We start from the raw sequence: 72,089 nt of genomic DNA on the forward strand, positions 1-72,089 counted from the left end.
CTTAGAGGCAAATAACACTGCCTCATATGCAATCAGCCCATGGTTCGAATCTCAGAAGGGTATGGCTGACTGATGACGACTAATAAGTCAGAAATGCATCTCAGTTTCCCTTTAATTCTTTGTTAGTAATTTACACAAATATAGGAATTGTCCGGTGTGACTACTGCCTGTTCGATAGCCTTCAAGATAGGCTGAAAACAGGAAATAAAGATTTGCCCCATGTTTGGGGCCTAGCAAGGTAATCTAAAGAGTTAACATTTGAAACATATCTTCCCTTGTAGAAAAAAAGCTAACAGAGCGAGAGAGACCTTGTGGCTTAGAGGCAAATAACACTGCCTCATATGCAATCAGCCCATGGTTCGAATCTCAGAAGGGTATGGCTGACTGATGACGACTAATAAGTCAGAAATGCATCTCAGTTTCCCTTTAATTCTTTGTTAGTAATTTACACAAATATAGGAATTGTCCGGTGTGACTACTGCCTGTTCGATAGCCTTCAAGATAGGCTGAAAACAGGAAATAAAGATTTGCCCCATGTTTGGGGCCTAGCAAGGTAATCTAAAGAGTTAACATTTGAAACATATCTTCCCTTGTAGAAAAAAAGCTAACAGAACGAGAGAGACCTTGTGGCTTAGAGGCAAATAACACTGCCTCATATGCAATCAGCCCATGGTTCGAATCTCAGAAGGGTATGGCTGACTGATGACGACTAATAAGTCAGAAATGCATCTCAGTTTCCCTTTAATTCTTTGTTAGTAATTTACACACACACACACACAGATATATATATATATATATATATATATATATATATATATATATATATATATATATATATATATATATATATATATATATGCAAAAAATATTAACAGGAAATGAAAATCTTGAAACTCGGAAAATTCTTACACCTGGGAAAGAAGCAACTATAAGAAAATGGCTCAACGTAAACCTACCTTGATTCTACCTAGTATAAAAGAGTGTTTTCCAGACTTCCAGTTTGCCGCCACAGATGCTGGAAGGTGAACTCCGTCTTCCACATCCGATTTTGCACCACTGGGGGACCCTGGAAAGGGTTGAACCAGCGGACGAAAGAACAGCCATAGAAATATGGCCCGTCAATAGGCTGCAGACAGCTGAAGTCAAACTTACCACCAGGCAGCTATAAAGCAGCATAGGTGAGAATGGGTGAGATTTGAATCTCTGTTCAATCCTATTTTTTCCACCTATATAAGCTGCCCAAAGTATTTTTTTTCCCTGTGGAGACAGGGAAGGGAAATTCTATCCCACCTTCTTAAAGTAGCGGTGATTGACTATCCAGGGGAGTTTAAAACACTGGAAGAATAATCTTATTCTAACTGGATTTTTATCTTTCTAAAATTTGAGGACTAAAAGATTTCTTATTTCTATTGAAGACTTGGGTTTATAATAAAAGAAGTAAAATTGGAAAAAATATTATAAAAATTTTGGACTTAAAACTTAAACCTGATAGTACAACTTGTTATTGCCCAGAAGAGACTTGGCTTGAAGCCCAGACTATAGATAAGACTTTTGCGACCTTGGCAGGTATCAGCTGTGAGAAGCCCAGCTGTGTTCTCAGTGACAAAATTATTTTCATTCTCTTGATTGTAAAGTTTTTAATTTAATACACAGCTAAGAGAATATGGTTGAAGATCAGGTACAGATTCTCTTTATGTTGAAAACAATTTATGAAACTATTCTTACAGCCTCTGATGAAATAAGAAACTACAGAAAAGAACAAGATGTCAGCCTAGATATACAAACCAAAACTTTGATTACAACTAAAGAGTCAACTACACAGAATATAATAGAAGAACTGGAACCATCAAATACTATGATAGAAGATTCAACTGATCAACAAACACAGTTAACAGAAAACCCAGAAAAGGAACTGACAACACTGAAAATGGAAAAGACTTTCTATATAAACCAGAAGAAACCTGAGGATCAAGAAGAACAGACCAAAGGAAAAATAAACATTTTAGGACAACTACGTCGAGATGGAAAAATAGAGAGACGACTTGTTTGTTGTTAGTTGCAAAGTCGTGTCCGACCCATCGCGATCCCATGGACAATTCCTCCAGGCCTTCCTGTCCTCTACCATCTTCTGGAGTCCATTTAAACTCACGTCTACTGCTTCAGTGACTCCATCCAGCCACCTCATTCTGTGTCGTCTCCTTCTCTTGCCCTCAATCTTTCCCAGCATTAGGCTCTTCTCCAATGAGTTCTTCCTTCTCATTAGGTGGCCAACGTATTTGAGTTTCAACTTCATGATCTTTCCTTCTAAACAGCAGTCAGGGTTGATCTCCTCTAGGACTGATTGGTTTGATCGCCTTGCAGTCCAAGGGACTCGCAAGAGTCTTCTCCAGCACCATAGTTCAAAGGCCTTCATTCTTTGGCACTCAGCCTTTCTTATGGTCCAACTTTCACAGTCATACATTGCAACTGGGAAGACCATAGCCCTGACTATATGCACTTTTGTTGGCAGGGTGATGTCTCTGCTTTTTAGTGTGCAGTCTACATTTGCCATGGCTTTCCTCCCCAGGAGAAAATGTCTTTTAATTTCTTGGCTGCAGTCCCCATCTGTGGTGATCTTGGAGCCCAGGAAAATAAAATCTGTCACTACCTCCATTTCTTCCCCATCTATTTACCAGGAGATGAATTGTTAGCCTTTCCAAAAAAATGGTGATGCCTCTTGTATCTCAAATGATATATATAACTACAGAGGGAGATCTATTTGATGACTTAAAAGCATGGGTATGGAAGGCGAGTTGGCAAAGAAAGAAAGCTAGAATAAGGCTGAAGAAAATTAGGGTTTTGCCTAATTAGTGAGGATTAAAATAGAATATACTCAAATAGACAAGATGGTTTGAACATTAGATTTTGTGATGAACTGAGATAAAGAAAACTGGTCATTTAAAACTTGGAAGTATAAATATTAGAAGTTAAATTTGAATATTGATTTGTTTATAAAGGTTGAATGTAAAAGTAATTAAGATATATATAAGCTAAAAATCTTGTTAAATGTAATAAACATGTTTTTACTTAGCTGATATAATAATTGTACTAGCTTAAATATGGGATAGTAGACATTAAGAGAAAAAGAGGAAGTATTTGATGTTGAAACGAGAAATTTTGGTTACTAAATTTAAGACATTTGGAAATGAATAGAAAATAAGAATGTCATACTGTATTATTAATTAAATGATTTAAGATGATAAATAGAATATATTCTTTTTTTAATTATTTTTTTTATAAAAGTTACAATATAAACCCAGCCCACCCCACCCTCCACCCTCCCCCTCCCTCGCTTCCCAGAGTTGAATACAGGGTTACAAATAAAATAAACATAATCTAACTAACATTAACCAACTATGTAAGTAACCAAATTCTTAATGCGCTTTAACTCCCTTTAAACTAAAAATACAAACTAAGTTAGAATATACATAACAATAACATAAACAAATAACATCCTTATTATTAAACTAATCAAAAATTTCACTATAATAAACTACTAATAAAAATAACAATATAAAATCTATTCGTAAGCTAAATGAAACTTTTTAGTCCCATATTTATTCTGAATATAATCTATCCATCTTCTCCAAACCGAAATGTATCTTTCTTGTGAATGATCCTTCAAGTAAGCAGAAATCTTAGCCATTTCTGCTAAATTTGACACTTTAAGCGTACATTCTTCAATAGTAGGCAAACTTTCCTTCTTCCAATATAGCCCTATCAATAAACTTGCAGCTTTTATCAAGTTCAACATCAAATTAGTTTCTTTAGTATCACAATCTATAATAATACCCAATAAGAACAATTGTGGAGAAAATTTTATCTTTCTCTTAAAAATCTTTTGAACATTCCACCAAATTTTGATCCAAAAAGCTTTAACATTTCTACAAGTCCACCATACATGATAATAGGTAGCATCCAAGCTACCACATCTCCAACATTTGGGCTGTAAATTAGGATACATGCAAGTCAATTTTTTAGGATCCAAATGCCATCTATAAAACATTTTATAGAAATTTTCTCTTAAATTCTGAGCCTGGGTAAATTTTACATTTCTAACCCAAATTACCTCCCATGTATCCAATAAGATTGGTTCTTGAATATTTTGAGCCCACTTCACCATACAATCTTTAACTAATTCCATTTCAGAGTCCAATTCTACTAAAGCATTGTATACTCTCTTTATATGTGCTCTATTTTGGTCTTTAATTTGTTTTACCAAATTTCCATCAGTTAATGTAATCCCAATTTTCTGATCTTTCATCCACCTTGTTTGCAATTGAGTATATTGAAACCAAGACTGTATGATATTTTCTTGTTTTAACTCGTCTAATAACTTCAATTGCCAACCATTCCCTATCAGTCTAAGTAATTCCTTATATGAAGTCGTGTCCAAGTTCACACCCATAGATACCCCCTCTATCATGTGTCCAGGAATCCCCCAAATTGGTATTTTATAGTTTTAACTTATAATAATATTTTTCCAGACACGCATTAAAGCACTTCTTAAGATATGAGATTTGAAAGCCTTATCAACTTTTTTATCATAAATTAAATACGCATGCCATCCATATAATAAGTCCCATCCCTCAAGATAAAGTATTCTTTTATTAATTAAATTAAGCCAATCACTAACCAGTGTTAAAACCACTGCATCATAATATAATTTCAAGTTAGGCACCTTGAGTCCTCCTCTTTCCCGTGCATCTTGAAAAATCTTAAGTTTAACTCTTGGTTTTTTCCCCACCCAAATGAATTTATTAATACCCTTCTGCCATTCATCCAAATTAGCATCCTTTTTCAATATAGGTATCATTTGAAACAAAAAAAGAAACTTTGGTAAAACATTCATTTTAACAGCTGCAATTTTTCCCAACAAAGATAATTGTAGTTTTTTCCAATTATTTAAGTCTTTTTGTAGTTTTAACCATAATATCTCATAATTATTCTTATATAATTTCACATTAGAAGCTGTAATATATACTCCCAAATATTTAACCTTTTTAACTATTTCATAACCTGTTAATTTTACTAACATTTCCTTTTCACTCATAGTCATATTTTTAGATAATATCTTGGTCTTATTATTATTTACCTTAAAACCAGAAACTTTCCCATATTGGATTATAATTTCCATCAAATCTATCACCGATTGAGTTGGTTGGGATAATGTCACCACCAAGTCATCCGCAAAGGCTCTTAATCTATAATCATTCTGTTTTACTTAATTTCCCTTTATTGTAGTTGATTCACGAATGTTAATCAATAGAATCTCCAATGTTAAGACAACAACGGTGAAAGGGGGCATCCCTGTCTTGTGCCTTTTTCAATTTTAAATGCCTCTGTTAACCCCCCATTGATTATAATTTGTGCTGATTGCTGTTGATATATAGCCTTGATGGAATGTAAAAATCTGTCCCCAAAATTCATTTTTTCAACCAGTTTCAATAAAAATTGCCAATTCAGTTGATCAAAGGCTTTTTCAGCATCCAAAAATATCAATGCTGCTGGGACTTGGTTGTTCTTATCCAAATACTCAATTAAGTTAATAATTTGTCTTACATTATATTTCATGTATCTTCCAGTTATAAATCCAGACTGATCAGCGTGAATCACTTGTTTCAAAACTTGCATTAATTTATTTGCCAATATTTTTGCGAAAATCTTATAGTCTGTATTCAAAAGCGATATAGGTCTATAATTCTTTGGCTGGGTAAGGTCCTGATCCTCCTTTGGGATCAGAGATATAAATGCCCTTTTCCAAGACGGAGGAACTTCACCTCCAGTCTGAATATTATTAAACAGGTCCTTTAATGGTTCTATCATCTCTGCAAACAATATTTTATAATAAATTGCTGATAATCCATCTGTACCCTGAGCTTTACCCACTTTTAATTGCTTAATTGCTAAAATAATTTCCTCTGAAGTAATTGAACCTTTCATTACCTTCTGTGGGTCATTAGAAAGTCTAGGAAAATGTGCTCCCTGCAAATACTTATCTATATCTGAGGCTTGTATACTTTCACTAGCATATAACTTTAATAATCTAAAAAACTCTTTTAATCAACTTTTGTTGATATACCTCTTTACCTTTATATTCTATTTTCTCTATAATGCGTGATTTCTGTTTCTTCCTTAATTGATAAGCCAACCACCTACCAGGCTTATTTGCATTACAAAACGTATTATGTTTGGCATAACGCAAATTAGTTGCGACCTGATCTGCTATTAACATATTATATTGCTCTTTCAGCAAATTTATAGAGACCCTTAGTCTCTTATCTCATGGGTTCAAAATAAAAGCTTTCTCCTTCAATTTAATCTCTTCTTCAAGCTCTTTACGTTTTTGCAACTGCTTACGCCTATATCCATTATTCATATGAATCAAGACCCCTCTCATATAAGCTTTACTAGCATCCCAAACCATTTCCATAGATGTACCTTTATACATATTCAAAACAAACAAATTCTTTCAACTGTTCTCTACATTTCTGCAAGAGTGATTTATATCTAAATAAATTTTCATTCAGTCTCCAAGATCTTCTCTCTCCATTTTCAACGAACAACTCCAACCATACAGGATGATCCAACAACATTCTAGGAAAAATCTTGACATTCCTGTGGTGATGCAAGCGCCAATGGCAGCTTTCTCTCAGCCGCCCGTCCTGGGATTCTGTTAAAGCCTGCGGAGACAGCAAAAATCAGCTGCCCCGCGGCTTGGAAACCTCCCCCTTGGGAGAAGAGGGGGAGGAGAGCTTCCCTCAGGTAGAGGTAGAGCTCCCCTGCACCCCCCCTAATTAGGTGGGGGTCGGAGGGTGAGAGCTCCTTCGGAGCCTGAGGATTTCTCCGCTTCCAGGACGCCTTTGCCAGGAGTGCAGCAAGATGCCAAATCCACATCTGCTGATTTAAGAGACTTGTGAGTGACTTAAAAGCAGACAGAGGTGACCAGGAGCAGTTAAAATTGCAAGAGTTGGAACTTTAACTCAGTGAAAATTAATCTTCGCAATATGTAAAGTTGATTCAAAAGGGGAAAAAATGGTGCCGGAATGTTGCTTCTTTGTTTGAAAGCATAAGGGAAAGTGAAACTTATAAGAAGTGGATTTTTATGAGTAGGAAAATGGCCTCAAAACGTTTGGGAATTCCTGCTGTCTCTAAAAGCACAATTTCATCTTCTTTAACACAGACTATAGCTCAAGCCAAGCCTAAATCCCCCCTCCCTCTCCCCTCCTCCAGCATTTACTCTTAAAGATATTCAAGATGCTTTAAAACAAGCGACACAAGAAATGAAGGAGGAAATGGCAGATCTTTTTGAGAGTAAAAATAGAGAGATGAGGGAAGATATATTGCTTGCACTTCAAGGGTTGCCTACACATATTGAACGTTTGGATGATCGTGTGGATGAAGTTGTGGAATATACTGGAAAATTAGAAAACAGTTGAAAAAGTTGAAAATAAGATTGATAGAAGAGAGGATGAAATGATCATCTCACAAAATAGAGATATGGAATTTGCGTATTAGGGGATTAAAGGAGAACCCACGTGAGGATTTGCAACAGGAGGTGGCAGGAGCAATAGCCCCTATTTTGGGATATGAACCTGAGGAGTTAATAAAAGATATGGATCAGATATTCAGGGTTAATTCCTGGATTGCAAGACAGAAGAATTTACCCAGAGATGTGGTGATTTATTTTTCTAAGAGGTCACTCAGAAATGCAATTATTCAGGCTTTTTACCAACAGAAATTTCAAATTGCAGGTCAGAATATTATAATTTTAAAAGAAATACCTCCAAAAATTCTCAGAAAAAGGAAAGATTTTGCATTTTTGTCTGAGGAGCTTAAAAAATGACAAATCCAGTTTAGATGGGAGATACCCATTGGAATAGTGGTGACTCATGTAGGGACACGATACAGACTGAATACAGTTTCAAAGGCAAAAGATTTTTATACTTATGTCCTGAAAGCAGGTTCACCACCATCTCCATGTTCTAAAGGAATAGAAGGAAGGCTGGAAGATAAACAACCAACTGAAGGTGCAACATCATTAGTGGTTGGAGAGTTATTGCAGGAGGAGTCTACTGAGCAGAGTTTGACCTTAAAGGATGATCCAAGGGAACAGGATGACTCGGGCTGCATATAGACGTAAAGAAAAGGAGCAGAAACAGAAGGCTGATTCTGGATCAACGAAACAAGATCTGGTTGTTACAGAGCCTGTGGGAGGGGCACGACCCAAGAGACCAACGGCAGCTCTCCAGGCAGTGTTCCAGAGGCTCCAGGCCACCAAGGATGGCAAAGTTTTTGACATGGAATGTTAATGGCTTAAATTCACCACAAAAAAGAAAGTATTTCATTACCTGAAACAACATAAAAATAACATTGTTTGTCTACAAGAAACTCATATTGCTGCAAAAGATCAAAAGTATTTGATTAACTCTCAGTTGGGGTCACATTTTATAGCTTCAGCCCCAGATAAAAAAGGTGGAGTGGTTATTTACTTAAGAAAAGACTTATCGGCTAGATTAATTGAATCAGATATACAAGGAAGATATGTTATCATCGAATTAGTGTTACAAGGCAAGAAAGTTCTTATTATTGGATTATATGATCCTAATCAACAGCAACAAAAGTTTTATAAATTTATACAATATAAACTTACTCAGCTGGATTATAAATCTGTTATTATGATGGGTGACTGGAATGGTGTTTTGGATTCAAGCAAAGACAAGAAGGGATCTTTTAAAAATTCTCCCAATCATTCTAAATTGCCTAAAGCCTTTTTTGACTTGAAAGAGGACTTGGAATTACGAGATATTTGGCGGGAGCGAAATATGAAAGAAAGAGATTTTACCTTTTTTCGGATAGACATCAATCGTTTTCCAGAATTGACTTTTTTTAATTACTACTGATTTTTTTTCTAGGGTTAAGAATGTCAAGAAATAGAATATATTCAAATAGATAAGACATGTATCCTGAATATTAGATTTTGTTATGAATTGTGATAAAGAGAATTTTGGTTATTTAAAACTTGGACATTATAAATATTAAATGTTAAATTTAAATATTAATGGGAAACTAAAAATTGAGAAAAACTAATTAGGACATTGTCTATAAAGACTGAATACTAAAATAACCAGGATATGTATAAGCTAAAAATTATTGATAAATGTAGGAATGTTACTTTATTGATATAATAAAAATTGTATTAGTTTAAACATGAGACAGTAAATGCTAAGGGGAAAAGAGAGGAAATAAGGGGAAAAGAGGAAATATTTAATGTGATAGTTTGAGACTTGTACTAGAGATACTTGTATGTCATTGAATCATTGATTAACTCAGCCACCACGTTGCTTTTTAAAAATTTAAATGTAAAATTAGAAAATCAATAAAACATTAAGAAAGAGTGTTTTTCAAATCTGGCAAGTTTGAGATGTATAGACTCTCAGAATTCTCCAGCCCTTTGGAAGTCCAATAATCTTAACATTGCTAAATATGAAAAACAGTGGTATAAAAGGAAATAAACAACCTGTTGCAGGCTTTTAAGAGAGTTCCAATAGCCCTTGCCTGACCTGTCTTGAAGGGCTGACAAAACTTACTCTTGGCTCCTCGTTAAGAAAGGATTAGTTCAATCAATGTTCAATCATCTTTTGTGGTAGATCAAATGTTGATTCTCTTCTGGTATTCTATAAATATTTTTTAGCCAACTCTACAATCAAATTTAAAGTTCTTATTATCCTGATAGATTCTAAACATCAGAGGTATAATTAAGAATATATTCCACTGTGATTGATTTATTATGTATATTAAGTCACTCCAGTGACCGCATTGGATAGAATTTCTCCATGATTATCTATCTCTAATCTGTTCTTTCAGGTCTCCCAACAGTGCACTCATTACCCATTATAACTGAGCTCATCCTTTTTTTTGCTAGTCATCCTTTTCTCTTTCCTTCCACCTTTTTCATCTGAATGTCTTTCCCAAGGTCTTCATGGCAGCTCTGTTGAGTGTTAGTCTAGGGCAGGGGTAGGGAACCTTGGCTCTTTTATGACTTGTGGACTTCAATACTCAGAATTCCTGAACTAGTCATGCTGACTCAGGAATTCTGGGAGTTGAAGTCCACAAATCATAAAAGAGCCAAGGGTCCCTACCCCTGTTCTAGGGCATGCTTCTTGACTGCTTGCTCCTTTACTATTGATTATTGATGTTAAAAGGCAGAAACTATCCACCACTTTGTTATCTGCATGGTCAGTTCTTAAGACTGGTTGCTCTACTTGTTATTTTTAGTTTGGTCTTTATATTTAATTTTAGTCCCAATTTTTCTTTGTACTCTTTGCATAATCATCCTTTGCATTTTTGACTGTCAAGTGTTTCTCATCAGCATAGTGCAAGGTATTGCTATTTCTTCCTTCAATTTTAGAACTACACATGTTCTTCCAATCCATCCTCCCTTAATATATATTCAGCATATAGGCTGAATAAATAAAGGAACTATGCAACCATGTTGCACTTCTTTTCCAATCTGGAACTAGCCTGTTCTGCCATGTTCTGTCTGTACTGTAGCTTCTTGGCCTGTATAAAGATTTCACATGAGAACAATGTGATGTTTTGGGATTCCCAAGTTTTCTGAGCACTTTCCATAACTACATGACTGACACAATCAAAGGTATAATGAAGCACATACTGACCTATTTTTTATTTATTTATTTATGTATTCATTCACTTATTCAGAAAATTTATATTACTGCCTATTCGCTCACAGGCGACTCAAAGTGGCTTACAGGAAATAAAAACAGAACATAAAAAATAAAAATAATAAAAAATTAAAATAATAAAATAACTGCTCATCCTTCCCAACCCGGCAACAACACACACTCATACCAGCCGTTCAATGGGCTCCATCCCACTGTGGGTTCCCCAGGCCCACTGTCAGAACCACATCTTCAGGGCCTTCCTAATATACTTAAATAATTTAAGTATACTTAGGCTTTCTCAGTTGCGCAGCATGTATCAACAATAATATCTTGTGTTCCTCAGCCTTTTCTAAAGACAGCTTGAACATGGGGCAACTCTTTTTCCATGTAAGGTTCTAATCGACACTGGATGAACCTAAGCATTATTTTCCTAGCATGTGAAATTAAGGATATTGTACAATGGTAAAATGATGAGTAAAGGGCACCATTTTGTAGAACACTGGTATAGACAGCAGTATCTGGAAGCTGAATGCCCACATCATGTTAAGTCCTAATTTGCTTAATTGTAGTTTACAGCAAAGGTGAACAGGGATCAAATTCACCTTGAATGTTTTGACATTCAGTTATGTTTATTTAGAATATCCACTTTGGTTTCTGCTTGACAAGATCCATCCCAGTATATGCAAAATACAAATGCTTAAAGAATACTTAACCTACAAATTTGTTGTTGACATGAATGGAATAAATCCTCAGGATGTCTTCATATCAACATTATAATTTACAGTGGTCACTCTAGTATTCATTTCACCAATATAATTTAGAATTAAGTAAAACTTAATTAAGTAAAACTTAATTCTTGATGGTTCTATTCATGTAGTTTCCTTTCAGTATTGCAGAAATGCTTTGCCACTGCCTTTTTCTAGGATTTCCCCCCCCTCAACTTCTTTTTTTCCAACTTTCTAAGCTTGTCTACCACATTTATTTATTTGTAAAATCTATTGGCTGCCCATCTTACCATAGGATACCTCTGGGAAGCTTACAATCTTAAAAAATAAAACTTCACAAAAGCAAAAAAAACCCCTGCCATAAATAAAATATTGTGAAGATCCAAATACTTCAATTAAAAGATGGGGAGGGTGGCAGTAGGATGACGGGGCAGGAAGTGGGGGGTCTTGTTAATCTATCAGTCATCCCAGTAAAAGCGCTCCATTGGAGACCCAAGCCAACTGGCAGAGCCAGTTCTTTAAGCTCTTATGAAAGGTCAGGAAGATTCTTAGGTGGTCTTTCATCTGAATATTAATCAGGTCCAATGCTGCTTAGCTTTTGAAAAGACCCAAGAGAGGGCTGCACAAAGCTTAGCTTACAAGATTTTATTTGAAAGCAATTCAGTTCAGTTGTGCCTTTGAATTGTAATTTTGAATTTAATGACTACATCAGTTCCATGTTTCAAATTGAATTAAATGTCTTCAAATCAATTTGGTGGTTCAATGAATTGTCACATTTGTGTACTTACACAATTTATCTAATTCACTATTCAATCCAAACAACTGAATTCAACAATTTAAATAATCCAACTGAATCAACTGTTTAAATCAGTAGCTTGACCAAATTGATTTCTATCCAATGGTAGGTGATGTTTAGCACATCTAATTCTTACCACAGTAAGGACTACAGGTAATCTTCAACTTATGACCACAGATGACCCTAAAATTTCCATTGCTAAGCCAAACAGTTAAGTCAGTTTTGACCCATTTCAAAATCTTTCTTATCACAGTTGTTAAATGAATCACTGCAGGTGTTAACTTAGTAACACCATTGTTAAGTAAATCTGGCTTCCCAATTGACTTTGCTTTCAGAGGGTTCCAAAAAGTGATCACATGACCCTGGGACACTGCAATCATCATAAATATTTGACAAAAGTCTGAATTTTGATCACATGACCATGGATATGCTGCAACAGTCATGATGTGAAAACAATCAAAAGTCACTTTTCTCAGTGCCATTGTAACTTTGAATGGTCATTACATGAATAGTTGTAAGTTGAGCACTACCTGTACCAGAATTTCAGAAGTATGCCAACTGATCCTATGATAAATCATATGTTATATCGCTGAAGTATTACTCAACATATTTTTGTAGGGGGATGACTACTATGAGTATCCCAACTGTATCCCCAAGATATATTACTTCATCTGGCATGTGACAAAGAAAAAACAGAAGTCAGAATACAAGCAGTCATTTAAACAGTAGATATATATTTATTACAGTGACTAACAATGCAAAAATATTTAGCAAGCTTCCTGTTTTAATAGTCTTTGGTAGTTCAATCTTCAGACTTACTCAGATTAAGCATCAAAAGCCAAATTATATGACTCAGCAGCTACTTTGATTCACACTTTGTTATATCCAAGCTCCATATTATCTGTATTTATCTAATACAATGATTTCTATAAGAAGAGCAAGACTAGGATAAACATAATATATTAGGAACAGAATACTCCTCCCAAGCATTGATTGGATGCAATGTCTATTTGGTCATTGGTCAATGATGCAATGAAATCAATTGTAAGTAACCTTTCTAGTAGAAAGTAGTAAAGGATGCAAGGCATTGGAAGAAGAAAGAGTGTACTGACTCTGCATTCCCTAAAAAGTTACTTTTTACTTTGTTAGTATGATTGGGTGTTGCCAGAACTATCTGTGTGGAGTATTGACTAGATTAGTAGCTGACTGGATATGATAATTGTGGGATTAGACCTGTAATGTAGTTTGCATGATTTGGGTTCATATATTGATGAGTTCGTTTATAATCCTATTATTGTTTAATAAACCATGATTCATGGCTTCACAGTTGTACTTCAGTAAAACTGTGGTTTAGCATGATATTTATGTCTTTATATGACTTTATCATATATGTTATTTATATGTATTTTCTGAGTGTTGCTTTTCAATGCAAGATCGTTCAGATAAGGCTTCCCTCATCTGTGATCTAATCATCAATGAGAGGGCCAAATTGGTGTGTATTACCAAGACTTGGCTGGGTCCAGAAGGTGGGGATGACCCATTCTGAGATATGCCCATGTGGGTTCTGAAAATGGCACAGTCAAGACTCCAGGCCACAGGCAGAGGTATGGCAATGATAATTCAGGAATCATTTATGACTTTCAGGGGTGCTGCTCCACAGATCACTGGATGTGAGACCCTGTTTATTGTTGGGCTCTAGAGATCAGCTGCAATTGTTGCTGTTGTGTCAGCCTCCCTGTTGCATGGCAATCTACCTGCCTGAGCTTCTGGAATCTGTTTCTAGATTGGCAGTAGAGTTCCCTAGACTTATGGTCTTGGGGTATGTCAATTTGCCTTTTCTGGGTCGGGCTGTGAGAAAGCTTGGGGGTTCATGGTCACCATAATGGTCATGGAGTTATAACAGATCATGCAGCACCTCACATTAGCCTCACACCTGATCAGATGTTGCTGTTGGAGCAGCGGCTATATAATCTGAAATTGAGGGAGCTGTCAGTATTTTTCTTATCAATGTCAAATCACATTCCGATGAAAACTGGATTCTTTAGCACCATTATTCATTGCAGGGTGGCTGGATATAACAGATTGGCCATCCCCCAGCAACTGATGGACCTAGATGGGTTTTGGAGAGAGTTGGGGGCTGTTTCTGCTGGACTGCTGTTTTTAATCTGAAATCTTGGTAGACACTCAGAATAGGATAGTAACTGTGGCTTTAGATTGGATCATTCCTGTGGGGCCTCTCTCCTCTCATGGATCCCATCACTCTCCGTGATTCATAGAGGAGCTGAGGGAGATAAAAGAAAAGATGGCTAGAGCATCATTGTTACTCAGAGAAGTACAAACTTGATTGAACGTGGATTAGTACTGCTACTAAGGCCTCAGTAATGGCAATAACAGTGATAAAACATCAGAACTTCTCTGCCCTTATTGCATCAATGGACTGCTGTTCTTGCAGCCTTGTTTAGCATGACATTGGCCCTCTTGGGTAGAGGGAGCTCAGAGAACTACTTGCAGGGATGTATGGAAGAATCTGCTCAACATCTAACAAAGAAAGTAGCTTGAACATTTTTGGAATTGGACTCCAGCCTTGTTGCAGGTCCAGATCAGATGTCTTGCCTGGTTATTAGGGATAAATATTAAGAGACTGTGCAGTCCCAAAATGAATAGGGGGGAGGGGCAGAGAGGTTCAGGATAGCCACACCCTAGAATCTCAGAATATATCTAGTAGGTTAGAAGGTTACAGCTTTATTTTGACAAGATTCTGTCCACTAGGAATAAAATAAAGGATTGACTTCGTTGGATTTTGCTGTGTGCCTTGATCCTGCTAATCAATTTGCTGGATCTAATTCAAAGTGCTGATTTTTACCTTTAAAGCCCTTCATGACATGGGGCTTGGTTATTTGAAGTGCCATCTCTCTGGATTATATCTTCTTGTCCCATCAGATCCAAGAAGAGAGAAATGCTACAAGTCCCCTCTCTCAGGAAACTATACTTAGCAGTCCTTCTCTGCCATGGCACCTGTCTTATGGAATATTCTTCCTCCTGAAGTGAGGTCAGTTCCATTTCTCCTTATTTTCCAGAAGTCCCTCAAGACCTCACTTTGTCCTCAGACTTGGGAGTCTTAGGGGGGCGGTGAAATCTTGAGGTGGCTCTGTTGCTGATCAAATCTTTTGTGATGTGTGTTTATGTGCATGTTTAAATATGACTGTGTTTGACATGTTTATTCTTTTTATACTTTCCATTGCTGTTTGCTGCTCAGAGTCACTTCTTGTGAGATGGGTGGCCATATTAATTTGATAAATAAATAAATAGGTATCATAGCTCACCCAACTCAAAAGACTTTGTGGAGGTTATATCAAATTGAAATTACATGCTCAATGAAAATAAATCACATTCATAAAAATGACAAGTTAATCATAAATAATCAATTATTTATTATCTAATGTAAAAAAACAAAAAACAAAACTATAAAATCTAAGGGAAAGCAGCACCTAGTCCATTGTTTTGCAACTTCAGCAATTTTAAGATGTTTGGATATCAACTGGCTGGTTAAATTCTGGGAGTTGAAGTCTACACATAAAGTTGCTGAGATTGAGAAATGCTGATCTAATTCAATTCTCTTCCCAGTAGAATGTCTATGATTGAACAGCTTCTATCATTGGAAAATGTTCCTGGGTCTCCAATTATAACTTACTTATCATATAAATTTGTTTGTTTTCTCTTCTAGAAGTACCCGAGGAATTCAGTCCCACCTTCTTCATGACAGTCTTTCAGGTGACTTTCAAGTATTTGAAAACAGCCACCATACCTCTATGTAGCTTTCATCTTGTTTTTTTTATTGAAAAGTTTTATAAAAAATCCCCAAAACCAACCCCCCTCCCTCCCCCACTTCCCAGAGCTGAGTACAGGGTTACAAATATAATAATCATAATCTAACTAACATTAACCAACTATATAAATAACCAAGTTCATAATGCACTTTAACTCCCCTTTAACATAAATACAAGCAAAATAAAAGTAAACATAATAATAGTAAAAACATAAACAAATTAATATCCAAGTTATTAAACAATACAATATAGAAATAATAATACCATGTAATTAAAACTAATAAGAATTCCACTATAATAAACTATTAATAATAATAACAATCTAAAATTTACTCATAAGCTAAATGGAACTTTTTAGTCCCATATTTATTCTGAATATAGTCTATCCATCTTCTCCAGACCGAAATGTATCTTTCTTGCGAATGATCCTTCAGATAAGCAGAAATCTTAGCCATTTCTGCTAAATTTGACACTTTAAGCGTCCACTCTTCTATAGTAGGCAAGCTATCCTTCTTCCAATATTGCCCTACCAATAACCTTGCAGCTGTTATCAAGTTCAACATCTAGTTAGTTTCTTTAATATCACAATCTGTAATAACACCCAAGCTTTCATCTTGTTAAACATACCTTGTTCCGCCAAACATTCCTCTTTAAATTTTCCTCTGAAGTTTCTTATCATCTTTGTTGCTCTTCTGAACATACCCCAATTTATCAATTTCCATCTTACAATGCCCCACATTCAATTCAATATTCTAGATGCAACCTAACTGAAACAGAATAGAGACAAACAAGTACTTCTTTTGATCTTGATACTATTTATTTTTTTATACAGTAGGTCACACTATTCCAGATAATTAATAAGAACAATATCCACTGTAGGAACAAAAACCCCTTATTTATATTCCTCACCATTCACTGAGCCCATCTATCTCTCTAATCCAAGCCTACAGGTAAAAGTAAATCTTTAAAGACTGCTTAAAGATGGACAACTCTGGTTAGCAGCAGTGAATTTATAGAGGTATAAACACACATGTGAAAAAGGCTTTTCACTTAAACCCGTGCACACAACATGGGAATCAACTCTCCTCTCCTTTTGTTTCATATTATGGAGCTCATGGGAGGAAGCTCACCTAGCTCCACAAGTGAAGACAGCTGAGAAGAAGAGATGACCAGTCTGATATCAGGTGGGAACATATCAATGGAAAATGGACAATCAGTGAGAAGCAAGTTAAGACAAACAGCAGAAAAATTACCATCCTGTTAGCCTCTTTTCTGTTTTTGCATGTATATATATTTAAATCAGCTATCAAATCCCTCAGTCCCTACAAGTTGTTCTTGCACAGTCAGATAGCAGGAACCTGTGATTTGTTATTCAATTGCAATGTCCTTAGATTTAGATTCACAGCCTTGCTGCTGCAAAATTCCACTGGAGTTTTCTTACCACCTAAATCCCAATCAAATATCTCCAAGGAGGTTTGTTTGGATTGGGAACATAGCGTCAGGTGCAAGAAATCAGGAAGCAAAGCTAAGCAAATAAATACAGGTTTATTGCATGCTAATAAGATGATTAGGGGACTGGAGGCTAAAACATATAAGGAACAGCTGCTGGAATTGGGTATGTCTAGTTTAATGAAGAGAAGGACTAGGGGTGACATGATAGCAGTTTTCCAATATCTCAGGGGCTGCCACAAAGAGGAGGGACTCAAGCTATTCTCCAAAGCGCCCAAAGGCAGGACAAGAAGTAACAGATGGAAGCTTTGATTTCAGGTCAAGCTTCAGGGAGTTCCATTCAAAATGGAACTGGACATAGGCTCAGCTACTGTATATACATCATCTCCATAGGAACCTTCCAGCACATTTGGAACCACAGTTTCAGATAAGTCAAACTTCGGCCATCTAATATTCTGCTCACAGACTTCCAAAACTCTCGCATGGCGGTCAAGGGCAAAGCCACACTTTTGGTGAATTTCAAGGGGTTTGCAGGCCTGCTAGATGTTGTCGTGGTGGAAGGCCAACACACGAGCCTCATAGGGCTCCATTGGTTTGATGCATTGGGCATCCAAGTAACTGGCATTCACTGAACACAGGCGGCAAACTTGTCTTCAGTCTGCCAAGAGTTCACGGATATTTTCAGTTCAAGCCTAGGGGAGTACAAGGGTCCTTCAATAGCCTTGAAGCTTGATCCCCTGGTAATGCCAATATGGGTCAACCCTCATCGAGTGCCTTTCGCTTTAAAACCCAAAATCAATGCAGAGCTGGACAAGCTGGTGAGTCGGGGTTTTACAGCCCATAGACAGTGGAGAGTGGGAGACCCCCATATAATGCCACTTAAGGCCAATGGAGAAGTATGCATATGTGCTGACTATAAGTGCACCATTAACCAGGCACTTCAACAGCATGCGTACCCAGTGCCAGTTGTCAGCCATATTTTGGTACCATTGCAAGGTGGCTGCATGTTTGCCAAATTAGATTTGGCACAGGCCTACCAACAGCTGCCAGTGGATGAAGCCACGGCAGCTAACCAAACCACTGTCACCCATCAGGGGGCCTTCAAGGTCAAGCGCCTATAGTTTGGGGTGAGTGTGGCCCCAGGGATTTTCTAGGGAGTCATGGAGTGCATGCTCAAGGGCATTCCGGGGGTCTGCCCCTACTTCAATGATGTACTCATTGCTGGGGAGTCTACAGAACTTCTGGCTGAACAGCTTAGAGCTGTCCTTCAGTGGTTCCGCACAATGGGACTTAAAATTAAAAAAAGAAAAGTGCAGGATTGGGGTATAGTCAACTGAGTTCCTGGGGTTTTGCATCAATGCTGATGGCATTCATCCTGCGGATTCAAAGCTGAAAGCGATTCAGCAGGCACCAAGCCCTAGGTCCAAAGGAGAGCTTCAAGCCTTCTTGGGCCTTCTTAATTTTTACCATGCATTCTTCCCACATAAAGCTGCAGTGGCAGAGCTGCTACACTGTCTCTTAGACAAAAATGCTCAGTGACAGTGGACCAATATCCACGAAAGAAGTTTCCAGGCAGTCAAATCACTGCTGTCTTTGAACTCGGTGCTCACTCATTTTAATGAAAAGCTGCCAGTTTGCATCACATGTGATGCATCTCCATGTGGGGTTGAGGCTGTATTGATCCATTTGTTGGCTGATGGGAAGCAGTCTCCCATCGCTTATTATTCAAGGACTCTGTAATCTGCAGAGCGCAATTACATGCAGATTGACAAGGAGGCCTTGGCCATCATGGCAGGGTTAAAATTTCCATGACTATTTGTATGGCCACCATTTCATGGTCTTTATGGACTACAAGCCACTTCTAGGGTTGTTCACCAAACAGGCAGACACCTCAGATTCTATTTCCTAGAATGCTGAGGTAGTCTATATTCCTTTCAGCCTACAGCTACAGGCTGATTCACAAACTGGGCAAAGAAATGGGCCATGCAGACGGCCTTAGCAGATTGCCCCTGCCACACGTGGAGCCAGATTCGGCTCCGGCTGCACACATCCTAGCCATACAGGATTTGCCAGTGTCTCCTCTCCATGCTGGAGACATAGCTGCTGAAGTGGCAGCTGACAGGACACTTAATCACATGCTTACTTGGGTTCACACAGGATTGGTGGACAAATGCCCAGGGCCAGAATTCCAAAGTTTTTTCAATGGAAAGATGAGCTTTCAGCTCATAAAGGGTGCATTCTGTGGGGAAGTAGAGTCATAGTTCCCAGCTCATTAAGGCACAGAGTTCTTGAGTCTCTGCATGAATAGTCTGGATGAAGGCACTGGCGAGGAGCTACCTTTGGTGGCCAGGGCTAGATAAAGCTATCAAGGCCCAAGTACAAGGTTGCTACACATGTCAACAATCCAGGCCGGAAATGCCACAGGCCCCTGTCCGCCAATGGGAGGACACTCACACACCATGGTCAAGAATCCACATCGACTTTGCCGGCCCCTTTCAGGGACAGTTGTTTTTAATAATGGTTGACAGCCACTCTAAATGGTTGGAGGTTGTACCAATTTCCACTATGACTACTGCTAGGACCATCCAGGTGCTGCCCAGAATATTTGCAACACATGGGCTTCCAGACATCTTAGTCTCAGACAATGGGGCTCAGTTCACCGCTTCAGAATTCCAGAAGTTTCTCATAAGGCATGCCACGTCAGCTCCTTTTCACCCATCATTGAACAGGCAAGTGGAATGCATGGTCCGCACAACCAAGGAATCCCTGAAAAGAATTGTCACGGGATTGGCATCACAGACTGGCCAATTTTCTACTCTGCCAGCACACAACACCCTGCACCACCACGGGCAAGAGCCCAGCCAAGCTTTGCTGGGGCAGGCATTTGATCACCAAACTGGACAGGCTGCACCCCAACAGAGTCACTTCAGACAATGCACAGCCAAAGATGCCAAGAAGTTTTCAAGTGGGTGACCAGGTTTGGACCCAGAATTACGGGCAAGGGGCTTTGTGGGTGGCAGCAGAGGTTGTTAAGGTGTCAGGACCACTTTCCTACGAGGTGGTCCTGGAAGATGGGCAAGTCATTCGCCAGCACATTGATCAGCTGTGTCAGCAACTAGCAGATCAGTCACTGGCTCAGGACTCCCAAGAGGGCAGCACACGGGAACCGCATGTCAGCAGTCCAACAGAGCAGTTTGCATGCTCTGAGAGAACTCTTGGGCATGGTGACAGGGAAATGGCCATAGAAGAGTCCCCTCCTGACTGTGTTCCAGGATCTGGACAGACAAACTGCACTGAGAAGCAGCCCTGCAGACTTCGATGCACAATTGGACTTTGGTTTGGGCCGACCAGGACTGGCCTGCCAAAGCGACTCAAGTCACTCCGACTCCACTGAACCTCAGAGCCCTGGTCTACCCAGCCTGGCAGGCAAGCAGGTAGACCAGGAGATCACTGTAACCCCTAGACGTTGTGAACAGTCAAGAAGGCTGCCTAATTATCTGAAAGATTATGTCAAATAATTGAAAGTTTGTGCTATAGCAGGAAGGGTTGTAATGTATTGGCCATTTTTCTGTATAAAATCACTTGCTTAATGTCTAATGTCTGACCTACTTTTGTCTGTGTTATGTAACGGTTGCTGTACTGAGCCAGACTTGCTGTCTCCAGGCTGATAATGAGGTTTGGGGTGGGAAAATGCTGCTTTAAACCTGTTGGTCGCCACCTAGAGGTCAACTGTATAAATAGCTGTGCAGCTATTTATACAGCTTGTATAAATAGCTTGTTTCTGTTCTATTCTGAGTTAATAAACTTGTTGCTGTTTCAACACATCGTTTTGCTTAATGCCTTCAACCCCAGGGGGAGGGCCTTCTCTGTGGGCGCTCCGGCTTTATGGAACCAGCTGCCGGTCGAGCTCAGGATGGCACCGGACCTTCGCTCCTTCCGACGCGGTCTGAAGACCCATTTATTTGAACAAGCTGGCCTGGCCTGATGGGGGATGTTAGGGTTTTTAATGGGGTTTTTTACATTGTTATTGTCTTTATCTGGGCTATTATTTAATCCTTTTTAATTTTTGTATTCTCTATTTATATGTGCCCTGTTCACCGCCCTGAGTCCTTCGGGAGAAGGGCGGTATATAAATATAATAAAATAAATAAAAAATAAATAAATATAACATTAGTAATTATTCATTAAAGTCTTACCAATGAGAACATGAGATGTTTAGTTGGGCAGCCTAATTGTATAACAATGTGCTCTTGTATAACAATGTGCCATAGTTATTATACAAATGGGAGTATTTTTTACTTAATTGAAAGCATATGAAAACTATATCATGATAAAGCAAAATAGATTTCTTTTTTTATTGAAAAGTTTTACAAAACTTTTAATAATAACCCCCCTCCCCATCAACCCTCCCCCCTTCCCTCCCCCCCCAGACTTCCCAAAGCAGAATACAGGGTATTACATATAGCAATCTTATGCAAACATATGCTAAATATCTATTACAACGTTAACAAACCTTCCACCCTTTAACTCCCTTATAACAAAACTGAAGTAATTACAATAATACTTCTACAATTGTAAAAATTATTCATATGCTATTTGAAACTTTTTAGTCCCATATTTGTTCTGAATATAATCAATCCATCTTTTCCATTCCAAAATATATTTTTCTTGTGACTGTTCTTTCAAATATGCTGAAACTTTTGCCATTTCAGCTACGTCCATTACTTTAAGTATCCATTGTTCTATTGTAGGTAAATCTTCTTTCTTCCAATGTTGCGCCACCAAAAGTCTGGCTGCCATTATTAAGTGTAACATTAATTTAGTTTCTATAACAGTACAATCCGAAATAATCCCCAATAAGAATAGCTGCCGAATAAATCTTATTTTTTTCTTTAAAACTTTCTGAAAAATCCACCATATTTTTATCCAAAAGGCTTTAACATTTTTACATGTCCACCATATATGATAATAAGTTGCCTCTTCACTACCACATCTCCAACACTTAGGTGGTTGATTTGGATACATACATGCTAACTTTTTAGGATCTAAATGCCATCTATAAAACATCTTGTAAAAATTCTCTCTTAGGTTTTGTGCTTGCATAAATTTTACATTTCTAACCCAATTTTTTCCCAAGTATCCATCATTATGGGCTCTTGAATATTCTGAGCCCATTTTATCATACAATCTTTAACTAACTCCGATTCTGAATCAATCTCTATAAGAGCATTATATAACCTTTTTATATGCGATTGACTTTGATCTCTAATTTGCTTTATCAAATTTTCATCAGCTTTTACTATACCAATTTTCTGATCTTCTATCCATCTAGCTTGTAATTGTATAAACTGAAACCAAGTCTGTACTATCTTTTCTTCCTTTAAAACATTTAAAGGTTTCACTTTCAAAATATTCCCTTCCATCCTAAGAAGTTCTTGATAGGTAATCACATCTTGTTTCTGCTCCACATTTATATTTCCTATTGCATGTCTAGGTATTGCCCATATAGGTATTTTATTATTTAATATATATTGGTACTTTTTCCAAACTCAGAGCAAAGCGTTCCTTAAGATATGAGTCTTAAAAATATTATCCACCTTTTTGTCATAAAATAAATACGCATGCCATCCATACAATAAATCATACCCCTCAATATTCAATATTCTTTCATCCGTTAAATTGAACCAATTACTAATTGTTGATAACACAACTGCATCATAATATAATCTCAAATTGGGCATCTTCAAACCCCCTCTCTCACGTGCATCTTGCATTATTTTAAGCTTTACTCTCGGTCTTTTCCCTGCCCAGATAAATTTATTAATACCTTTTTGCCACTCATTTAAATTTGTGTCTTTCTTACGTATTAGTATCATTTGGAACAAAAATAAAAATTTTGGTAAGACATTCATCTTCACGGCTGCTATTCTCCCCAATCAAGACAATTGTAATTTTTTCCAACTATCAATCTCCTTTTGTACTTTTTGCCATAACAATTCATAATTGTTTTTATATAATTTCACATTCGATGCTGTGATATATACCCCCAAGTATTTAACCTTTTTTACTATTTCAAATCCTGTTGATTTTTCTAACGCTTCTCTTTGTTTTACAGTCATATTTTTGTTAATATTTTAGTCTTTTACTTATTAACTTTAAAACCAGAAACTTGTCTATATTGTATTATCACATCCAGTAATTCTAAAACTGATTGAGTAGGTTGACTTAAAGTAACAACCAAGTCATCTGCAAATGCTCTCAATCTATAATCTTGATGCCTAATTTTAATTCCCTTTATTCCTTTAACAAGGCATCCCTGCCTTGTTCCTTTTTCAATTTTACAAATTTCTGTTAAGTTACCATTAACAATTATTTGTGCTGTTTGCTTTTGATATATTGCTTTAATAGCCTGTAAAAAATAATCCCCAAATTCCATCTTTTCTATTACTTTCAATAAAAATTGCCAATTCAATTAATCAAAAGCCTTCTCTGCATCTAAAAATATCAATGCAGCAGAGACTTGGTTGTTTCTTTCCAAATATTCCAATAAGTTAACAATTTGTCTTACATTATACTTCATTTGTCTACCAGTTATAAACCCTGACTGATCATTATGTATCACTTGTTGCATTATATTCATTATTCTATTTGCCAATACTTTAGCAAATATCTTATAATCAGTGTTTAAAAGAGATATTGGTCTATAATTCTTTGGTTGACTAAGATCTTGATCCTTCTTTGGAATCAATGTTATGAAAGCTGTTCTCCATGATGGGGGCACTACTCCCCCAAGTTGAATTGTTCTAAATAAATCCTTCAAAGGCTCCACCATTTTTGACTGCAAATTTTTATAATAACTAGCTGTCAATCCATCTGTCCCTGGTGATTTACTCAATTACAACTGTTTAATTGCTAAAACAATCTCTTCAGAAGTTATTAACTGATTCATTCCATCCCACTGCTCTTGAGTAACCTTAGGAATATTCACCTCTTGTAAATATTTATATCTACTCCCCCAAGTTGAATTGTTCTAAATAAATCCTTCAAAGGCTCCACCATTTCTGACTGCAAATTTTTTATAATAACTAGCTGTCAATCCATCTGTCCCTGGTGATTTACCCAATTTCAACTGTTTAATTGCTAAAACAATCTCTTCAGAAGTTATTAACTGATTGATTCCATCCCGCTGCTCTTGAGTAACCTTAGGAATATTCACCTCTTGTAAATATTTATCTATATCTATACTTTGAATTGTATCACTTGCATATAATTTAGAATAAAATTCTGAACATACCTTTCTGATAATATCTTGTTGATAAACCTTTTTACCTTTATATTCTATTTATCATCCGAGACTTTTCTTTTTTTCTTAACAAGTAAGCTAACCATCTACCTGGCTTATTAGCATTATAAAAAGTATTATGTTTAGTGTATCATATGTTGGTTGCCACCTGGTCTGCCATCAACATATTAAACTGCCCTTTCAATAAGTTAGTTGTTTCTTTCACTTTCTTATCAGCTGGGTTCAAGATAAGTAACCTCTCCTTCATCTTTATTTCCTCTTCTAACTCCTTTCGCTTTTGTTCCTTTTTACGTCTATACTTAGTATTCAAATGTATTAGGACTCCTCTCATATAAGCTTTACTTGCATCCCAAACCATTTCAATCGAGGTGCCCTTATGCATATTCATTACAAAAAATTCTCTCATTTGTTTTCTACATTCATTTACAATTTCCTCATATCTAAACAAATTTTCATTTAATCTCCAAGATCTTCTATCCCTTTTCTCTTGAACCAGATCCATCCACACTGGACTATGATCTGTTAATGTTCTTGGGCATATCTTAATTTTCTTCACCCTAGGAAAAAAATCATTGGTAATTAGTATAAAATCAATCCTTGAAAAAGATTGGTGCCTATCTGAAAAAAATGTAAAATCCCTCTCTTCCATATTTCGCTCTCTCCAAATGTCTCTCAATTCCAGGTCATCCATAAGCTCAAAAAAAGATCTAGGCAGTTTCGCATGGTTTGATATTCCATTAGAAGACCTTCTTTTGTCTCTTCCTGTGTCCAAAACTCCATTCCAATCTCCCATTAAAATACAAGATTTATAATCCCATTGGGTTATTCTATCATGTAAAAGTTTATAAAACTTTTCTTGATGTTGATTTGGTGCGTATATTCCAACCAAAAGTATTATCTTTCCTTCTATTATAAGTTTAATTGCAATATATTGTCCTTGTGCATCTGCCTCAATTAATTTAGCAGTTAAATCTTTCTTTAAGTATATAACTACTCCATTCTTCTTATCCGGGGCAAATGCAACAAAATGTATTCCCAATCTAGAGTTTGTCAAATACTTTTGGTCTACTACTCTAATATGTGTCTCTTGCAAGCAAATAACATCATTTTTATATTGTTTCAAATAATGAAATATTTTTTCCTCTTTTGTGACGAATTTAAGCCATTAACATTCCAAGTTAGAAACTTGGTCGCCATCTTTTGTGACTAGAAGCTTTTGGAACAATTCCTGCAGATTCATATGAACCTGTTGCTTTGGTCTTGCCCCTCCCACTGCTTCCATTTTAGTAACTTCTTGAGTTTTAATTTGATCTTGCTGTTTCTGCTGTTCTTGCACTTTTCGTCTGGCTGCTGCTCGCGTCACTCTTTGGCCTCTAGGTTCCTCTATTGATTTCAAAGGCTGGTCCATATCCACAACTAATTGTAGTTCTTCAACCAACAAATTTGAACCTTCCGCATAAATCTGTTTCTCTTCCATTTGAGCCTGTTTTTTCTCTCCTTCGCTTCTTTTTTTTTTCAGGAAATAGTGGTAAATCTGCTTTCAGCACATTAAAATAAAATTCTTTTGCTTTCCCTATTGTATTAAGACAATATCTAGTACCTAAGTAGTTGACCACTATTCCAACCGGTATATCCCATCTGAACTGATGCTACCTTTTTTTCAATTCATTTACCAGAAAAGCAAACTCTTTCCTTTTTCTTAAATTTTTTGGAGGAATTTCTTTCAATATCAAAACCTCTTGATTTTCTACTTCGAACCTTTTGTTATAAAAAGCTTGAATAATTTCATTTTGAATCACCCTCTTCGAAAAATAAATCACCACATCTCTTGGTAAATTACTCTGCTTCGCAATCCAGGAGTTGACTCTAAAAACTTTTTCAATTTCCCGTATGAAATCCTCAACTTGCCAACCCATTATTGGAGCAAAGGCCTTTGCCAGTATCTCTCTCAGGTTTTCCTGTTTGTTCTCCTTCAGTCCTCTAATTCTTAAAGCAAATTCTATTTCTCTATATTGTAGCATTATTGTTTCATCTTCCATCTTTTCCATTTTATTTTGAGCCTCAGTCATCTTATCTTCCAAAGCAATATTGCCTTGAGTTAATTCTTCCATACGATCATCCATGTTTTGAATATGTTGTGCCAGTCCCTGAAATGCCAATAGAATATCTTCCCTTATTTCTTTATTTTTAATCTGCATAGTTTCTTTAATTTCTCCAATCTCTTCTGACATTAACTCAAATTTATCATTCATTTTTTCATCTATTTTTTCCATCTTATCTTCTATTTTTTCCATCTTATCATTTATTTCTTTAGTTTGAGATTTCAAAGCCTCCTGCAGGTCTTTTAATGTCAAAGTTTGTGGGGGGGCATTAAAGCCTGTAAGTTTGATTGCTGTGCTGGCGAAGTCCCTGCACTTCTGGGGGCTCCAGGTTTTGATGGTTTTAATGACATCTTAAATCAATTTTATTCTCTGTATTCAAAAAGATTAATCCAGTCAAAATGTTTATAGTGTTGCTGTTCTCTTCTTAAAATTCTTTTAGGTTCTTATAATTTTCTTATAGTCTTTACAGTTTTCAATATCCAAACAGTCACTTTCACTTTCAAAGCACTTTCGATTCTCTGTTACAAAGAATCATTCAGGCACCATCTTCCCTTTCTTTTTAAAAGGACAGAAAGAAATTTGAGATTCCAGAGTTAAAGTCTTATACTTGTTTATACTGCTCCCGCATCCGCTCTGCCTGCATTAATTCCTCAAGATAACAAATCAAGTCAAGTCCAGCAGGAGTGGATTCAGCATCTTGCTCTGCTTTGAAGCAGAGAAATCCTCCGATCTGGAGTGTTTCCAGGCTTCGGGGGGGGGCTCTCACCCTCCAAGCCCCAGAATAAACATTCTGGGGCTCTAGGGGGCTCTACCCTTACCTGGAATCTCCCCTTCCCCTCTTCGCCTGAGGGAAAGGGTTTTCAGCCATGGGACAGCTGATTGTCAGCTGCGCCGTGGCTTTAACGGAGTCAGAGGGCTGGTGGTCAATTTCAACTGTCCTCACCGCTGAAGCGCCACCTGGAAGTCCATAAAGCAAAATAGATTTCTAATGTGAATTATGAAGTATACAAAATATGCTTTAATTTGATATATTTAAGAGTTTAATTAACTCAAATTGGTTCTATTCCAAGCTAATGACACTGATCAATTGCAAAAATATTACCTCTGTATCAGCAATTTCCCAACATCAATTCTCAGAACAATTTCCAAAGATGCATGGAGTCCTTGGTGTTCTATCACTTGGTTGATTGCATGCTGATGTTTCATTAGACAACTAGGTAACATCATCCGTGCTAGGTGCCAATCTTCTATTGCTTCCAAAGGTGCTCTTGAAGCACTGACATAGATAATTTGGAAACCACTTACACATCCTGAGAATTGACATAAGGACTTGATTTAGCAACCTAATATAAGTGAACACTGATGTGGACATGAACCCATTTAAAGTAAATATATGTCATGTAGATATTGCAGTTAAGAAAATAATTTGAACTATGATGTAAAAGTAAATTGAAAGCTGATTTTAAGATGAATACTTAATTCTGGCAGAACATGAAGATGCCCTTAGAACTGTGGACAAATGTTCATTAATGCTACTAGTTTCACCAATGTTTTAATTAGTTGAATCAAGTTTCAGCACAACCAATTGTTTTTTTTTAATAAAATAAGGAAATCTTTTGGATGTATCAGAAACCAGAGATCAAAATCTGAAGCTATCAACTTTAAAGCATGAATTTCTGCATGTTTGATATCCTATTTAGATATCCTGTTTGGCACATTTGAGTTTAGAACTTAAGTTCATTACAAATATAATGGTTAAAAATACCAAAATGTAACACTCAACTTAAGAGCAACCATTTATGTATGGGGACATTTGGTAAGTTTATTACAAATGTAAAAATACTGAAAAGTCTGCAATGGTTAAAAAAAGGTTGATGATGACTGGCAACATACAGAAGAACCTAAATTGAGTCCCTGACATTGTCAGTTAAAGAATTATGGGTAGTTTGGGCCATAATTGTCTTTTTAAACTGCCCAATATTGAAAGTTGTTAGAGAAATGGAGTGGATTATTTTTCCATATTTCTTTAGAGGAACAAAAAATTCTTATTAATTTCTCAAAAGCAAAACCTTACTAGTGACAACAGCATTGCTACCAAAAGCCCATAGAAGTTACTTTTTGATGACTTCTTTCAGGATTTAATAGAAAATTGAAAATCCAGGCCAGGGTGCCCCAATCAATTGGAAAGATAATTAGCAAAACATTTTAGATATTTAACAATTTTGCTAAATATCTAAAATTTGCTAAATAAGTGAAATAACACTGTACTCCAACTATGAAACTCTCTAAAATTTTCTTCTGTGAAAAAAAACCTGTCAAGAAAATTATATTTCATTCCACTGAGTGAAAGCTAGTAGGAAAAAAAGTACAGAAGGTAAGTAAATATATATAATATGAGAAAAACACATACCCTATAAAAGTTAACAGTATATAGTTTAAGACAAGAAGAAAAGACCAAGCAATTATCTTGTCTTCATAATGACTAATATTAAAATAATTTAGAGATGCAAAATCCCGTAGGAGCTGGTAGAATGGAAGTGAGGAATGAATAATATTTCTACATTGTTTTCACTTTCTATTTTATCATATTCCTTTCTTTTGAAATCAGTGGTGATATGCAGGTTCTGAGGTTTTGCTGGTAAAAAATACAGGAAACCAGAAGTTGCCTTCAAGCTTTACGTTTTTATTCAGCTAAACATCTGCACATTCACAACTGATATTTGCTATACTGTCCCCTAATTCCGGGTCAACATAATCCCCTCTTTCATACTTAGAACAGTGGGCAAAAGTATGAACACAGGATAGGTTTCTGCAGTATGCAGGCCACATTGTTGAGGACAGGCAGAGGTGAGTAAGGGCAAGCAGTGAATGACACAACAGGATACAAGAACAAGGAATACTACAAAGAGAGTACCAAGAATAATTCCCTAAACCATCCCCATACAGTATCAGTAGAAATCTTCAGATCTTTAGGGTAATTCCTAATTCCTTCCTCCATGAGATGAATGGTATCCTTATGTTGGATAATATGAACAGAGGGAAAGATAATCCCTATGGTACATGTACCAGATCAGTAAGCTGGCAAAGACATATAGGCAAACCGACCACAAAGGAACCACCAGTCCAGGTGTTTAGCAAAATAAATGCCTGGTTTGCCTTCCAACTCCTCAGGCATATAAGCTCTAACACCAGACATATAAGTGATGAGTCCCATTGCTGCAAACAAACTACAAAGAGCAGAGGGGATCTTCTTGTAGTCAAAGCCAAAGGTCTGATGACATCTATGCCAACCATCCCACATGCCAGTACTGACCTTCCATGTAACTGTGCAAGGTGTATAGATCCCTAACTTATCTCTGGAAGAAGAACTTTCCTGCCCCAAACACAGGAAGAGTCCAGCCCCTTGTTACATTGGTCATGCTGAACACGAAGGCTTCCAAGGGTGTAGTTTCCATGTATATCAGTGGGGGATATAAGTGCACAGATTCAGCAATCTGTTACATTCAAAAGCTGAACCCATGCTTGCATATCCAGTATATGGGTGTTGGAGCCCAAAGTCCCAAAAGATGGACTGGGAAATTTTGGGGACCACCTCCCATAATTGGGGACCAATGCCTATAATCTGCCCATAATCCCCCCCCCACAAAAGAGACCATGGTGTAGGGAAAGAAAAGCAAGACAGAATACCAAAAAAGAAAGGATGAAAAACCCAAACAAAACCCAGATGTCAGCCAAGAGAAGTGACACCTGCAGTGTAAGTAAGCAGGAAGCCAGTGAGAGGAAATCGTCCATGTAGAAGCCCGGCAGGCACAGGTATCACAATGACCAAAACGTCCCGGCATACAGATCAGCTTCAGAAGCTTCAGTCCAAGGTCTTTCTCAGCACCAGGGGGCCACAGTCCAAGCAACTTGGTCCTCAGTGTCAGAAGGTGGTGAAGAAGAGTGAAGACGACTGATGAATCCAAGCACAAAGTCCAACAACCTTGACCACCATGTGGGTAATGAGAAGAACAATGAAGGGTCCTTTCCAGCATTCAGCTAAAGGACCAGAATCAGTCCAGGACGTGACAAGGACTCAAACACCAGGAAGGAAAGGATGGAGTGGATGATTCACCCCTGGATGATGGAGGGCCTGGACAACTTGAGAAATGGAAGAAACATCATTAGCAAGAGGATGTATACATCCTCTGAGGGCCTGGTCTCCAACAACAGGGAGGGAAGTGGATAAGGCAAATGAGAAAGAAAGGGCTGACCATACACCATCCCAAAGGGGAACAGGCCTCCCTGTGTGTACTGAACACTGGAGCCTATAGGACAGATGAAACTACCAAAAAACACCCAGGGCCTGAATTTCCTGATGGATAATGGCAGGGAAAGGCCTCATTCCCTCCAGAAAAAGCATCCACAAAAACTTGCAAGTACTTAAAACCCCATGTCCATGGCAACTCAGTAAAATCAATTTCCCCAAAACTAGCAGGATCCTGGCCAGCCCCAAGACTCCCCAAGGGGAACTTAGTAATTTCCACAGGTCATTACATCCACAAATCACACATCGCCTGATCATTGTGAGGGTCCTGTTATAGATCCCAGGACAAATATAGTCCATTATAAGAAACTTAGCCATGGCCTTGTAACCCCAATGAGTACTGGCATGTAAGTTTTGTAAGAAGGCCCATAATGCATGTTTTGGGAGAAGCCACTTCCCATCCTTCTCCAGCCTATGTCCACAATAAACAACAACTAGTTCAGAAGCTCTGTCCCCATCCAGTGCATATATGTTAGAGCCAGCACAGGTAAACGTGGAGGTACAAGTGCACCCATATACCAAGAGGACAGCGGATCTGATGCAGCAGACTTTAAGGTGCGGTTGGCCAAGGCACTTCCTCTTCCATGTACAGTACCAACCCTAACATGGGCCCTCACATGCATGACAGCTACCTTATGTGGAAGCAAAACAGCATCCAATAGCCTTAAAATGTCCCTATTAAATCCAAATTTAATAGGAGCGGTGATTGAACCACACTCCGTCTATAATGCCCCACATGCATGTATAGCACAAACCTTCCCACAAATTTACTGTCTATAAATATATTAATGGCATCGTCTGACTTTTCAAGGCCCTCATCAAGGCAATGAGTTCAGCTTCCTGAGCTGAAGTACTTGCAGGGAGAACTGCTGCTTCCACTATCTGGTCCAATGTGACCACAGCATAGCCAGCTAGCCTTTTTCCCTGTCCCATAAAACTGCTGCCATCTGTATACAGGTCCCTGTCCACTTCCTCCAATGGCGGGTCAGGTAGATCTGGCCGGCCAGAAAATACTTCTGTAATAGTTTATACACAATTATGATCACTATCCAGTTGGGGAAGAAAGGTCGCTTGATTGAACCTGCTACTGCACTCTATATGAACTTGTGTGTTGTCAAGGAGTGCGATCTGATACCGTTCCAGTCAGGAGGCTGTAAGCCAATGCCCCCCCCCCACTTGGATGCTAACAAATACTGGATGGAATGGGGTGATTCCACTGTGATAGGAGCCCCAAAGATTAATTGTTCAGCAGCCCCAAAAGAAGAATGGCACTGCAGCCACCCGAAGGCACGCTGGCCATCCTTGAACAACAGGATCCAATTGTTTGGAAAAATAGGCTACAGGGTGAATCAAGTACCAAGGGTTTGAGTAAGGACCCCAGAAGCCACCACTTTACTTTCAGCCACATACACGGGGAATGGTTAAGTGACATCAGGAATGCCAAGGGCTGGAGCTTTGACTAAAGCCGTTTGAATGTTATCAAATGCCACCTGACAATCCTTGGTCCATGCAAAGGTTCTTTATCTGTGCCTGTAATGGCCTGATATAGGGGCTTAGCTATTAGAGCAAAGATGGTGGCTTGTAACGTAGCAAGCAAATACATCCTAAAAGAGCATAGGGCAGTCTGAAAGGTAAAGAAAGATGAGTAAGGCCAATACCACCCATAAAGCATTCCAAAGGGTTGAGTATTGCAGCTGACACAGAAGGGCCATTGGCCCGAAAGACCTGAAATGTTTGCGAGGAAGGGTCTCCAAGGGGCTTATTTAATACTGAATGTGATGCTCCTGTACCAACCAAAAAGGGTATTGTTCTTCTCTTACTTTGACTTGTATCAGGGGTGAAGAGGAAGAATCATCCATAAGGGAAGGGAGATAAAGGCCCCAGCCACTCACCCTCCACCTTTCTATCCAGAGCATGGTTGAGGAACAGTACCTATAGGACAGTTAAGAAGGGAACATAAAAGACATTCCCTGCTCCAGTGGCCAAATGTCATGCATATACAACACCGGTCCTGTCCCAGGGCAAAAGACTGCAGTGGGTGGTCTGGGGGTGCCTGGAATCTGGGTGACATCATCCCATTTCTCTCTTGAGGGGACCCTACCACTCCTTGCCATCCTCTTCTGCAAGTCCCACTTCCTACCCCTTCCACTAGGGCAGGGCTTGGTGGGCAGGGTACCTTGGCCCTCTTGTGACTTGTGGACCTCGTCTCCCAGAATCCCTGAGCCAGCATGGATGAAAAAGTAGAAAACCTAGCCCCAGAAACCAACTATTACAATACAAAAGGCCACTGCAATGCCCCATTGTCTCAGGAAAATCAAGCCAAAAAATAAAAAGCACCAGGGAAGATTTTTTTTCTCTCTCTCCCCTTTCTCTTCCTCCCCCACCCAGCACAGTTAACAGCCTCAAGCAGACAGCCAAGAAACACGAAGGAAAAGATAAGCATTAACCATGAACAAATCAACAGAAAGCTGACAGGTCTGCCACACACACACACATAAAAACCAACAACAGTATTAACACCAAACACATTAGCACCTATGACAAGATAAAGACAAAGACAAGACAAAAACCACATCAACAAGTTGTTCCCATCCCTGGGTGATAGGAGTAATCAATCCTACTGAAAGGGGGGGGAAAGCAAGCTAGCAAATTAAGAAGAACAAACCCCTCACAAATTTCATCAAAACTTAAAACAGGAAAGAGTATAAAGTGTACCACGCATGTAGGTGATTCTGACCAGCTAGTCCAGAAGTCATCGCCGAATCAGTTCTCTGTCCGGCTTCTTGAATAAAATCCACTTTCTGGCAGCTTGCTTCATTTAGTGTCAACTATTTTTATTCTTATTTATCCTTAGACTACTTTTTCCTCTTAAGTCCAAGTTACTCACTGTTCCTTTGTTCTATATCAATGAAATGCACATTCTCTTTTTTCTTGCTCATATTATTTATCCTACAACTGACATGATGCATAAGAGGTTTGGGGTGTATTCTCAAATATTGTAACTGATATTGTATCCAAAAAGCAGTACAATGGGGGAAAAGGTTGAAAAGCCCCGCACTAGGGCACCTGTTACAGAGCTTAAGCCAGCAAAACAATACTGTGTTTTTTTTCACCCTCTTCAGTCCCCCTGATTATCACTTCTGGTCATGTCATGTAGGCTTTATACGCTCCTTACAACAATTTGTCTATCATCACCTGAAGTCCCCTCCACCTTCTGTAATTCACACTTAACAGCTGGAGTGCTCAAGGAAGTCACTGGGACTTTCAGCTGGCAACTGATGAACATCTTAAATTAGGCCCACATTTCCTGTTTAGGGAGGGCAATCTGCAATGCAGTGACAATAATATCTTGGAAACCTTTAAGTTGCAGATTTTTTTATTTTTTTATTTTAATTCGATTTATATACCGCTCTTTTCCCGAGGGACTCAGGGCAGTTTACAGGGCAGATTAAAACAATACAATATATACAAGTTAAAATAAAAATTAAATTAGATAGCCCCCCAAAATAAAAAATAAAACCTTAAAAACCTTAAAAACCCTCAGTCCAGGACCTTCCTTCCTTTTAATAGCATTGCCTACCAGATGTCCCTTCTCTGTTGTTAAAAAGACATCCAGCATGGCTTGGAGGTCTGCCCATTTAGTGGACAGAACCAATTCAGAATAGTTGTGTGGGGTGTCAGTGTAAGAGGCCAATCAGTCCTCCCATGCATAAAGATCAGATTTGGAGAAGGAAGTTTGAACCAGGACCTCATCAGTGTCCCCCCTCCTAACAGCTACTGCCTTGTGAGGGAGTAGATCCCCTCATGGGGTGGTGGAGCAGAAGCTAAAGCAGGAAAAGGTGGTGCCGTGGAAGGTCACCACAGCCCACAGTCTCTAAGCACCTACTTATTCACATGTAAGGTCCAGAAAAACAAAAACCAAAAGAGCATATGAAGCATGCTGATCATGATTCATGCCTCTTTAAGCACAGTCTCCATGGTTTCAAAAACTCCCAAATTTATGGATTCCCCTGTGGGCCAAACAGTGGGTATGTCCTGGTGACAGAAGGCATTGTATTTAATCAGAGTTTCAATTTCATGTCCCAATGGGTTTTAAGCTTACCAAAGTTCCTTATGACACAGTCAAGGGGTCTGAGGACACAACTCTTCCTTTTATTCATTCTAACTGTCCTTTTATTCAGTCTAACTGGTCTTTCTGGGCTGAGCCCATGTGTTCAAGTCACTCATACCACTTGCACAGCCTGTTGGGCCACAAGAGATCCACTGACCTTCACCTAGGTCTGGTCAACAGAGGGATATATATATATATAAGGAGCAACCACAAACCTCAAACCACACACCACTCACAAACCGTTGAAGCACGGGAGTACAAGATTAACACCCCTTGCTTTCTATTTGCCCCCAGCACCCCCCAAAAGAGGGGGACCTAAGTGCGTCTGGCGTAAACTCTTCCCCCCAGCTCTGGTCAACAGTGGGAAATAATTCAAGGAAACAGATACACATTTACACAAACACACACTCCACCAAGCAAGCCAGTGCAACAAAGTAATGTATATCTGTGTGTCCTACCTTATCTTCAGCCCTCCTGAGTATGCAGGAACCAACTAAAAGGCAACCAAAAAAAAAACTGGTTCCTGTTAAAATCACAATGAAGAGTCAAGAAGGGAGCACCTCCAGGAAATTCTGGAGCACACTTGGTGCCTTTCCCTTTCCTGAGCCTCCCTAGGACCAACCAAGCACCTCTCCTGGAAACCAGGCTCATCAAAAATGATATGCAGTTCTGAGGTTTTGCTGGTAAAAAATACAGGAAATCAGAAGTTGCCTTCAAGCTTTATGTTTTTATTTACCTGAACAAAAAGACGGGCTCCTCTAAATGAGAGCAGCCCCGAAAGACAAGAAATCCTTGTATTTATTCTTTCTGGTTACATAAGCAAGCCATCCAGCAAAGCTGACACACATACGATAAAGATTTCACCCAGTAAGTCTAGCATACTGTAGATAAGAGAGCAGAAGTAACAAACATGTTCCCTTTTGGGTGTTTCCCTAAAGATATCGTATGTTCTTGGGCAAGTTAGGACATTGGGTATTTTCCTTGCTGGCCTTTCATGATCCTGCATCCAGGACTTTGCAAGAGCCCAAAGACAGTAGGGCCATCTGCACATTCACAACTGATATTTCCTATACTGCTTTATTATTCACTGTCCCCTAATTCCGGGTCAACAGTGGGAGGGAATTCAACTTTTCCAGTTTGAGGAATGACAGCAGCAAATCTGGAGAAATGTACAAAGATGGTTTGGATCAAAGCTTCTGCCAGACGTTTCCTTCTGATATTGAAAGCAAACCTCACATGGTATAGGAAAGGATTTCTGAAGTTATGTTCCCCCTCCAGAGTGGAAACTTTCTCCCCATTTTCAGAGGGACATTTTTAGCAATGTTCCTTTATTCCTTTATGTTTCTTTATTCCTCTTGTAAGACTTGTTCATCTCCTGTTTATACATTGATATCTTTGCAGGAGATATTGCTCTGCCTTCTAGAGGCACCTACTCATGAAAGTGCCTTTTTAGTACTGGAATTCAAGCTTTATTATTCACAATTTCTAAATCCCAAGGTCAGAATAAATTCTGCAGGCAAATATTTCAACTGAACAAGGATATCTGGCTGTTGCTTTCTTTTAGGAAGATGTATTTTTCCCAGGGTTTATTGATCTGGATAAATTTATTCAGATCTGACTGTGTATCTTTCATTGAATACATTGTTAGCTGTCTTGATGTCCATGTTCTTGATAGGCAGAAAGTGGGAGAGAAATATAAATAAATAAATAAATAAATAAACAAACAAATTTACAAGAAATAATAAAAGAGGTCTTCTTACAGCATTACTTATTAACTAATTTAACCTCAGAAGAAAATTATCTGTATATCTGTCCAACTCACTGCTTTACACACTATTATTATAGGAAATGATCACTGGATGTACTCTTAAAGCAAGTGCCTTGGTATATAATTTTGTTTGTTTGTTTGTTTGTTTGGTGAAATGCATCTAGAAGATCTTTGAATTTCCATATATTCACACAAAAGTAGAGTCTGCATATTTAAAATCTACTGCGGCTCTCAAGATACATCACTCATTCAGTCTAGAATCTTCCACATATCATCTTCATATACACAGTGAGCAGAGTTCTGATTAGCCTCAGATGGAGATACTTCCACTGACAAGGGCCACACCTCTTCATCATAGTTATAGAATCTACTTCACACATATTTACACATACTCATGGTGGACCCATGAGAAATGTTTCAGAGCTGAGCTAGTCTGATTTTCATGGGGGCTGAGCACTAGCAACAATCTTTTTTACGCATTAAAGCAGAAATCTAAGCTTTATATGGTTTGATCTACCATGAAGTCATAGCATTTAATGCAGGGTGTGACATAATTTGCTCAATAGTTAATAACTTTCTCTTCCCATGATACTAATCTGCTTCTGGTATTAGAATGAGCAAAACATTTAGGCAATTTCTCCAGGCAATTTTAGGAATAGACAGGTGTGCAAAAAACAAAAATTTCTAAATACTAGCTCATGCAAGAGCACCTTGCAGCAACAGAGAGTGGGAGGTGTTAGGAAAGATGTGAGTATCCTTAAGCCATGAGCAAACACGTCCAAACAACTTATCTTTTTTTTCCATTCAAAATGTTAGAATTTTACTATGCAATAAAAATATTAAAAAATGAAAATGATAAGAATTAGAAAAGAATAGAATTTTGACTTCTACCTTTCTATCAGGTAATGGCCATCTTATTCTTTCCCCTCCCTCTTTAACCTTTTCTATTTTACAAATCATCCCTTCTGTTTTTTTCACCTTTAGCAAAAAGTCCATATAAAGTTTCCAGTCTTTTTTTTAAGTCTTAATTGTTTTTTCCCTGTTCAAATTGGTCAGCTTTAGCAGTCATCTTATTTGAGGATTAGATTATAAATTTCATGGAGCTTCATTTCCCCAGACTCCATCAATTTTATAATCCAACCTCCTACTGTGGGTTAGCCTTCCATCTTCCATCTTTCCATCTTTTCTAATGGAAGCCTTCCATTAGGCTTCCATCTTTGTGCAAACAAAAACCTTGCCACAGTTACCATATGCAACATTTATTTCCAAATTTCTTTTCTAATTCAGCATACATAAAGCCAAATAAAAATCATTTTGATTTCATTGTAATATTAATCTATTGTACTTTTTGCATCATTGTATGAATTTGTACCCAAATTCCTTTGCTTTTTCACAAATCCACTGTGCATGGTAAAATTTTCCCTCTTTTCATAATTTGGAGTTGTTGGGAACTTTGTGAGCATCCTTATACCAAGAACAAGCATCTCCAACCACCTATCTTTCTGCCTTTTACTATGCAAAATATTTTGTAGTAGAAAGACAGTGGAAGTTCATGATAGTGTATTTCTTCCTGATGGGTGGACGAGGGTAGTATATAACAGAGGGTGGGAATAATGAGGCTGGCCAAGATGTGGTGCTCTTTTGCCTGGGGGAGGAAGAGTGAGAGATGGAGGTGATGTGTTTTGTAAGTGGGAAGAAGGCAGGCAGAGACATCATGATAATAAACACGGGGTGATATAATAATAATAATAATTTTATTTGTATACCGCCCTTCTCCCAAAGGACTCAGGGCGGTGAACAGGGCAAACATATAAAAATACAAAAATACAAAAGTTAAGAAAGAATTAAACAAAATGCCCAAGTTATAACAATAAGTTAAAATACATTTAAAACAACAATAAAATCCAAACCCATCCCCCATCAGGCCAGGCCGGGCTGTTCGAACAAATAAGTCTTCAGATCGCGTCGGAAGGAGCGAAGGTCGGGTGCCATCTGGAGCTCAACTGGCAAACGATTCCATAAATCCGGGGCGCCCACAGAGAAGGACCTCTGCAAGGAGATGGGGTGAACTGCTCTCAAGGAATGTGGCTTCAACATTTAGAATCAGCCCCAATTCCAGCCTCCTATGCTCCCACTTGAGGCCTACTCATTAGAGCTTCAATGGTCTAATTGTGAATGAGATAGCTGATATGCATTACCAAGATCTGGATGGATGCAGAGAAGAGGTTCCCTTCTTAGAAATATACCAACTGGGTTTGGGGTCTAGCATCAGCCAAGACTCAAGAGTAAGGATATGGATGTGACTATTGACATCTGGGAGACTGTAGAAGCTTCAGGGCACTGCTACACAGAAAATCTGATATGAAATCCTACTTGTAAAGTTGGTTCATAAGCACTTAGTGAAATTATTGCTTGCGTACTAACTCTCCTACTACACAATAGCTTCTCTGCTGGAGCTGTTTAATTCTGTGACTGGCAGTTTCCCCAGATTTATAGTGCTGGGGGACTTCAACTTGTCTTGCTTGACTCAAAGTCAGAGGCAGCTCAGGAATTCAGGCCACCATGGTAAACATGGATCTGATCCAGGTAATTAATGGCCAAACACATGGACAGATCACTCCCTATTAAAACTTGGTTCTTAGGGAAATGGGATCTATTTGATCGGTCTGCTCTAGGCACTTAATAGGATATCGAGTTTTTCCATGTGTATGCTAGTTCCACGTCCCTCCTGGTTGGTCTTGGCTTCCTGTAGGTGATATAGAGATATGTTCAAGTGGTTATAAATGCATCTTAGTAGGATGAGTAGTTCCACCAGCCTAGAAATACTAGAAATACTATCTCCTCTGCTCAAGAGATCATCACTGCACCCAACTGTACTACACAAATTTTGTCCTGTCTCCAATCTTCCATTTAAGGAAGATTGTTGAGAAGCTCGTAGGACTGTCGCTCCAAAAAGTTAAGGAGAAAGTGGTGTATTTGGGTCTGTGGCAGTTGAGTTTTAGACCAGGATGTAGCATTAAGATGTCACTGATCACACTTGTGAATAACATCAAGTGGGATTGGGGTAATATATGCATCTCCATATTTCTCAGAAACTTTAAACTGGACCGGAATTGGAGTTGGGAGTTACTGCTCTTTAATGGTTCTCCTCTGTTCTCCAAATCTGGTTCCAATTGGTATTAGTAGAGAGGCAGAGGGTCAGCTCTGCTCTGTGAAGTGCTATAGCACGTTACTGCCTCCCCATGTGGATGGCATAGGGAGTGAACTTGAAGGATTGGAGGAAGAGTCATTAGAAGGCAACAATCAGATAAGTAGGCCTTGAGCCTGTTCCAAGAAACTAATTTGGGTAAAGGTTTCAGACAGACCCCTCCCTTTTTCACATGAACATAAATTTAGGAAGGAGGAAAGCATGTTCAGACATGCAAGATTCTGTTACAATTAAAGTAGTCGACTTATTTATTTTATTTATTTATTTAGTTGCATTTGTATACCACCCTTTCCCTGAGGACTCAGGGCGGTTTACAGGGAATTAAAAAATCCAATATACAAAAGTTAAAACCATATTAAAAATATTAAATTAACCCTGTACACAATTAAAACCCCAATTAAAAAATTTCTCCTCAGCCTGGGCCCGAGAGCTCAAAGAGCCAGGTCTTCAGGCCCCGGCGGAATGATCGGAGGTCGGGGGCAGTTCTCAGCTCCACCGGCAGCTGGTTCCAGAGGGCAGGCGCTCCCACTGAGAAGGCCCTATCCCTGGGTGTCACCCGCCGGCAATCTCTCACCGGCGGAACCCTGAGCAGACCCTCCCTGTGGGAGCGCACTGGGCGAAGGGCGTTTGATGCCGGCAGCAGGTGTTCCCTCAAATAACCCGGACCCAGGCCATGTAGGGCTTTATAGGTAATAACCAGCACCTTGAATTTCACCCGGAGGGCAACCGGAAGCCAATGCAGCTCGCGGAGTAGAGGTGTTACATGGGAGTATCGGGAAACCCCCATTACAACTCGCGCAGCCGCATTCTGCACCAGTTGAAGCCTCCGAGTGGTCTTCAAGGGCAGCCCCATGTAGAGAGCGTTACAGTAGTCCAAACGGGAGGTCACAAGCGCATGAGTGACTGTGCGTAGGGCGTCTCGGTCCAGATAGGGACGCAACTGGCGCACCAGGCGAACCTGTGCAAAAGCCCCCCTGGTCACGGCTCCTATGTGATCTTCAAAATTGAGCCGTGAATCCAGGAGGACGCCCAAGTTGCGAGCCCTATCAACAGGGGGTAACACCTCACCCCCCATCATTAGAGGTGGAATAACTTGGTTAACCCGAGACGCCGATATGCACAGCCACTCAGTCTTGGCAGGATTGAGACGAAGCCTGTTTCTCCCCATCCAGACCTGAACCGCCTCCAGGCACAGGGACATCACGGAGAGGGCATCACTGGGTTGGTTCGGGGTGGAAAGAAAAAGTTGGGTATCATCAGCGTACTGGTGATACCCCACCCCAAAACCACGAATGATCTCGCCCAGCGGCTTCATATAGATGTTGAACAGGAGAGGCGAGAGAACCGACCCCTGAGGGACTCCACAAATGAGAGACCTCGGGGCGGATCTCTGCCCTCCTGTCAACACCGACTGCGAGCGGCCCTGGAGGTAGGAGGAGAACCACCGTAGCACGGTGCCTCCCACTCCCAACCCCCTGAGACGCCGCAGCAGGATGCCATGGTCGATGGTATCGAAAGCCGCTGAGAGATCTAATAGGACCAGGACAGAGGAGCAACCCCTGTCCCTAGCCCTCCAGAGTTAACCTATATGATATTAGGTCTTAGTCTGGCCTACCTTATAAAGCTGAGATCCTGCTCCCATTTAATAGCTGCATGGAACTGCTGAGAAGAAGTGAAAAAAACCTGATTAGACTGAACCACAGGGTTACACAGGGTTAGTTGAAGAGAGTACCCATGAGAAAAGCCAAGAATAGGTTAAAGCAATTGAGCTTGTTAGGGTCCTGAGCCCAGCAACACATCATACATTATGAAGAGAAGAGCAAAGGAAACACAGACATCTACTTGAAAGAAGTGTGACCCAGCCAATTAAGCTACACAAAAGAGATGGTTGCCACGAACAACATTCTCTTTCCTTATCTTTCTCTGTAAGCTGTGGAATGTTTAGAAAAATAGCAATCTCAGAAGATCTCATTGTCCTTATGTGAAACTTTTATGCAGGTCAAGAAACCACACTTCAGCATCACCAGCCTTAAAATCGATAATGAAGGTATTAAAGTAGTGGATAGCTTCCATGTTTTAGGAGCAACCATCAATCGTAAAGAAACAAACCCCAACTAGCACTTGATAGTGCAACTTGAAAGGCCTTGGAAAAAATATTCAGATACCATGATGTTCCTACACCTACAGATCAGAATACTGCAACTAGTGGCATTCCCTGAGATAATCTATGAAAATAAAAGTTGGACTTTGAAGAAGTGCGAAAGGAAGAGTATTGACACATTTGAACTTCGTTGTTGGAGAAGATTGAGAATACCATGGACAGTCAAGAAAACAAACAAATGGCTCATCAAAAAAATCAATCTTGAGTTCTGTGTCCATTGATCAGTTGAATCTCCTGTCATAATATTTAATTGTTCCACTTTTTCTGTTGTATTCTATGTAGTTGATTTTTTAGTTGTAATCAAAGTTTGAGTTCGTGTATCTGGGCTGACTTCTTGTTCTTTTCATTAGTGGCTGTAAGAATAGTTTGATGAATTGTTTTCAACATAGAGAGAATCTGTTCCTCATCTTCATCTATATTCTCTTAGTAGTGTATTTAGGCTAAAAGCTTTACAATCAGAGAATGCAAAAAAAAATGTCACTGAATATGGAACACAGCTAGGCTTCTCACAGCTGATATCTCAAGGTTACATAAATCTTATCTATTGTCTGGACTACTGGCCACTTTTTAGGAAGTAATCTGATTCCCTCAATCTCTTTCTTTCCTGTATTGTGGTAGTTATTTTCTTTAACAGAATAAGACTGTTTCATCAGGTTTAGCCACAAGGTGTTGCCCTTACCATTTAAAGTTTTCTTTTAAGTCCAAAGTTTTAACAGTCTTTTCAGTTTTGCTTCTTTTTAATAAGTAAAGACCCAGATCTTCAGTAAGAATAGAAAATCTTTTAGTCCACAAACTTTAAAAAATAAAATTCCAATTAGGATCAAGTTATCCTTTCAACATTTTAACTCACCTGGATAGTCGTTGCTATTTCTAGAGGGAGAGATAAAAGCTCCCTTCCCTCTCCACAGGGGAAAAAGTACTTTAAACAACTTATGCAGGTAAAAAAGATAGTTAGGATTTAAGAGAGGTAGATCTCACTCAGTCTCATCCGTGCTGCATTCCAGGGAAAGGTTAGAGAGAAACAAATACAGGTTTAATTCTAACAACCTGAATGGGCTTTGGGTTTGGGAATCAAATGAGAATGAAATTATTCCAATTCTGACTCCAGACAGGGTCCTGCTCTCCTGAGCTGAATTACTATTTTTCAAGATTCTCCCGATTGGACTGCCTAAGCAGATGATAAATACCAGTGCTCCTTCCTTCTCCTCCCTCTCTTCTTGAGCTTCACACAGTAAGGGAATGAAGACAGGGTTGTTGTCTGCATTTGGGAAAAGCAGCTGAAGCTAAGCAGAAATGCTTCCTATCCCCATTGCTCCAAACCTAAGCTATGCTTTTTCTTAAGATGTTATAAAAGTTTATACCCCAGGAAACTTGAGAGAAGATGGGCTCATTCATTGATTCATTGATCCCTCCCTCCCTCCCTCCCTCCCTCCATCCATCCATCCATCCATCCATCCATCCATTTATTCCCTCTCACAGTTTACTCACAAGCAGCCATACCTGCATCCCAGCTGTCTAGTTAATTGAGTCACACCTTGACATTTTTTTAGGAACATGCCATAAGCAGCCTCATTCCACCCAGACTGTTAGCATGGAAAACTGTAGGTGTATAGGAAAGAAGGATAAGAAGACAACAAGCAGATGAGGTGGGAAGCAATATCTGGATTGTGTAACTATTACAGGAAAGCAAGAGGGTGCTTGGCTTAAAGCTTGGCCTGAAGTTTGGTAGCAATCAGAAGAGAACCAATCACACTGAGTCAACACCTAATTACAACAAGTCCAAGAACTTTTGGAGAGAGGCAAAGGCTCAGTGTCACTTTATACGCTTCAAAGTTTTCATTTGCTGTAAGACTAACCATCAGACTTATTTGTGTGGCTACATCAACTTGCAAAACCTAGGAGAGTGGAGTGAACCCAGGGTAATGGCACAGAAGTATAAGAAAAATATAGCCTTAAAATATGTTGAAAGATACAGAATAGAAAGATAAGAGAAAAGCCATTTTACCTCATAAGAGTGACCAACAAGAATTGTGAGAATCTAGCTTTCTTGGTTACCATTAGAGCCTTGACACTACATGCACCAATACTGTGCCAGTGAGAGCTCACTTGCTGAATCAGTCCTGCTTTCCATTATGTTGGCTATTAGTTTGCAAGAACAAAGCAATAGCTTAAAACTAATCCACTTCTGAAACATTCACGTGAAAATATAAGTTGTAGTATGAGCAATAAAATGAATAACCTGACAAGTTAACAAGTTTCAATTACAATGACTATGAATCCACAGGTGCTATATGCTAAGTAGAAGAGTGATCTTGAACAAGCAATCCCCAAGTAAAAATGTAAATAAAAACTATTTATTCATGAAATGTAAGAGCTGGCCCAATATGTTTCAACTCAGGGCAGCTTATAAAATATACAGCAAGAATACAATGAAACCACAAAAAACATTGAAAGCTCATTAAAAAAGCAGTCTTTCAGAAAAGCCAGAATATTACACAAGAAGCCCCACAGACTAGTGCTGCCAAGTGTCTTCTTGAGGAACGCTAGATCCCTCGTCCACAAAATTGATGAACTAGAGCTGCAGATGGCAGCAGGCAGGCTGCTCCGTGAAAGTTGCATGATGATTGTCATAGAGACCTGGTTACACCCAGCTGTACCTGATGCAGCAGTGGAGTTGACAAGCTGAGTCATTTATCGCTCCAATAGGAATGGCGATTCTAGTAAGAGCAAGAAGAAGGACTCTGTATCTATATACACAGTGACTGGTATGTTAACAGAAGAGTAGTTTATATGTATTGCTCCCCAGATGGGGAACTGATGATTGTCATATGTAGGCCATTTTATCTGCCTAGAGAAATCACTGTGATAATTATTATAGTTGTCTATATTCCACCTGATGCCAATGTCAGCACGGCGCTTTCTACGCTATAGGACCATGGTGGTGAACCTATGGCACTGGTGCCACAGGTGGCATGCAGAGTCCCCTCTGTGGGCACATGCTCTGTTGCCCCAGTCCTAGGCCTTCAGCTGGGTTTTATAAAACCTTTTCGCTTTAGGCCTCCGCCGCCTTGTGCAAAAAAAAGAGATTCAATCAATTTCAACTTCTCAAGGGGAAAAGAAGATCTCGCAAAGTTGGAATTGATTGATTGAATTTTTTAGTCCCACCTAGTCTGCCATTACCACCGCAGCCATGCTCATCCAATTGGCCCCGCTCACCCAATTTTTTTTAAAAAAATTTCCATTTATATCCCGCCCTTCTTCGAAGACTCAGGGCGGCTTACAAACTTAGCAGTAGCCTTCATTCTATGTATATGCCTGCTTATTAGGGCTTTCACACACACCCCAAGCGGCATTATTACAAAGTCAGCTTAATTGCCCCCAACAATCTGGGTCCTCATTTTACCTACCTCGGAAGGATGGAAGGCTGAGTCAACCTTGAGCCTGGTGGGATGCGAACCTGCACTAATTGTAGACAGCTGGTGTTACTTAAGGAGGCATTACCCCACTGCTCCACCAAGGCTCTACCAAGGCTCAATTGACCACACCCATCCAATTGGCCACACCCACCCAGCACCCGACAATACATAAGTGGGTTTGGGGTTGCAGTTTAGGCACTTGGTCTCTAAAAAGTTCACCATCACTGCTATAGGACGTCATCTGGAGGCAGCAGCAAACTCACCCAGAGGGTGCTCTTGTCGTGGCTGGGGACTTTAATCAAGTTTGTCTAAAGACAGTTCTCCCTAAGTTTGTGCAGTATGTGCAATTCTCCACCAGAGGGAAGAACACCTTAGACCAGCGTTTCCCAACCTTAGGAACTTGAAGATGCGTGGACTTCAACTCCCAGAATTCCCCAGCCAGCTATGCTGGCTGGGGAATTCTGGGAGTTGAAGTCCACGCATCTTCAAGTTCCTAAGGTTGGGAAACGCTGCCTTAGACTGTGTGTACTCTAACCTGAAACAAGCATACAGAGCAATCCCCTTTCCCCATTTGGGTACATCTGATCATTTGTCACTCCTGTTGTGCCCGAAGTATGTCCCTCTCAGGAAAAGAACCCAGCCAGTCACAAAAATGGTTAAAATCTGGCCAGAGAATGCTCTCAGTCAGCTGCAGGACTGTTTTGAAACCACTGAGTGGAGTGTATTTGAACATCAAGACCTACATGAATACACTGACGCTGTACTCTCTTACATCAAAGTGTGCACTGACAGTGTGAAAACAGAAAAGTTCATCAGAGTCTGTGGGAATTGTAAACCTTGGATGACTGCAGAGGTACGGGCACTTCTGACAGCCCTGGATTCTGCCTTTGAGGCAGGGGACAGAGATACATATAGAGAGGCCAGTGCAAACCTTAGGAGAGGCATTAAGATGGCAAAACAACAATACAAATATAAGGTGGAGAACCACCTAGCAGATAACAACCCGAAGCAAGTGTGGCAGGGACTAGCGCATTAACGTCTGTAGTGATGAAATGCTTTGAAAGACTGATTCTCCAATACCTTAGGACATACCTCCCACCAGACTTCGACAAACATCAGTTTGCCTACAGGGGGAATAGATCGACAGACGACACCATAGCTACTCCCTTACATTCTGTAGTGAGCCATCTGGAGAAACCCGGAAACTATGTCAGGATGCTCTTCATTGACTACAGCTCGGCCTTCAATACTATCCTGCCGAGCATTCTTATTGAAAAGCAGACTGACTTGGATTTTTCCCCTTCCATCTGCGACTGGATCAAAGACTTTCTGAGGGACCAGCCACAAATAGTGAGGGTCGGGTCTGTCACATCCACCTCCCTGAAGCTTTTCACTGGCTTGCCTCAGGGCTGTGTGCTCAGTCCCTACCTGTATTCACTGTACACATATGATTGTGTATTGTCTGACCCATCCACCGCAATCATTAAGTTCGCAGATGAAACCACCATATTGGGTCTTATTACAGGTGGAGATGAAACAGTGTACAGGGGGAGGTTCAAAAACTATCCTCATGGTGCCTAGAAAACAGCCTGCACCTGAACATCAGCAAGACAAAGGAGATGGTGTTAGACTTCTGGAAGAAAAGAGAGGAACCTGCCCCACTTTACATTGAGGGGGGCTGTGTGGAGAGAGTTTCCTCCTTTAAATTTCTGGGAGTCTACCTCAGTGAAGATCTCACCTGGAAAATTAACACAATCCAGGTGGCCAGAAAGGCCCAACAGAGACTCCACTTCCTTAGAGTCTTGTGAAAGAACAAAGTGGAATAACTAATGACCTTTTATCGGTCCACTATAGAAAGCATCCACTCACATTGCATTATGGTGTGGTATGCTGGCTTGACAGCCGCAAATAGAAAGACACTACAGAGGGTGGTGAGCACAACACAAAACATTGTGGGCTGTCCCTGATGCCACTAGAGAGAAAACTAGGATTTAAATAGGTCAGGCTAGAGCCCATATGAATCATGTTCCAGAGGACACTTGCTATTGCAGAGAAGGCTTGCTTCTTAGGACACCAAGGTAACATTGTGCAATCAATGGAACTGGAGCACGACAATTGTGTCAGTGTGAAATATGTAGAAACTATAAGGGAACTACACCTCAATCTCTTCTGAACAGCTTTAGAGATAATTACCAGCACTGCCAACCAAGGTATTGGGTTGAGATTTTGATAGCATCAGTTGGTTGGCTTTCAAGCTAAATGTCTACTTCTATTCGAAAGATTTTTCGTCAATATATTTGTCTTATCTTTATTTACTTGTAGACCAGCCACTTTTCCAAATTCCTCAATCCTTTTTAGTAATTCCGTGCTGGATTCCAGAGGGTTTTCCAAAACGAAGACCATATCATCTGCAAACGCCTGCAGTTTATAAATTTGGTCTCTTATCTGAAGCCCAGTAATCTCCTCATCTTTCCTTATTATTCTCAATAGGGATTCTAAGGTTAGAATAAATAAAAGTGGGGAGAGTGGACAACCCTGCCTAGTGCCCTTACAGATATCAAATTTGTCAGTTAAATTCCCATTTATCAACAATCTTGCTTCCTGCTTAGTATAGATTGCTTCAATCATATTACGGAATTTAGCCCCAAACTCCATATGTTCCAACTGACACATTAGGAAATCCCAATTAACCCTATCGAATGTTAGAGGACATTAAAGGGTTTAAAATCGTGAAGAAGGTGAAATATTTAGGAATCTGGTTGACGGGAAGATGTTCAAGTATTAGGGAGGATAATTATTCTAAATTACTGATACAAACAAAAATGGACTTGGGAAAATGGGGTAGGATACAATTGTCATTATTAGGAAGGGTAGCCACAGTGAAATCTTATGTTTTGCCGAAATGGAATTTTCTTTTCCAGACAGCATCGGTTAAACTTTCGATGAAATTTTTAAAAGAGTTAGAGGGGGTAGTTTCTAGATTTGTATGGCAGGGGAAATGGCCCAGGATTGGGAAAAAAATGATGCAAGAAATTAAGGAAAGAGGGGGCTTTGGCCTACCAAATTGGGAACTTTACTATCAGGCTGCCCTCTTAGTTTGGGGCAAGGAATGGATAAGTTTAAGGAATAATCAATTGTTGAGTTTGGAAGGATTTGATCTGCTGCAGGGATGGCACGCAGCTCTTTGGCGGGAAGGTACTCCTCCAAGCAAACAGTTTACTCGCCATTACATAAGGGATATACTGATTCAGAATTGGGATAAGATAAGGGCCAAGTACTATGCGCAAATTCTGTGTTGGTTATCAACCTTGGAAGCCTTGACCCATCCGACCCTACTCAAGAAGGGAAGAAGACCAACTTACAAAGAACTTTTAGATAACGGGGGAAAACTCAAAATGCGACAAGATCTGGCTCAGCAAGGGTTTCAACTGGAGTGGTGGGCCTACCTGCAGATCCAGTCAAGGTATAAGAAGGATAAGGAAGGAAGGGTTATTTATCTGAATCTGCAGGAATTAGATAAGATTCTGCTGGGTCCGGAGAAAGGGATGATATCTAAGTGCTATAAATTGTTGCTAACTAGGGTAGTAGGGGAGGAGGTGGTAAAAGATGCAATGATTGCCTGGGGGAAGAATTTTGGTTATGCACATCCACTTGAGAAATGGGAAGAGATTTGGTGGATTAATATGAGGCTGGTGGTTTCCACGTCATATAAGAAGAACATATACAAAATGCTTTATATATGGCATCTCCCTCCGGCTAGACTTTCCAAAATGTTCCCCAGATTGTCAGCCGATTGTTGGAAGTGTGGTAAAGGGATTGGCACATATTATCACTTATGGTGGACATGTCCCGAAGTGGTTAGATATTGGATGAGGATCCAAAAATGGATAGAGGAAATCACAGGGTGTTTAGTTGATCTTAAACCAGAGACGTATCTGCTTGGCTCCAGGCCTGGAAATATTAAGAAGGAAATATGGTATTTGGTTTTACATAGCTTAACGGCAGCAAGGATGGGGTATGCTCAATTTTGGAAGGCAAATCATACCCTGCCGGATGAAGTTATAATTAGGAGAATACTTGATTGTGCAGAAGCAGACACATTGACCAAGAAGTTGAAGGGTAAAGAAGAGACACCAGCATTTCTATCATGGAATAAATGGTATATTTGGATGGATAAGAGATTAAAGAAATGAGGGTGGCTTGGAGGTTGGTCAAAAATGAAGTGATATAGTTTTTGTTAATGAATTAGCTTTGGAGTTGGATGGTTATAAGAGACAATGAGTGGAATATAATTGTTAGTTTAGAAGTAGATATAATTTTAAATTTTTGAAATGGTTTTCAATTTTTTTATTTCTTCATTTTCTGTATATTGTAAATTTTTTTTTGTCTTTGTTGGTGTAGGGTGTGTTTTTAACACGAAATGTAAATAAAGATTTATTTTATATATATATAAAAAAGCTGGATGTCAACTTACTTAACCCTTTTATTTAAGATGAATCTGGAAAATGAATATGTCAAAGACTGTATGGTAAAGTGGGCAAAAAAATGTGGACATAATATAATACTGGATAAATGGGAGAATGTATGGACTAATGGTTTTATCATACCGTATTTTCCAGCGTATAAGACGACTTTTTAACCCATGACAATCACCTCAAAAGTTGGGGGGTCGTCTTATACGCCGGAAAAATACCTCTCGGATCTTTTTTCTGCTGGGCGGCGGGATCGCTGGGTGAATGGAGGTAGGCATGGCGACCCGTGGTAAAGCGGCTGACGGCGAACGGCGAATGGGTGATGGAGGGCAAACTCTCGTTAGCTTCTGGGGTGGCTACTGCAGCTGCCACCGTTGCTCTCTCTAGGACTGGCCATGCTAGCACCTCCAAGGCTGGCTGTCAGGTCCCCGATGAGAGGAGGGGCAGGCAGTCCCCAGAGGCGCCCCGCTCGACCATAGGAAGGGAGCACCTTTGCTCCCACTGAGGCACCACCTGACTCGCGCCGACCAGAAGAATTGCTTGCCTGGTCACGGAGTGCGGAACTGAGAGCAGCAGCGTACCAGGCAAGAGAGCTCAGAGAAAAGAAGGCGAGGCGCCCATTTGGTGGGGAAAGAACAAAGCTGGGCAAATCACAGAGCAGGCGGAGCAGAGAAACGTTACAGGGGAAAAGGGGGTGGGGTTTAAAAGGCAAGGCGGGCGGGATGTGTAGACGTTCTGCAGTTAGAAGTAACAAAGGAGCCTCTGGGTGCTTTCTGGATCGGATTGTGCAAACTGAGCGTGCCGCTACAGTCCTCGTGTTTCCCAGGGTTGCCTGTCATGCCAGAGGTATTCCCTGTAGCCCCAGATTCTTTAGCTCCCAACTTTCCTTAATTCAGGCAAATTTTGTGCTCCGTGGAGAAACATTAATACGCAAATGCCGTTTGTTTAACCGCGCAAAACTCGGGGGAAACCTTGGTATTTGGGAACGGAAAGGCTTAAGCCTTTTCATTTCTGTTTTATGCATGGGCTGGGAGGGTCACGAAGTTTACCTCTTTTATTTTAGCAACATCGTGGCACTTATAAAAAAAGGGTACTAACGCTAAACAAGTTGTTAATATGCAGATTGTGTGCCAGGAAGTGAAATATTGAGTTATTAGCCCAAACCCTATAATTTAACATGAAAAGTAGGGGGTCGTCTTATACGCCGGGTTGCCTTATATGCCGGAAAATACGGTATGTTGCAGTCTTGTAAACATGTCAAATCATAATGGATAAGCATAATAATGATAATGCATAAAATATTTAAGATACAAATATTAATCTTATTCTTTTCAGTATTGGTGTGTAATTGGAGACTAGAGTGGTATAGTAACCCCACAACTGGATAGATCAGCTGATAAAGTAATTAAAGAAACACAAGGGAAACTGCCCCAAACTTTTTCTGAGCTGACCAATACTTTAAGTTTGATCAACGTTTGCACTAACAAAAGATTTTACCTTCTTTTCAGAGAGACACAAATCCTTTTCTAGAACTGATATAATTTGTATTACAAAAAATTTGCATCACAAAGCAACTAATGCTATTATTCTTCCAAAAACTTTTTTCTGACCATAATCCAATGTCTTTATATCTTAAATTTGGTTTTCAGTCTTTTAAATAGAAATTAAATGAGTCTGTTTTGCAGAAACCACATATTGTTAAAGAATGTAAATAGGTACTTCAAGATTATTTTAATAATAATTTAGGTAAGAGAACCAATTTGACAACAGTTTGGGATGCTTGTAAGGCTGTGATACAAGGATATTTTATACAATATAATACAGCAATTAAGAGGAAGATGGATGAAAAAAAAATCCAAAATGTGCTACAAGAATTTAGGAGAGGGAACTTCAGAATTCACCAGAAGGTCCTAACATATACTTAACCAACTAAATTATTGCAACAACAAATTTCTTTGTGGACTGTTTCAGATACTGAAAAGAAATTTAAATATTCCAAACAGCACTTTTTTGAACATGCAAATAAACCAGGGAGATAGTTGGCATATAAACTAAGAAAACAGATAGAAAAGGAAATGATAACCAAGCTTCAAGAGGGGTATAAGACCTATATGGATAACAAAAACATTTTTTTGGAATTATTATACCAGTTTATATAAAGAACAAGAAATCTCTTTAGATACTATGGAGCTGTATACTGTATAACAACTAAAAATCTTCCTAAACTATCAGAAAACTACAAGCAAATTTTGAATAGTCTAATAACAACTTTTGAAATAATAGAAGCAATTAAAAGAGCTAAAAGAGGCAAAGCTCCGAGACTAGATGGTCTACCAAGCAGATTCTATAAAATTTTCAAAGATCAACTACTTCTTCCTAAAGGTAAAGGTGCGCTAGTCGTTTCTGACTCTAGGGGCCGGTGCTCATCTCCGTTTCAAAGCGGAAGAGCCAGCGCTTGTCCGAGGACATCTCTGTGGTCATGTGGCTGGCATGACTGGACACCACTGTTACCTTCCCACCATAGTGGTCTCTATTTTTCTACTTGCATTTTATGTGCTTTCGAACTGCTAGGTTGGCAGAAGCTGGGTCGAGTAACAGGCGCTCACTCTGTTACGCGGCACTCGGGATTCGACCTGCCAAACTGCCGACCTTCTGATCGACAAGCTCAGCTTCCTAACCCACTGAGCCACCACGTCCCTTACTTCTTCCTATGAAGGACTTAACAAATTCTATCTTATAAGGCACGGGTCGGCAACCCATGGCTCCGGAGCCGCATGTGGCTCTTTGAGCCATCTCCTGTGGCTCCCAGCTGCCCGGTGCGCACGCACCTCTTCGAACGGGCAGTGGTGCACGTGCACCTCTCCAAATGGAGAGTGGCACCACCTGTTTGGAGAGGTGCGCGCGCACCTCTCCGAATGGGCGGAGGTGTACGCGCACCTCTCAGAATGGGCAGTGGTGCACGTGCACCTCTCCAAATGGAGAGTGGCACCGCCTGTTTGGAGAGGTGCGCGCGCACCTCTCCGAATGGGTGGAGGTGCGCGCGCACCTCTCAGAACGGGCAGTGGCGCCGCCTATCCGGAAAGCTGCTCTCAGCCCGTCCAGAAGAGTAACGAAGAAACACAGCTGGAATGTGAGCTGAGTTTCCAGGAAAAAAGTTTATTGCAAATACTAACGGCAAACAATGATCCGAAAGAAAGCGAAGTCAGCGTTGGCTGCTACCTGCAACCAATGCTGCTATATACCCCCCCACTGCCAACGCCCACCCCACCCGACCACACCCAACCACGCCCACCCCCTTTTACCACCCCACCCTTCCGTGGCAATGTCTCCTGCCCCACCCCTGCCTCCCAACGCCGTCTGGCCGCCAGGTAAGCTCCCTTGTGCTTCGGGACCACCCCCATGTGGCCCATCACTCCCCCTTCCCATGCCCATCACCCACCCGTGTATAGCCCCCTCCCACCACCGGTTCACGGCCCCCTTTTCTTCCTCCACAGTTGCTGCTGCCACGTTTCCAGCCAGGCTAGTAGGTAGAAGGGGCGGGGCCCCCAGCGCCGCATTGTCAAGTCGTTGCCTGTTGCTGCATCCAGGCGTGTTCCAGCCCGGGCGGCCCTGGCCCCGGGCATGGACATCGCGGGGCCTGCTTGCATCGGCCAGGTCCCGGCGGAGGCGTCCTGCGCATGCGCGCGCTGGCCAGCTGCCAGGCAGTCTTCCTGGTGGCGTCGGTCAATCGGAGGATGCAGCCGGCGTGCGGAGGGCAGGCCCCCAAGATGAGGTGGGCCTGCGCTAGTGGTGTGCGAGGATAGCGGGGGTGGCTCCCGTGGTGAGGAGGACGCGTCCGTGGGGGGTGAGGGCCTCGCACCATGCTGCAAAGAGGGGCCCTGCCGAATGTCACGCCCATAGGCCACAACAGCTGCCGCGGCCCGCCTGCAGAGCTGCCGCCTTCGGCAGCCTGCAAACGTGCCGTGGCAGCTCCCCCAAAGAGCGGCGCTGCTGCCCATTCACGCAGAGGTGCGCGTGCACCTCTCCAAAGGTTTGGAGAGGTGCACGCACATCTCTCAGAATGGGCAGTGGCGCCGCTCGTTAGGAAAGCCGCCGCGGCCCTCCTCTCTTTGGGAGAGCTGCCACAGCACGTTTGCAGGCTGCCGAAGGCGGCGGCGCCACTGCCACTGGGAACTGGTTCCATCACGCACACAGGAAGGTGGCAACCGCGGGCGTCCATGTATGCACAAGAAAAAAACCGTTTTGCACATGCGCAAGTCATTTTTTGCGCATACACGTGCATGGACGCACGCACGCAGCTCCCACTTTTTGTGTGTGTGATGGAACCGGTTCCCAGTGGCTCTTTTCCTTTTTCAGGTTGCCGACCCCTGTTATAAGGGAACCCTATACCAGATTCTTGGAAGGATACCTACATTTCTTTAATACCCAAAAATGGACTGGATTTAACTTCTGTGAAGAACTACAGGCCAATTTCTCTCCTTAATAATGACTACAAACATTTTACATCTATTTTAGCTGAAAGACTTAATTTCTTTTACAGGATTATATACCTGAAGGCCAGTAGGGTTTCTTACCTAAAAGACAACTAAAAGTTAATGTAAGAGTAATTTTAAATATAATTGAGTATTTACAACAACGTAGTGACAAACAGGTTGCATTAGTCTTTCTGGATGCAGAAAAACCTTTTGACAACTTGAACTGAGCCTTTATGTTTAAAGAAGTAGAAAATATGGATTTTGGACTGGGTTTTATACAGGGTCTCAAGTCAATCTATGCACTCCGGAAAGCCTGAATCATGTTGAATGGAGGCTTTATGAAACCATATGGAATCCAGAAACGAACAAGACAGGGGTGTCCTTTATCCCAGAGGTCCCCAACGTTTTGGGCACCAGGGACAGGTTCCGTGGAAAGAGGTTTTTCCATGGAGCGGAAGGTGCATGGTTTTGTGTGCTGCCTGCATGCCGTGGATGGGGCTTTGCTTGTTTGGGTGGACCAGCATGCCGCAGGCTGGTATTGGTCCACAGACCAGGAGTTGGAGACCCCTGCTTTATCCCCTTTATTATTTATTTTAGTGTTGGAACTGTTAAATAGAGATATTAGATAGGATAACAGAGCAAAAGGACTATAAATTAAAACATAATTATAAATTAAGTGCATTTGACAATTGGTATTGATTGTACAAGACCCACTAGAGAACATTAAACATGTTATGAGGAAGATTAAAATATATGGAGAGATGGCAGGTTTAAGAATAAATAAATCAAAGATGACAATACTAAGAACATAAAGGTGAGAGATCAGAAGAAATTGGCTTTTAAAACTGGTTTTAAAGTAGTGAAAAATGTACATTACTTGAGGGTGACTCTCACTGAGGAAAATTCTAAGCTTTACAAAAATAATTATGGTAAAATGTGGAAGGAGATAAAGTGGAATTTAAATAGATGGCAAAAATTAGATTTGTCATTAATGGGAAGAATTTCAGTAATTAAAATGAATGTACTACTTAGAATGTTACCGTATTTTTATTTCAGACTATACCGATATTGATTAGAGATTCCACTTTCAAACAGTGGCAGAAAGATATATCTAAATTTATTTGGCAAGATAAAAAACCAAGAATTAAATAGAAGTTGCTACAAGATTCTAAAGATAGAGGAGGTTTGGATTTACTGGATCTTAGATTATATTATGACGCTTGTTGTGTGGTATGGCTAAAAGATTGGATAACTTAAAAAAAGAAATCAAGGCTATTAGACCCCCTGATTTGAGATTTGGATTGCATGCTTATCTGTGGTGTGACAAAGTAACCCTGGTTTTAAAATTCATGGTATTAGGCAATTGATTGCAGTATAAAAGATTAGCTGATAAAGTGCCACTTTGGATATCACTCATGAAGCGCTACATAGAACAAAGAGGATTTTTTTCTTGTTTTTTTGTACACAAGATTTTTTCTTCTTTTTCTGTTTTGAATTTTATTCTTATTGATAAAAAAAATAAATTAATAAAAAAGAAATAGTAAATAGTTCTTGTATTTGATACCAGCTCTTGGAATTATTTTAATGGCTTCTTTAAATTCTCTACAATACATCTATTTATTAGCAGGTCTTGTTGAATGAGTAATGGTTTATCTGTAATCAGTCCAACTTCTGAGAGATAACTTATCAAATGCATTGCATATATCTCTTAGTAAGTGGATGGCATTCAATAAGTAGTTAGCTTGCAGAGTAATTGCTAGATGATACATCTTAGCTTGCCAATGATAATGTGAACATGCTTGGATGGAATAGGGTTTGATTAAACTTGTGCCAAACTAACCAAAATGAGCAGAAATTTGTGTCCTTACCATTTGCAGGGGATGCTGCTTGTGGCACAGCATTCTTCGAAAGCCTCAATTGACCAAAAACCTGATGGTGAAAGTCCCTGTGTAAGAGCCCTTATAGTGATTTAGGGTGAAGATGCAATTAGTGAATAGTAATAGGACCACTTCAAAGATTTGAGAGCAGGAAGGATAATGACACAAATGTAACCAATGGTTTCAATGCTGATAGGCAAGAAAAAATGTTTATAAGAAAGTCATGTTCAGCCACTTTGACTGGAGCAGACTTTGAAGGGTCCAGTTTAATATATATTCTGAGAGTGTGTGTGTGTGTGTGTTCACGCGTGCACACACATGCATGCATGCACCTGCACATGTGTGTGTGTGTGTGTATGTTTGTGTGTGGGTATGGTTGTAAAGGCTGTATGTGTATTTAATGACTGGATAAAAGATTGTTTCCCTACATATCAGGAAAATGAACACAAACATTAAATGGGGATTAGTTTGTTACCTATGTTTGAAAAGGTGTTAGGCAGAACCCTGATGCTGGGCGGAACAAGATTTTGCATATTGACATGTCATTATGAAATATATTGATGTTAAAAAATGTATACTTTAAATCCACAGAAGTGCAAGATAAAGTAAATAGGCTTGAACTATGGAATGTGGAGCTGAAGCTTAGTTGCTATCTGTAATTATGAGAGAAATGTGGAAGTAAGCTGTGAGAATAAATGAATGGCTTGATATTAATTAGGGAATAAAACAAGGCCTTGCGATGTCTCCTACATTGTTTAATGTACTGTCTTGAGAGATTACATATATAAGAAATGCTTATGATGACATTACAGAGGTTTTGGTTAGGAATGTGAATATACTGTGTTTGGCATAACTTCTTCTTTGGGACAATACTTGGTCCTTACAATTAAAGAGGAAGTGTACAAAGCTCATTGTTTAAGCAAACATAGTCTTGTCCTTAAGGTAGATGTTGATTGGGATAGCCATATCCTGTCTGAAACTACACGTACTTCATGTAATTTTCTTCTGTAAACTGTCTTCTGATAAGATTGTGCACGATGTAACCATATAAGGAACAATGTATAACAATGTACCCCTTCATGGATTACTGCCTTGTCGTGGCGAAGGGGCTTGCGTAATTCAGTGAAGCTATGAGCTATGCCGTGCAGGGCCACCCAAGATGGACAGGTCATAGCAGAGTGTTCTGACAAAACTGGAGAAGGAAATAGGCAACCCACTCCAGTATCTTTGCCATGAAAACCCTATGGACAGTTCCAAAAGGCAAAACGATATGACGCTGGAAGATGAGCCCCTCAGGTCGGAAGGCGTCCAATATGCTACTGGGGAAGAGCAGAGGGCTAGTACTAGTAGCGCCAGAAAGAATGAAGCGACTGGGCCAAAGCTGAAAGGACACTCAGCTATGGATGTGTCTGGTGGTGAAAGGAAAGTCCGATGCTGTAAAGATTTTTTCTCCATAGGAACCTGGAATGTAAGATCCATGAATCAAGGAAAGCTGGACGTGGTCAAACAAGAGATGACAAGACTAAACATCGACATCTTAGGTATCAGCGAACTAAAATGGACAGGAATGGGTGAATTTAATTCAGATGACCATCAGGTATACTACTGCGGGCAAGAATCCCTCAGAAGAAATGGAGTAGCCTTCATAGTCAATAAAAGAGTAGGAAAAGCAATACTGGGATACAATCCTCAAAATGACAGAATGATCTCAGTTTGAATCCAAGGCAAACCATTCAATATCACAGTAGTCCAAGTCTATGCCCCAACCACCGGTGCTGAAGAGGATGAAATTAACCGGTTCTATGAAGCCCTACAGCACCTCATAAACTAACACCAAAAAATGATGTCCTTATCATCATGGGGGATTGGAATGCTAAAGTAGGAAGCCAAAAGATAACTGGAATAACAGGCAAGTTTGGCATTGAAGTACAAAATGAAGCAGGGCACAGGCTGATAGAATTTTGTCAAGAGAATACGATGGTCATAGCAAACACTCTTTTCCAACAACCCAAGAGACGGCTTTACACATGGACATCACCAGACGGTCAACACAGAAATCAGATTGACTATATGCTCTGCAGCCAAAGATGGAGAAGCTCTATACAGTCAGTAAAAACAAGACCAAGAGCTGACTGTGGCTCAGACCAGGAGCTTCTTGTTGCAAAGTTTAGGCTTAAATTAAAGAAAGTAGGTAAAAGCGCTAGGCCAGTCAGGTATGAATTAAATCATATCCCTGTTGAATATACAGTAGAGGTGACAAATTGATTTAAGGAATTAGATCTGATAGACAGAGTGCCTGAAGAACTATGGACAGAGGTTCGCAACATTGTACAACAGGTAGCAACCAAAACCATCCCAAAGAAAAAGAAATGCAAGAAAGCAAAATGGCTGTCTGAGGAAGCTTTGCAAATATCTGAGGAAAGGAGGGAAGCGAAAGGCAAGGGAGAAAAAGAAAGATATGCCCAATTAAATGCAGAATTCCAAAGAATAGCTAGAAGAGATAAGAATGCCTTCTTAAATGAAAAATGCAAAGAAATAGAAGAAAACAATAGAATAGGGAGGACCAGTGATCTTTTCAAGAAAATTGGAGAGATGAAAGGAACGTTTCATGCAAAAATGGGCATGATAAAGGACCAAAATGGCAGGGACCTAACAGAGGCAGAAGAGATTAAGAAGAGGTGGCAAAATTACACAGAAGAACTATACAAGAATGAGCTTAACATCCCTGATAATCACAATGAGGTGGTCACTGACCTCAAGCCAGACATCCTAGAATGTGAAGTGAAGTGGGCCTTAGAAAAGCTGAGCAACAACAAAGCTAGTGGAGGTGACAGTATTCCAGCTGAGCTATTCAAAATCTTAAAAGACGATGCAGTAAAAGTGCTACACTCAATTTGCCAGCAAATTTGGAAAACTCAACAGTGGCCACAGGATTGGAAAAGATCAGTTTACATTCCAATTCCAAAGAAAGGCAGTGCCAAAGAATGTTCAAACTATCGCACCATTGCATTCATTTCTCACGCTAGTAAAGTTATGCTTAAAATCCTACAAGCTAGACTTCAGCAGTATGTGGATTGAGAACTACCAGAAGTACATGCAGGATTTCGAAGAGGCAGAGGAACTAGAGATCAAATTGCTAACATACGCTGGATCATGGAGAAAGCTAGAGAGTTCCAGAAAAACCTCTACTTTTGCTTCATTGACTATGCTAAAGCCTTTGATTGTGTGGATCATAACAAACTCTGGCAAGTCCTTAAAGAGATTGGCGTACCAGACCATCTTATTTGTCTCTTGAGAAACCTATATGCGAGCCAAGAAGCAACAGTGAGAACTGGACACGGAACCACTGATTGGTTCAAAACTGGGAAAGGAGTCCGGCAAGGCTGTATACTGTCGCCTTGCCTATTTAACTTATATTCAAACCACATCATGAGAAAGGCAGGGCTAGATGAATCAAAAGTTGGAATTAAGATTGCCGGAAGAAACTTCAACAACCTAAGATATGCAGATGATACTAAAGAGCCTCGTTGCGAGTGAAGAAGGAGAGTGCAAAACCTGGGTTGAAACTAAACATTAAGAAAAGCAAGATCATGGCATCTGGCCCTCTCAATTCCTGGCAAATAGATGGGGAAGAAATGGAGGTAGTGACAGATTTTATTTTCCTGGGCTCCAAGATCACTGCAGATGGGGACTGTAGCCAAAAAATTAAAAGACGCTTGCTCCTGGGGAGGAAAGCCATGGCAAATCTAGATAGCACACTGAAAAGCAGAAACATCACCCTGTCAAAAAAGGTTCATATAGTCAAGGCTATGGTCTTCCCAGTTGCAATGTATGGCAGTGAAAGTTGGACCATAAGAAAGGCTGAGCACCAAAGAATTGAAGCCCTTGAACTATGGTGCTGGAGAAGACTCCTGCGAGTCCCTTGGACTGCAAGGCGATCAAACCGGTCAGTCCTAGAGGAGATCAACCTTGACTGCTCTTTAGAAGACCAGATCCTGAAGCTAAAACTCAAATACTTTGGCCACCTAATGAGAAGGAAAGACTCACTGGAGAAGAGCCTAATGCTGGGAAAGATTGAGGGCAATAGAAGAAGGGGATGACAAAGAATGAATCCAGGTGGCTGGATGGAGTCACTGAAGCAGTAGGCGTGAGCTTAAATGGACTCCAGAAGATGGTAGAGGACAGGAAGGCTTGGAGGAACATTGTCCATAGGGTCACGATGGGTCGGACATGACTTCGCAACTAACAACAACATAACAATGTATAAATTAGAGGTGTTTAAATATGTCTGTTCATGAGCTCTTTGGGGTTTAGACCCTTTGCTTTGTTTAAGCCTTCTGAACCTGCGCAATAAACCTTTCCTTTCCTGAAGAGCTTGCGTGAGTCTCTTCTTTCTACAACAGTTTCATGGCGACCACGAAGGGACTCCATAGCAAGGCGATGTTTCACTGAGGGCAGCCCGACCTCTCGGACCCGATGAGAGGCCACTCCTGAATCATTCTCCAGGCGCCACGGGGGAAAGCATCTCCAGGAGACAGCAGTGACACCTCTGTGGGGCTTACAGTGGTGATGGCTAGTCCAAGATCCCTTGAGGGAAGGAAAGGAGGTCTGAACGCAAATCCTAGCCAGGATGGGGAGAGGACGAAGTGTGAAGATGCCTCAGGCAAGTATGTGTTAAAGGGGAAAAGTACCTATCTCATTTGAAGATAGAAGAGGGGGGCTGATCACCCTCCTGGACTTGGGACGGCGATCCTATAGTAATCCTTGTTAAGCTGTGTATGTGTTAATGTTGTAAAGTACCTATCTCACCTGAAGATAGGAGAGGGGGACTGATCACCCATCCTGGACTCTGGACGGCGATCCTAAAGTAGTCTGTGTTAGACTGTGTGGGAGGTTAAGCCATTGCAGTTCCTATCGGTGACCGTTGGAACGTCTGGCACCATAGGTCAGTGGCAGTGTTCTTAGAATGGGAGGGGGGAGAAGCAGTGTTCCCAGCACACCACTGGAATGCATGTTGAAAGGTTTTGATGATTATTTTAATCATACGCAGTATAAAGTCCCTTATCCTAAGGTGACAAAAGAGAAACTGAGGTTTCTATGTGAAAAGCAGTGGTCACATATGGGGGTTGGGTGGCCACAAAAGGGTACATTCAAAAACCAGCTCATCAACGACCTCAGGGCCATGATAGCAGCAAATGAGGAAAAGTACCCCAATCAATATCAGTATATAGATCAGTGGTGTAGTGCAGTAGAAGAGAAAGCAGAGGACCTATTACAATGTCAGGCTGAAATGGTTCGCCTCTGTGTTGCTAGACCTAAAGGAAAGAAGCTAAATGTTGTGTCAAAAAGATTTAAGGATGTGAAAATATTCGAAACCAAGGTGTCAGATGCTAAGAAAGAGGTGCTGGTTGAGGAAGAGGAAATGACCTTTAGATCCCCTCCGTATGTGCTCCATCTGCAACCACAAGCGGCAGCAGCTGCTGCAGTGCCAAGTAAAGCACAGTTAGCAGTAAGAAAGAAGCAAAGAAGAAAGGAGCCCATGGCTCCTAAGAATGAAGGAGAAGGGTGCATACAGCCCCCAAGGATGAGGGGGGTTCTCTGTGAGTGAGAGTGGTGAGATAGGTGAAGGTAGTAGTGTGGCAAGCACTTCGTTGGAGCACATGTTTAAGGGATTTGATACATATTTCAATCATGCCCAATACAGGGTCCCTTATCCAAAAGCCACCAAATGGCAATATAGTTGAATAATCAAGACATGGTTAGGGGCCAGTTCTTAGTGAACCCTCTGGTTTGAGTCCAGGGGGCGGGAGGAGGCAGAAGAGAGGAGGAAGATGAAGAAACCGGGGTGGTGTCCCCGGTAGCCATATAAACAAGGGGAGCAGAATAGAAAAGGGGGGAACTAAGACAAGTTGATCAGAGAGTCGTTGATGCCACGGGACAAGCGAACGTGTAACCTGTTTGCTAGTATGTCCCCTTCACCGCAACTGATTTGTTCAATTGGAAACAATGTTATGGATCTGTCAGGGAAGTCCAAAGAGTTAACCGAACTAACACAAGTAGAAAGCTGCGGTTAGAAAGTGTGTTATATACAGGTACCCTAACACGCAGAATATACAGGCAGAGTTACAGACAAGGGCACCAGAGCAGGATCCAGATTGGAATGTTAGGGCTTCAAAAACCCCTGTGAATATGTCTAAGCCGTCTTTGGTAACGCAGGGAGCAGATGAAAGCCCAGAGAGTTTTTTGCAATGGCTGATAGAGGCTTATGAGCTGTATACGCAGATAGATCTGAGACACGCAGACAATGTACGAATGTTGAATGAGAGATTCATAGCACAAAGTTATGGTCATATAAGGAAGACGTTACAGAGGTTGGAAGGAGCTCTGGGAAAGAATACCAGTGAATTGTTGGAGGTGGCAAGGAAAGTATATGTTAATAGAGAGAAAGAGAGAGGGAAGCACGAATGCAGAGAAAAACGGAATTGTTGGTGGTAGCTACTTGGGTCAGACCAGTGTGTGTATTGTAGTGAAGAAGGTCATTGGCATAGGAAATGTCCGAAAAGAGGGACGAGGCTGGAGAAGAAGGACAGGTTTTGGAAGAGGAAGGTCTATAGGCAAGGTACAGACTGGATTTCCCTTGAGAGGTAGAGGATCCTGAGGGAACCGAGGAGGTAGAGGAAGAATGGAGGGTGAACGTGAGATAGAGGGGATTGGATTGGCAGGGACAAGTTGGACGGATTGACAGAGACCGGGCTTAGAGGAGCCCCCCCCCGAGCCTTTGGTAAATATGAATATAGGGGGCCATAGAATGATGTTTTTTGGGAGATACAGGAGCGGGAAGGTCAGTCGTAAATAGCCGGGCACTGTGGCGCGAGCCTGTAATCCAGCTATTCCGGAGGCTGAGGCTGGTGGATCGCTTGAGCTCAGGAGTTCTTGGCTGCAGTGGGCTATGCCAATTGGGTGTCCAAAAAGAAAGCACAGTTGGTACAGCAGAAAGTAAGATATTTGGGATATGATATTGAGCATGGTCAGAGAGCCCTAGGACAGGAAAGGAAGCAAACAATTCTAGCCATTGCTGAACCAGCAAACAGAAGGTAGCTGCAAGGCTTTTGGGGGTTAGCTAGTTTTTGCAGAATTTGGATACCTAATTTTGCACTGTTGGCAGCTCCATTTTATACAGCTACAAAGTGGGGAGACTTTGAACATTTTCAGTAGGGAGGAGAACAAAGAAGGGCTTTCAAGGATATTAAGCTTGCTCTTACAGCAGCACTAGCTTTAGTCGTACCCAATTTGAAGAAGGCTTTCAATCTATACGTAGATACAATGTTGCATTGGGAGAGTTGACGCAGCAGGCAGGGGCTAAGGTAGAATGAATGAACCACACTTTAAAGGAGAAAATTACTAAAATGTGTGCTGAGAGCCATTTGAAGTGGCCTGATGCTTTGCCCTTAGCACTATATTCTGTGAGGTGTTCGCTGCCAAGACAGTACAGATTATCCCCGTTTGAATTGATGTTTGGTCGTTCTTCCACTCTTTTATGATGAAACCTGACGGGATGGCCAGATTTGGGACATAAGGGGGGAGTGTGGAACATGGAGATGGTACAAGAACTAAATAGGTTGAAAAGCTTTGAGGTTATGTGTTAGAGCAAACCCCTCCTAGAATAGTAACAAAGTGTCACCCCTTCAAACCTGGAGATAGAGTCTGGGTGAAACATTGGAAGCGGGAACAGCTAGAAGGCAGATGGAAAGGACCGTATGTTGTTATTATGTCCTCTCCTCTTGCTGTCAAGATTGCAGAATCCAAATCATGGATCCACTGGACAAGAGTCAAAGCAACAGCTGAATCTGAATGGGTGGTGTCTAAAGATCCAGTGGTTCCCACAAAGTTAATGTTTAAACAAAAGTGATATATGATTTGTTAGTGTAGCTGGACTTATTTAAAAAGCTTTAGTATATTCTCTGAAAGGCTACTCTGCTGGAACCTTACCGGCAATAGGTTCCTCTACGCACAGTAGTGAAGACCCCTGCTAAGTCACTTTGGAAGCTGACTTTCTACGGACAGGAGAAGAATGGAGAAAAGTTTACTGTTGCTATGGGTGTATTGTATTGCTGCCACATGTAACAATGTTTCAAAGGAAGTTAGGGGTAACCAAAGAAATGGGACCAAAACTGATGCCTCTGATGCCTGTATAACCAAGGCAAGGCATGGGACCCATATAATTAATACTTTGGTATATCATACCCAAAAACCTATCTGCTGTAAACCAGAAGGGATTACATGTCTACATAACAAGACTATGTATTCCCTATGTTCACAAGAGGGGAAAAATATATCTTACAACCCTGAGACCCCAATTAGGCTTAACTTCTCAATCTATGCTGGTTTGTTTTATGAGGCTACAGTGGGGTCAAGCAACTACCTTAATTCAACCCTGGTATTACAAACTGGAAACCAGAGAGCTGAGATCACTATTGATTTCTGCCAAGCTATGGATCGGAGTCCTTCAGGAAAAAGGGCCATAAAATGTGGAGACGACAGTTGGAGAAAGGCATATTGGTCCAATAATAAGTATTTGTGTGACACAAAGGGCTCATGGATCACAGAGGGACATACATATCTCCCCTGTGCAGGATATGGTGGAAAACAGCCTGCTCATGGTGGGAATGTGTTTGTGAATGTACCGAGGGAGGATATCAGGGGTGCAAGTACTTGACTAATGTCCACCGAATGGCTCAAAGTAATCAAGTGGTACTGGAAGTCAGCCGAGAGATGCCTAGTCGATATGTGTATGCCATAGGAATTGTTGGGACAGGGGAGTATCCAAAGACCTATATCACAATTGTAAAACAGGTATTCTATGATGGAGAACAAAAATCTCTAGGATGGTCAGTATATGACACTTTAGCCCGAATGGAGAAATCAAAAGACCAATCTATTTCTGTCATTAGCAGAGGAAATAGCAAAAGGTCTGACTGTAAAGAATTGTTTTGTATGTGGAGGAACGAATCTGGGGGAACAGTGGCCATGGGAGGCGATGGAAGCTAACCCAGAAATATATAACAATATGACAAGGGCAGGTAATATCACCCAAAGAATGCATGTATATGGCACAGTGTGGACTCTCACAACAAATCTGGTTGGCTGAAACTGTTTTACACGCAGAGGGAATTGGCCAGTGGGAGATCTTATCTGTTTGGGGGATTGGGATGAACAGTATAAGGTATGGACATCTTTGAGAAATGCCTCTGAACCTTTAAAGTTTGATATGACTATCATGCCTTATCTGAACTCCAACAAGGAATGGGTAGCCCCCAGTGACATGTACTGGATTTGTGGCACCTTTGCTTATGAGGTGTTACCTAAGAATTGGTCAGGATCATGTGTATTGGGCTGGATAAAGCCCTCATTCTTTTGCCAATATGGACACGACAGGTGCTTGGTGTGCCAGTCTATGATCAAATGGGAAATTGAAGAAAAAGAAAGGTTGACACAGCCTTCTCTAATTTCCCTTGTAGAGAATCCGATTATTATGAGAAAATGGGGGATTTGTGGAATTCAGAGAGGATAGTTTGTGTGTATGGCCAAGCAACCTGGGCAGAGGATGGCACCTATGGTTACAGAATACCAATCTATATGATAAACTGTATAATTAGGCTGCAGGCTGTTGTGGATCTGGCAGGGCAATGCCTAAATAAAGCCTTGAACTTGTTAGCTGTAACTACTGATAAACTCCGGACAGCAGTCTATTAAAACCGATTGGCTTTAGATTACCTATTGGCAAAAGAAGGTGGAGTGTGTGGAAAATTCAATCCTTCAAATTGTTGTCTTCAAATTGATGAAACTGGACAGGTAATCAAAAAATTAACCACTGAAATGAGGCAATTGACACACAATGCTGATCAAACCTGGAAGGGTTTTAATTTCCAAGGGATTTTCAGTGGATGGTTTCCCAAACTTCCAGGGTTACAAGCAATCATGGCTCTCATAGGATTGATAGCTGCAGGATGTGTGTTGATTCCTTGTATCTTGCCTATTTTTATAAGACCTATATCCAATAGCTTAGCTTTACTTGCTGAAAGAAAAGCTTCTGCACATGTAATGGCAATGTGGGAATATGAAAGGTTACAAACCAAAGAAGACCTCTGTTGAGACTCATCGTTGCAAGTTGAGATAAGTCTCAAAAGGGGGGAATAAAGAGGAAGTGTACAAAGGTCATTGTTTAAGCAAACATAGTCTTGTCCTTAAGGTAGATGTTGATTGGGATAGCCATATCCTGTCTGTGAAACTACACGTACTTCATGTAATTTTCTTCTGTAAACTGTCTTCTGATAAGAATGAGCAGGATGTAACCATATAAGGAACAATGTATAACAATGTATAACTAGGAATTAGAGGTGTATAAATATGTCTGTTTATGTGCCCTTCGGGGTTCAGACCCTTTGCTTTGTTTAAGCCTTCTGAACCTGCATAATAAACCTTTCCTTTTCTGAAGAGCTTGCGTGAGTCTCTTCTTTCTACAACACAATAACATCAGGTCAGTTTTGGTTTCTTGCACAATCTAGTCTAGATGCTGATGTTGGATTACTTTGGCAGAATAGATAGCCATCATGAACTATTGCCTTAATTTAAATGGACTCCACCTGGATTGACTAATCTCATTTTGGTAACTGCCAATCCAGCTGTAAGAATGCTTTTAGAAAATAATAAACTGTATATTATTCTCAGATAACCTATGTACACTAAATAAGTACCAAGCAATACAATTGGTTGCACAATACTTCCTGAAATTAGAACTGCAGTTCAACGTAAAGTTCAGCTACCCAGTTTCAGTAGAATCCCAACTTTATTTGACTTCCAATCAGGGATCTTACACCTTACACCAAATTTATTTATTTATTTATTTGTTTGTTTGTTTGTTTGTTTGTTTGTTTGTTTGTTTATTTCGACTTATATACCACCCTTTTCCCGAGGGACTCAGGGCGGTTTACAGGGCAAATTAAAACAGTACAATATATACAGGTTAAAATAAAATTAAATTAGATAGCCCCAAAATAATTAAAAATTAAAACCTTAACCCAAAACCCTCAGTCCAGGCCAGCAAGCTCGAATAGCCAAGTTTTTAGGTCCCAGCGAAATGAGTGAAGGTCGGGGGCCATCCAGAGTTCCACAGGCAGCTGATTCCAAAGGGCAGGTGCACCCACCGAGAACGCTCTCCCCCTGGGGGCCGCCAGCCGGCACTCCTTGACTGGCAGCACCCAGAGGAGGCCCTCCCTGTAGGAGTGCACAGGACGATGGGAAGTTGATGTTGGCAGCAGGTGCTCCCGAAGATACTCCGGACCCATGCCATTTAGGGATCTATAGGTCATCACCAGCATGTTGAATCTCACCCAGAGGGCAACTGGAAGCCAATGCAGCTAGCGGAGAAGAGGCGTTACATGGGAGTATCGGGAAACCCCCATCACAACTCACGCAGCCGCATTCTGCACCAGCTGAAGCCTCCGAGTGGTCCTCAAGGGCAGCCCCATGTAGAGAGCATTGCAGTAGTCTATCCGAGAGGTCACAAGCGCATGAGTGACTGTATGTAGGGTGTCTTGGTCCAGATAGGGCCGCAACTGGCGCACCAGGCGAACCTAGGCAAAAGCCCCCCTGGCCAAGGCTCCTATATGATCTTCATTGATAAGTGTCATTTTAGCATCCTTCTGTCTGTAGGTATTACAAAACTATAACTTGTAGTGTACACCTTTGTATTATGGAAGAAATCTAAAGAATTCCACATGTGTTTTCAACTGTATATTTTGCCTTATTATTTTCTCCTTTTTTAGCAATAATACATGGTAAGATGATAGTCATGTAGCCTTTCTATTGGCCAACAAGAACTTTCAGATTACTTACAAAGTTAGAAATTTCTATTACCTAGCTTTAAAAAGATCAACAGATTATCCTCCCTGAAGATTATATTTCTCCTAGTTTTCTTCTTTATGTGTCTTTTTTGTATTTGTTTGCTTGTTTGTTTGTTGTTTTGTTGACCTTTGATAATAATAAAGTTTTTGACCCGATGCTTTACAAACCATAATTACAGGGTGGACACAATATAAGGTTGTTTGAGTTGATTAGGGCTTAGTATAATATGTGAACATAGTGTAAATCCAGATTATAGTTTACATCACTTCTTGTAGGTGATTCTTTCTAAACCTACAATTATTTCAGCAACACTTTCCATTCAAAACAGTAATGAGATAATTCCAATCATGCCTTTGGTTCTTTGTACTATCCAACATTCTTCATTCTTCTATTTGAATCTGTCCTTTTATTATTAAAATGTTACCTAGTTTATGAGCACAAGTACACTAGCTTAATAACACCACCAGATTTTAATGTAAATTGCATTTGTTGAATTTCCTGCAATCCAAAGATGTTTTTCAATTTTTTTGTGATATGACTATGATACAAAGTTTCCTTGAGCTAAGCTGGTTTATTTGCAATGGCATAAAGGTAGTTTGACATTGCCTTCTTCCAATATATATACAGTATATATATTTGTTATAAAGTTTTTTATTGTTTTTTTAACCTCTACATACATATGTTAGTTTTTCAAACAGCGTGCAGTCTGGATTCGTAAAACGCTAATACATAATCAAGCCCTATTCTTTGGTTCTCTCTTCTAACCATTTGTAGAATAAATTCCAGCTTTGGTAATATTCTGTTTCTTCTTTATCTTTCAGCCTCATAGTTAGTCTGTCCATCTCTGCGCATTCCAGTATATCTTTTTTATTACCTCTTCTTCTGAAGGTATTTGTTCATTTTTCCAACATTGCGCATAGCTTATTCTTGCTGCGGTTACAATATGTAAAACCAAGTATAAATTTTGCTTATTAATCTTTTCTGGTACTAAACCTAATAAAAAAATTCAGGATTAAATACTACATATTCTCCTAATATTTTTTCTTGACAAGCATGTATTTTTTTTCCAATAGGCCTTTACCTTGTCACATGTCCACCAGATATGATAATATGTACCTAAGTTATGTTTACATTTCCAACATTTACCTGATACATTTTTAAACATTTTTGCTAGTCTTGCTGGAGGTAAGTGCCATTTATAAAACATTTTATACAAATTTTCTTTATACACAGTTGACATTGTCAATTTATGATTTCTCTCCCACAATTTTTGCCATTTTTCTAATTCTATATTATAACCAAAGTTTTCCGCCCACCTTATCATTGTCCCTTTAATTTGTTCCCTTTCCATCTCTAAAGTTAACAAAAAATTATACATTTTCTTAATTAATTTCTCATCAGAAGTTAATAATATCTTATCAAATACATTTTGTTCTTTATAAAATCCATACAATTTCATATTTTTTTTCATATCTATTTTGTATTTGTAAGCATACCCACCATGACATGTTGATGCCCTGATGTTCCAGCTCTTGTTTCGATTTTAATGTCCCGTCAATATTTAAAATATCTCTATATGTCCAAGTTTTTTCAAAATCTAACAAATTTGTGTGTGAAAAAGCTTCAATTGTTGATAACCACCCTGGAATTTTTACACATATTTTCATTTTAATTTTGTCCCATAGTGTTATCAAAGCATTTCTAATACAGTGATTTTGAAAATATCTATGGATTTTGTTTTTTCCCATACCACAAAAAAGTGTGCCACCCCAACTGTAAGTCATGTCCCTTCAAATATAACAACCTTTTATTCCTAAGCATTATCCATTCTTTCACCCATGTTAATACAGATGCTTAATAATACAATAATAATACTCAGGTAGGCCAAAGCCTCCATTTTCCTTAGTATCTTGCAAGGTTTTCATCTTTATTCTAGCTTTCTTTCCTTGCCATACAAACTTCAAAACTAATGAATTCAACTCTTGAAAAACATTTTCCCCAAGTTTTATCGGAATTGTCTGAAACAGAAATAAAATCTTAGGCAATATATTCATTTTAACTGTAGCTATTCTTCCTAATAATGTTAGTTTTAAGTTCTTCCACTTTTCCAGGTCTAGCTTTATTTGTTTCAATAACCTTGTGTAGTTATCATCTTTTAATGTTGAACACTTAGCTGATAAATATATACCCAAATATATGTTAGTAATGACCTACAAAGCCCTACATGGCATGGGTCCGGAATACCTCGGGGACCACCTGCTGCCGGCGTCAACTCCCCTCCGCCCCGTGCGTTCCCACAGAGAGGGCCTCCTCAGGGTGCCTCCAGTCAGAGAATGTCGGCTGGTGGCCCCCAGGGGGAGGGCCTTCTCTGTGGGCGCTCCGGCTTTGTGGAACCAGCTGCCGGTTGAGCTCCGGATGGCACCGGATCTCCGCTCCTTCCGTCGCGGGTTAAAGACCCATTTATTTGAACAAGCTGGCCTGGCCTGATGGGGAATCACTTAGGGTTTTAATATTTATATATATTTTTATTGTGGGCAATAATTTAATTCTTTTTTTAATTTTTGTATTTTTGTAGTTTTAAGAAATGCCCTGTTCACCGCCCTGAGTCCTTCGGGAGAAGGGCGGCATAAAAATTTAATAAATAAATAAATAAATAAATAAATGTATGCAGAAAGATGTCATGCAGAGATTGTGTCAACTTTTGTTCACTTAGGAATTTAAACATACGCTTTGATCAAAGTTCTGCACGCAACTGCCCTTCGGGAGATAGGGCAGGATATAAATCCCATTAATAAATAAATGAATAAATAAACTGTACACTCATATACCTCATATCATTCTTAAAATGGCTCTAGAGTGATTTGCAAACCATCAGTGAGAATAAAAGTCACTGCCCATTCACTTACAATAAAAAATTGAAAAAGGAAAAAAGAATGAGAAGATGAAAAAAGTAGTAAGTTTAATAACAAGTCTTATAGTTAAACAGCATGATAAGTATCTGAAATGGAATCCTTTGACTCCCTGTAAGTTTGGAAACTGGCTTTAAATTTAGATTTCTGCAAAACAGAAATAGCAAACACTTCAGGTATGAGCAACAGTGAAAATCTTATGAATATCTTGGTTAAAAGGCAACATAGGTTTTGAAATAGTGAAGAAGGTTAAATATTTAGGAGTATATATTGCAGCCTCAAATGTAAAATTGTATAAGAATAATTATGAAACACTATGGTTGAAGGTACAAAGGGACTTAAATAATTGGAAAAAAATACAATTATCATTGCTGGGAAGAATTGCAGTTGTTAAAATGAATGTTCTACCAAAGTTTCTCTTTTTGTTTCAAATGATACCTATATTGAAATAGGATGCCAACCTTGATCAATGGCAGAATGGTATTAACAAATTTATTTGGGCGGGGAAAAAACCAAGAGTTAAATTTAAGATATTACAAGATGACAGGGAAAGAGG

General features: G+C 39.9%; 1 long non-coding RNA gene across 1 annotated transcript; it reads left to right on the forward strand.

Moving 5' to 3' along the window:
* The first annotated feature begins 14,916 nt into the window (after nt 1-14,916).
* LOC310636457 lies at nt 14,917-21,675 on the forward strand. Its single transcript, XR_014491723.1, has 3 exons — nt 14,917-15,294; nt 15,970-16,016; nt 21,374-21,675. It is a non-coding gene; the product is annotated as an uncharacterized lncRNA (long non-coding RNA).
* Nucleotides 21,676-72,089: the final 50,414 nt, after the last annotated feature.

The sequence above is a fragment of the Vipera ursinii genome, assembly GCF_947247035.1.
Source record: "Vipera ursinii genome assembly, chromosome: 2".
Classification (NCBI taxonomy): domain Eukaryota; kingdom Metazoa; phylum Chordata; class Lepidosauria; order Squamata; family Viperidae; genus Vipera; species Vipera ursinii.